Genomic DNA, 72,089 nt, shown 5'->3' with positions numbered 1-72,089 from the left:
TGGAAGAAACCAAACACAAAAGGCCACCTATTATATGATTCTATTAATATAAATGCCAGAGCAGACAAATCCACAGAGAAAAAAAAGTAGATTAGTGGTTGCCTACGGCTGATGCAGAAAGTGGGAAGGAGAAGAGATGACAGTCAGGAATAGAGAATGGCTGTTATGGGGTTTCATATGGGGTTTTGAAAATGTCCTAAAATTGGGGTGATGTTTGCACAATTCTGTGAATACACCAAAAAACTACTGAAATGTATACTTTAATGGTTGATTTTATGGGTGTGAAATATATCGCAATAAGTTGTTTAAAAAAAAAAAAAAAAAAAAAACCTAACACCTAATCCAGAACTTCCAAAATTTCAAGCAGTTACTACTTTCGTATTTGCCATTAACTACCACCCATACTATTATTCATATAACATTTTTCCCTAAATAAAACACTTTTACTTACAATTTATTTTTTAATATTTATTTTTGAGAGAGAGCATGCACAAGCAGAGAACGAGCAGAGAGAGAGGGAGAGAGAGAATCCCAAACAGAATCCTATGTGGGGCTCAATCTCAGAACCATAGGATCATGACCTGAGCTGAAATCAAAAGTTGGATGCTTAACAAACTGAGCCACCCAGGTGCCCCTTTTACTTACATTTTAAAAGAAAACCTAAAATGTTACCATAAACAAAAAAATCAGTTAATATAAAAAAATGGATTTGGCAAATATTTGGCAGTGCTCCTCAAATAAATTTGAGAAACTCTAGGCTACAGCAAAACAATGGGCAAGCAGAAAATGGAGCACAAAAAACAAACAAGTCAGTAAACAGGAAACGGACCCTGGGCCAGAGATTTCCAAACAAGTAGCTGCCAATGATAAACTGAAGTCTCACTTGTCCTAGCCTGCTCTACAGTCCCAGAAAGTCTGTGGAAACACCTGAGTCCTACAAATGGAAATGGGAAGATTGGCTCAAGGGCCAGGAAAGGCCTGTCTCTCTTCATCGGAGTTTAGGTATGCAGGTTGTGAAAGGGCAAGAAGCAAATGGCAGGCCCAAATGGTGAGAAGCCTGTTAGTAACTCTAAAAAATATAGACCCATCTAACAGAAACCAGGTGAGTACATCTATGAATTGTTCTCATGTTCGCCAATAAATTCTAGCAAAGCTAGGGTTTACAATCTCCGGTGTTCACAAAGTCTACCACTCATGTACTTGCATTTTCTGAAATTGAAGACAATCCAAGTATTTCCCTGAGTCAGGTAAACAATGCTGTCACAGGCATACTCAAAAACTACCAGTAATTGTTCACAGCTTTGCAAAGTGGAAAATTAAGTGTATTATGGCAAAATAAGTACTTTGAAGAATATAGACATTTTATTTATAATTCCAGTTGTTTAATGAAGTTTTCAATTCTGAGCACTTCCATATATACTAGCATGAATAAATCACACAGGATGAATTTATCTTCTCCCATGAACCTGGCATGCCTCTTTGAAAAAACCAAAACTACCTCTCTTTTGCAATACTATATTAAATAGGCCTAACACATACTGAAATCTTTACAAATGAAATACCTCTGAGATATGCTTCCAAACAATGAAAGGGGATTAGCTTTTATGAGACAAAATTGTCCATGCATACATAATTACTGAAATAGAAAATTAGTACATAGCAATTAATTCTACTATTCTAATTCACGTTTTCAAAACATATAATGAACTTACTATTGAAGAAATTATCATTAAAAAGTAGCCATTATTTTAGCAAAGCTCCATGAAATCTCTATGTCCAGAATAAAGTCTTTCTATAAATCATTTCCTTCTAATAATTTAAGGTGGCCTCACCAGTGAACTGCAGATCTTTTTGCTTTTCCCATAATATCTACTGCCAAAGCCAAACATGTGTGTGAAAAAGGTTACCATCCCAGCATAAAACTGGAAACAGATTTTTACTACTTATTTTGTTATTCAAGCCATTTGCAGTTCTCACTTCTACAATTTCAGAAACGTGAATTTCACAATGGATATCAAGTTGCACCATTAGAGAGAATTCTGTTTAACTTCCCACTTACCACCACCATCTAAGTGTTTAAAGAATGTTCACATGGGATTCCCAAATAACTTTTGTTTCTCCTTTAAAACTAGGTTGAGTTGTGGTTAGGTAGGAAGGTGAAAGAAAAGATAGAATATCAACCCCCTTCATCTTAACATTCCTGTAAAGTAGTTAAGTGAAGCTTTTAATAAAGTTAACATCAAATCAACCTTTCAGTGATTAAGTATCTATGAAGCCCTAAGGATATTTTTAAAATCTATGTTTAAAACACTATATCCTTTGAACCTTAGTAACCAAAATTATTTATAAATGCATTTGTATAGCAACATTGATTATGCGTCCATGCACAATCCACCAGGTGGACTAAGGTAAAGTGGTTAACTACAGAGAACAAAAAAATTGCAGCTCAAGGGAATGCGGAGAATGAAGAGGCAAGCATTTGTTGGGGGCTTACTATGGGCGAGGAGCAGTTCTTAATGCTGTACACATACCTCATTTACTTGCTATCAACAAATTTATGAGGTGAATCACATTATCTCTATTTTACAGATGAGGAAACCACGGCTCAGAAAAATTAAGTAATCTGCCAAAGGACAAGTAGTGAAGCTGGGATTCAAACTCAAATCAGTCTGCCTTCAAAGCCCTCATTCTCACACTTCCTCCCACAAAGAAACTTTCCAAATCATATTAAAAATTGACTCTCTGATTAATTAAAATATTAATTCCTTAGTGAATATTACTCAGATCACTTCCATATGTGGCATAAATCAATCTGCACCCAACACATTTTGAGGAAAAGTCATAGCTAGAAAAAAATACAAGGGCCAGGGCACCAAAATAAACCAGAGTGGGATAATGGTCAGATTACCAACCCAAGGTATAAAAGCATCATCCCAGATCAACCATTCACCAGCTGGTGACCCTGGGGCAAGTAATAACGTCTCTGAACCTTAGTTTCCCCATTCATAAAATGAACATAATGCCTAGCCCACCCTTCTACCTTGGATTATGAGAATGAAATAGCTAATGTTGGTGAAATCAATGTGTAAACCATACCAAACTATGGTACTTATATGGAATTGCTATCTATTCAGTAAGATGACTATAATGAACAGCCATTTTCATGGAAAATATCTCGGCACATATAGAAGGAGGGAACAGTCCACGAGCAACAGGAAACTGGTCTCAGGCAGGCATCCCCATCCCAGCGGGAGCCACTTGACAGCAGCAGGTGCTCAGAGAACCAGTTTTCTGACTGCTTTCGAAAAATCCCTTCACTCACTGGGGGGGGAAGGAGCACTAACACAGGCAGAAGGCTGGGTCCTAATACTCCCAGGTGTGAGGCACTGGTTCAAGTCTTCACCCCTCCAGGCCTCAGTTTACGAATTTGTAAGACAATTCCCGCCCTGCTTCCCAAGCAGAGCTAAGACCGGAATCATCAAGGGGTGGTAAACCCTGCGGAGAATGAAATGATGGCGATCACCTGTCAAATGAAGGGCTGGGTGGGAGTCTCCTATGGAAACCCCTTGCAGTTTGGACATTCCAGAAGCCTCAACACGCGCACCACCGCGTACTCAGTGAAGGGGTGAGGCAGTACCCATCCCCACCTTCACCCCCACCCCAGTTGAACCCGCAGCGCAGGCCGGGAGCCTGCCTACCCTCGCCCCCAAGGCCTTCTCAGAGGAACCCCGGGCCCTCCCGAGCAGCCGTGGCTCCCCTCCCCCAGCAGCGATCGCAGACCCTCTCCGCCCACACTGCCAGGTGAGGGGAGAGGGTGAAGGGGAGTACCCGCCGCCATTTTGTCCCTTGGACCCAGCAACGCATTCAGCCCGGCCAGGCCCCAGCCCCGGGCCTCCTGGGTCTGCGCTACGCGCGCCCCTCGCGGACACTCACCCCCGGCAGCCCTGCGCAGTTCGGGGCGGCTCCGAGCGTCCCGCCGGGAAAGGGGCGGGGCGGGGAGGGGAGGCTACGGGGGGCGGGGCAGCTGCCGGAGCACCACGTGACCCCCAGCCGGGGCCGTGCTGCTCCCCGCCCTAGTTGCGGCCTCCCGCGCGCAGGCGCAGCCAGGTTCGCGCCGACCGGCCGAGAAGGCGGGGAGACTTGGCGTGGGTTGGCTTTCGTTGTACCGGTGCGCTTGCTTCCGTGGAGCTCTTCCCTTCGTTAGGCTGCATTCTCACCGCGGCTTTTAGCTACAATCTTGGATTCAGTCCCTTCCCTCCGCCTGTCTTATCGTCACAGTCCCACAGATAACGACCTAGAGGTCTGCCTTACAAAAATCTATACTTGTGAAAACGCTTCGGAAAAGCACGCAGCACTACACCAAGCATTGCTTACCCTCCGCGGTAAACCTTTTTTCATCCCCTGCGTGCCAGCCTTGAAAGGCTCAAAGTACAAGGATCTACCAAATGTTTTCTCTACCTCAAAGACGAAATAAACACACCAATTAAATAATTTAACGATGTTTAAATCATAGTTCTGAATGAAATAGAAAAACTCCGCGCAGACCGTAATTATCAAGTGAATATTCCTCATCACTTTTCATCCACCTGGGAAGTTCAGACTCTACCTTTCCCTTTCCCTTGTTACCCACAATAAGCAGAACTCATGGAATCTAATGGAGTCTGCCTCACAAATAGACTATAAACGCTGTGAAGGCAGGAACCACATCAAATGGCTATGTTCTGGCTCCTTTCCCCTTTTGCCTTCTTAGAAAATTTCTTTTTATTTATTTAACAACTGTTTGTAGGGCATTTACCATATGACAAATGGTATTTTAGATGGTTGGAGTTAATAAATAAAAAAAACATTAAAAATGCCTGCCTTCTAGGGCACCTGGGTAGCTCAGTTCTTTAAGTATCTGACTCTTGGTTTTGGCTCAGGTCCTGATCTCATGGTTCTTGGGTTCAAGCCGTGCATTGGGCTCTGAGCTGACAGTGTGGAACCTGCTTGGAATTTTCTCTCTCCCTCTCTCTCTCTCTCTCTCTCTCTCTCTCAAAATAAATAAACATTTTTTTAAATGCTTGCCTTGGGGTGCCTGGGTGGCTCAGTTGGTTAAGCATCTAACTTCAGCTCAGGTCATGATCTCACACACAGCTCATGGGTTCCAGCCCAGCACCTCCAGCTCTGTGATGACAGCTCAGAGCCTGGAGCCTGCTTCCAATTCTATGTCTCTATCTTTCTCTGCCCTTCCCCGCCAACCCCCCCCCCCCCCCCCAGCTCATGCCCTCTCTCTCTTTCACAAAAATAAACATTTTTTAAAACAATGCTTTAAAAAATAAAAGTAAATAAAGATGCCTGCCTTCTTGGAGCCAGCTGGAGACAATAAATAGTGAACATATAAGTAAATTACATGATAATGTGATAAACACTACAGTAAACAAAGTGAGTAGGATAAGAAGGATGGAGTAGGGAACATACTGCAATTTCATAAAGTGTAGTCAGGGCTTTTATTCCTCTAATCAACTGTTCCTTTTCTCCTCTCTTAATTCCCATAAGGGTTTAAACAACCTCTCCCATCTTGAAATGTCCCACCCAACAAACCCCATTTCAACCTCCACTTTATTTTTCTTCTTTGCAGATCTGCCCTTCACAACTACATTTCTCCAGTGTAGGATGTCTCTACTTCATCAACTACAACTCATGTCTAATAACTAGTGTTATTGCACTCTGGTTTCTTCCCTACCGCCCTATGAAAACCATTCTTTCCAAAGTCACTAGGGCTCGACTGACTACAGATGCTTTGGATGTATTCATCATGACCTAACTTAATTTCTCTGCAAATTTTGACACTTCTTCCTTCTGAAAACACTTTTTCCTCACCTACCATTTTTACTCTCTTGATCTCACTTTTTCATCTCTAACCACCCTTTCTTCATCTCTTTTGAAGTCTCCTCTTATTTTGCTCATCTCTTAAATGTTGGTATCCCTCAGGGATAGGTGCAAGCCCTCTCTTTTCCCACTGGACACACTCTCTGGGTGATTGCTTCTTTTTACATAATTTCAGTTAGCATTTTTGTGCTCTAGATTTCCCAGTATATATCTCCAGGCCTGATTTCTGCTCCTGAGCTTCAGATCTACATGGTTAACTACCTGGTTAGTTCCACTTGAGCCTCTCAAAACCAACAAGATGAAAATAAAAACACTCATTATCTTTCTTATATACATGTAAAACAGCCTTATGGGATATAATTTACATACCACACAATTCACCCACTTAATGTATTCAGTGGTTTTAAAAACATTTACAGGATTGTGCAATCATCACTACAGTCAATTTTAGAAGATTTTCATCACTACAGAAAGAAACCTCATATTCATTAATAGTCACTTGCCCATTTTCCCTCAATTCCCTATTCATTTCATGTGAAGGGAATCATGCAATATGTGGTATTTTGTGACTGGCCTCTTTCATTCAGGATAATGTTTTCAAAACACAACCACACTATAACATGTATCAATACTTCAATCCTTTTTTGTGGCTGAATAATATTCCATTGTATGGATATACCACATTTTATTTATCCATTCATTAGTTGAAGGACATTTAGGTATCACTACTTTTTCACTATTATGAATAATATTGCTATGAACATTTGCGTACAAGTTTTGGGTGGACATATGTTTTCATTTCTCTTGGGTATAGACCTAGGAGTGGAATTGCTGGGTCATATGCTAATTCTATGTTCAACTTTCTTAAAAACTGCCAGACTATTTCCAAAACCAGCTGCACCATTTTACATTCCTACCTGCAGTTTACAAGGGTTCCAATTTCTCCACACTTTTTCCAACCGTTGTATCGTCTGTCTTTTGGATTGCAGCCATCCTAGTGGGTAAAGTGTGGTTGTGATTTATATTCTCCTAATGACTAATTATGTTCAACTGCTTTTCATGTGCTTATTGGCCATTTGTGTATGTCCCTGAAGAAATGTCTATTCAATCCTTTGGTCATTTTTTAATTGGATTACCACTCATTAACTTTAAAAAAAATTTTTTTTTAATGTTTACTTATTTTTTGAGAGCGGGAGAGACAGAGTGCAAGCTGGGGAGGGGCAGAGAGAGAGAGGGAGACACAGAATCCGAAGCAGGCTCCAGACTCTGAGCTGTCCACACAGACCCCAACACGGGACTCAAACTCACAAACTGTGAGATCATGACCCGAGCTGAACTCAGACACTCAACTGACTGAGCCACCCAGGCGCCCCACAACTCATTAAATTTTGCCACAAAATCTGTTCTGATTATTGTTCTGCCAAATATTCTGGTGCCCTTCCATGAAATGCCCCTTCCTCAGCCCCACCAATGGCAGACTTGACCAGGTGACTTGCTTTGACCAATAAAATGTGAGAAGAAGGATCAATTCCAAGCAGAAATTTTAAAAGCCAGCTTGTGGGTTCACCATGTCTCTTTTCTGTCTGCCACAAGATCGGTGATTTATTTCAGAGAAAAGTTGTTCCATCAACCTGGGTTCCAGAGTGAGGATGGCATGGAACAGAACCAGATTGTGTAACTGCATGATTCCCCAATGGATATGCAGCATTTGTTTTGGTAAGCCACTCAGATGCTTGGTACATTTGTTACTGCACCATAACCTAGCCTCTGCTAAAGTATCACTTGTCCCATGTGCTGTGTGGATCTACTATCTCTCCAGCCTCCTTAACATGGCCCACAAGGCTTGAATCAGGCCTGATAACTTCTTCAACCTCATTTCCAGGCCATTTCCTCAACCAGCCTATGTTCCAGACAAAATACAGTACACTGAAACCCTGAAATTCATTTCTTCCTCTCTCTTTGTTCAAGTTCTTCCTTATTACTGGAATGGTAATAGATAATTTTGCCTAAGAATTTTCTATGTGTAAGACTATAGAGAGAGAGAGAGTCTTATTTCATCTCAAAAAAAAAAAAAAAAACATGAGAATTAGGTAGTTTCTACTATTTTACAAATCAAGAAAGGCCCTAGATTTACTTTTCCTAGGGCAGACAGCTAGAAGGGGGTCGTGCTAGGATTTGAAACCAGGTCTCTTTGACTCCAAAGCTCCTCTTTGAAGCATTAGGCTATAATAATAGCTAAAGGGAGTTAGCTTTTCTTCAGTATTTACTGTAGGAGGCACCATGCTGAGGCACTTCGCATGGACTGTATTTAATCCACGTAAAGAAATTATATGAGGGGCACCTGGCTGGCTCAGTCGGAAGAGTGTGTGATTCTTGATCTCAGGGTTGTGGGTTCGAGCCCCACATTGGATGTGGAGATTACTTAAATAAATAAATAAATAAATAAATAAATAAATAAGAAATTATATGAAATGGAAGTATAGTATAGAATAGTGGTATCCCGTAGCAGTTAAGACTCTGATTTTGGGGTCAGATTATGTAATTGTGTGTTCTTGAGAAAATTATTAAACGTCTCTAAACTCCATTTTCCTCATCTGTAAAATGGAGCAATAAGATATACCTAAGTGGGTTTTGTATTAAATTAATCAATTTTTAGAAAGCAGTTAGAATAGTTTAGCATATAGAGATCAAAGTATAACAGTTCCCTCAGGTGTCATCTCCAGTGGCCAATGCACCTCTTCCACGGCAGTAGCTCCAACTGGAAATCTCTGGCCATGATTCTGGATTTTCCCTGACAGCCTTGACTTTGAGGTTCTGATACCAGCACCCCATTCCATTGTTCACCAAGGGATTAATTTTCTCACCTATTTGACTTGAATGCCGTTATCACCTCCTAGTAAGTGGAAAGTAGAATTCTAGTAATCCATGGCAGGCAATGGTAGTGTAATCACTTAAATTAATATCTGTGGTTGCTTGAAATAAAATGCCAGATGGAGGTAAGGGAATTGAAAATTCTGGAGCTGCTGTACTCTGCCATGAAAGTAATGATAATCACAAGGACTATAGAGTAAGTTGACAACTTCGCAAGCATTAGGAAGGTACTAAATGCTAAATTTAGTGCTTTAAACTCTCAGCTCATGGCTGAGAATCTCTTATTTCTTATGGCCTAAGGACAGACCATGGCTTAGGATCAGAACCAAATTTATTTGTGCAAGTTGCTAGGGTAAAATGAAATTGAACTCACAGGTTTTCTAAATCACTGTGTTAAAGATAGGACATAGATTGGAAAGAAGTGGGATTCTGAGACTTAGGATGGGGACATTTGAGGGGACCTCAGACTAGCCCCGTAAATATCCCTGAGATCCCTATTCTATCTTAGGAAACTGACATTCCCTTGTTTAATGATTCTGTATGCAGCAGTTGCCTGGCAAAGAGATGTCCATTCTCTCCAGATACTATCCACCACCCCTCATTACCTCCAAACCCACTTCTATAATCAAATCCAGGAACCCAGAACAGAATTGTAAGGTCTATTTCAGAAAACAAAACAAAACTTATACACTCAAAGAATTGCAATATCTTGTGCATTTACATTAGCAGTAACCTGGAAAACTATATGGAGTAGATTCTAAGGATGTTACATCAGAAAAGATAGAATATATTTGACAAGCCAGGCTAAATTTAAATACATATGTCCTTACCTAAGATCCCAATTTTGATATACTAAGTTGAGTATCTAATGGTGTACTTGGTTGGTTGACTTCAATGAAGCTGAGATGCCAGAAATTCACCTCACATAATATGGAGAAATGAATGTAAAACTTCCTATTCAAAAGGGCCAAGCCACAGAATATACGAAAGCATCAAGGTGATGGGAATGTTGGAGTGGATTTGTTATGTGTAACCTGCTCACCCTTTTCCTGACTATGTTGCATGAAAGGGACCAGAGGGCACTAAGGTACTGAGAAAACATTAGTGAGAGAAACATAGGCATCCTTGAAAGCTCTGAAATGACTATCCTTTCTAGAGCAAGGATGGGTTTTCTGATTTCAGTGGTAATGTTGGCAGAGTGGCAGAGGCCATGTGTCAATACTTAACCATCAGCGACAAGGGGGCACGATTACCATAATGGACAACAGGGGCAAAGTGGCAATTGGAATGTTTTGACCCTCAAGGATATGTGGGGGTACTTCCCTGATGACAAGGTCTTTAGGAATGAAATAGATGGGCAGCCTACTAAAGTATTACTTGATATATACAACTGGGAAAACTATAGGTCTAGCGTACAAAGACCTGACTTGAGTTGTTACAAAAGGAAGTCATAGCCTCTCATTTAGTTGCAGACCTAAGTTATGCCACATACCCAGGGCCCAGTGATTGAAGGAGAAACTAGGTCTTCTTGAGGAAAGACACTTCAACATTGTCATGACTACATACTATAAATATATCTCCAAGTCTTTCCCAAAAGAAGCTGTGACTATTAACAAGATGAGTGAGCACTGAAGAAAGGAACATAACTAGACTTTTGAAGGATTATTAGACGCTGCTCTGAATTCATGCACATCCTTGGGGACCTGCTATATTCTGCCATGTGTTAGTAATGATAATCACAAGGACTATAGAGTAAGGTAACAACTTCACAAGCATTAGGCAGCTTAGATTAAAGCTGAATAGATGGAGGGCTTTGGGTGATCAGATGATAAGCTAAATGTATATCCAAGTCCACCACACAGAGAGCTCAATGGCCTCTGTAGATACATTCTAAGGCAATTTCTAGGTCCTAAATGCATATTTGGGCTAGATGTTGGTAACTGGCAAATTCTCTGCACTGGCTCCCTGACCCATAATGAACGGGCTACCATGGTATGTATGACCAAGCAGAAGCCCCTGGAACTGCTCTTCCCTAACAAAATAGTAAGCCAAAGGTAATATCACATCCCTGTGGGAACTGCAGGAATTCGTGCCGCCATCAAAGATTTGATAGATGCAGGAGTGATGATTCTCAACACACTTCTGTTTAACTCCTATGTTTGACAGTGACAAAGCTAGATGGTGGCTTCACTTGCAGCTTCCGATCCATATATGGCACTTTTTCTGGAACAAGTCAACATAGTCCTGCCATCTAGTATGCTGCTATTATCTGACAAATCATTCTCCCCTCATATCAATTAGCAGCAAAGTTTCAGCTGTTGGCAATACACCTTTACAGTCTTACTTCAGGGCCATGTCAACTCTCAAACTTTTGTCACAGTCTAGCCCACAGGGATCTTGATCATCCCATAGAACATCACTCTGATCTACTACATTAATAACACCATGCTGATTGGCTTGGTGAACAGGAAGTAGCAAATATTCTTAGTAAGACACATGAATGCCAGAAATACAAAAACTCAGTGAAAGGATTGTTGGAATATCTCCCTATAGCAGTGGTTCTCAACCAGAAGCAATTTTGTCCCCAAGGGAACATTTAACAGGCAATATCTAGAGAGATTTTTGGTTGTTGCAACTGGGAGTAAGGGAGTTAGTGGCTACTGGCATCTAGTGTGTAGAAGCCAAAAATGCTGCTAAATATCCTGCAATGCACGGGACAGCTCCCTGCAACCAAGAATTACCAAGCCCAAATGTTAAGACTGAGGTTGAGAATCCCTGCCTTAAAGTGAAAGAGAAGTTTCTATACTTTGCACATCCTAACACTAAGAAAGAGGCACAATCTTGGTGAGCCTTTGAATTTTGGAGGCAACATATATACCACATTTGGGTATATTTCTTTGACCCATTTACTGAGAAACCTGTGTTCCCAGGAAATGAAAGTCTCTGCCACTCCAGCCTAATGATTCAGAAGATCCAAAGTGTCTGTGGCAAGTAAGGATACTGTTTGGACCCTCTGGCAAACCCCAATAAGATATCTGATGCACAGAATTTCAGGATTTTGAACACAATACCATGTTCTCCTCTGCTGAAAGGGCACTGGATTCTGGTAGCGACCATGTCTTGATGACATCAAGATCGATGTGATCTCAGCTGCCATTCTTTTTTTTAATGTTTATTTATTTATTTTGAGAGGGGTGAGGGGCAGAGAAAGAGAGGGAGAGAGAGAATCCCAAGCATGCTCCACACTGTCAGTGCAGAGCCTGACGCAGGGCTTGATCTCCCAAACTGTGAGATCATGACCTGAGCCAAAATCAAGAGTCAGATGCTTAACCACTTAACTGACTGAGCCACCCAGGCACCCCATGCCATTCTTGAACTGCCATAAGATTGGGCATACATAGCAATAAACCATCATCAATTGAAAATGGTATAGAAAAGATTACACTTGAGCAGACCAGGAGGTTGCATGGGCAGGTGGCTCACACCCCACTGAAGATTTCCCTATAACCAGTTGTCACAGAGGGAAAAAAAACCTGGGCCTAGTTTAAAAATGGGTTTGTACAATATGTTGGCATCAGGTGGAAGTGGACTGCTGGACTATCACCATTCCATTCAGGAATCACTCTGAAGGAAAATGGTGAAAGTCAACTCTCTCCCCAATAGGGAGAACTTTGGGCAGCACTTCTGGATGTCCATTTTGCCTGAAGAAAACATGGCCCAAAGTACAAACCTCTTCTGGCTCATGGGTAGTAATTAATTATTATGCCTGTTACTCAGAGACTTGGAAAGAATCATATTGGAATATTGATAACAAAGAAACCTATGGGAGAGGTATGTGGATAGATCTCTCAAAATTGGCCAGTAGGATGAGGATTTTTGCTTCTCATGTGAATGCTTATCAAAAGGCATTCACTGAAGAGAGGACTCTCAATATAACCACGTGAATGACCCACTCACTTCATGAACTATGGTCAGATCCTTTATTAAGCCACCTCAGCCTGGTTCAGTGGGCCTGTGTACTATAGCCATGGAAGCAGGGGTGAGAATCATCAGAGAGTAACTGACCTAGTAGATTGGTGGAATCGCCTAATGAAGTCATAATTACAGCACCCCCATAGGATAATAACACCCCTGTGAGACACAGTGCTGTCCTACAGAATGGAATACCGTATTTGCTTTGAGCTAGTGACCAACAGATGGTGCTGTTTCTCTTACAGCCAGAACACCTAGGTTCCGGAAACCTAATGACCCACTGACAAAGTCCACAACCTTAGACCCTTCTAGAGGTCTTAGTTCCTCTTTTAGTTTGGGTTCTTGTCCTAAGACAGGTCTTGGGTGCAAATTGTTTGTTTGGGCAATGATCCTAGTAAACACAAGTGAGGAAGAAAGGAAAGTGAGCCAGAGAAGGGAGAAAAACCAATAAACGTGTGACAATGAGTAGATGAGCACTGTAGGCAACTAAAGCTCAATCTCACCAAAAACCCTCTGAAAAACAGTATGAAATAAGCTTCAGAATTGTCCTTTTGGGGTACAAGAAACCAAGGAATATACCCAACAACTCCTACTCACAGGACATTAACTTTCTCACATTCCTGGGCTATAATTCCCTTTGGCAGAGTGCCAGAGAAAGCCCACCAGAAGAGACAAGAGAAGGGAGAAAGCTGTCATTGTTCAGGGAACTCTCCATTGCGGCTGCAGATGAACTCAGGTGGACTGATAGGACATGGAGAGAGGCATCCACCTCATCTGCTACAGTCCCAAGGGAGGTATGCTTTCATGAGAGTACACAATAATGAATGAGAAAAAGAAACTGCCACCTGACTATTTTGGGGCCTCATGCCACTGAACCAATAGCCAGAGGAGAGGTTACAATACTGGATGAAGCAGTAAGTCCAATTAGCAATGAAGACAAAGAGGACCCTATCTGGTACCCAGGGGGAATCAATGGGGTGCCTCTGTTTTTCCATCTCCAATTGAAAAGTTTAAAGGAAAATCCCCCAAAAAGGCAAAACCCAATAAAGGCAAGACCAGTAGGATTCAGATCCTTCAAGAATGAAGGTTTAGGTCACTACCCAGGTAAAAACAACAAACAGTCAAGCACTAACTAAGGACAACAGAAGCATGGAATGAATAGCGAAAGAAGGAAGTGATAAATATCAACTCTGCTCTTATGACCAGTTATAGAAATTACTAACAGCTATGCATATTTGTGTTATGTATATTTTAATATAATCATTTCTTTTTTTTCTCCTTCTTCCTACTAATTTACACAAAGAATGTCAATGGTATTAACTTTGCCAATAAGTTCAGATGTTACCAGACTATAAGAAACACAGTTTATTGGGAAAGACTGAATTTCCTACAGATGATGGACTTTAAGATGGCAATGATGACTTATCTCACCCAGGTTGAGGAGATGATGAGGGCATCTTCATTTGTGTGAAGCACAGCTGCATCCTGTTAGAAAGAAGCATGAAACTGTAATAAAGGAGGTAAATATTTTGAATAGCTAATGATGTGGACTGTGACACTTATTTGCCTTTTGCTCTTGGCCCGTTACCTGATCTTCCTCTGCTCTGCTCTCAGGGAACTACATTTCCTGGCATCCCTTGGCAAGTGGCTTCCAGGTAGATTTGGCCAGTGAGAGGCCCTGACAGAGTACTGAAAGGTGGAAGGAAGGGACAATCAGGGTATTATGCTCTCTCACTCTTTTCTCAGGCAACATGTCCATTAGTGGCTATATTTCCTCCATATCTCCAGCTCTCTCCAAACAATCTAGAAGGTGGTAAAAGCAAGTTCTCCCCTGGAGCTTCTGGAGCGAGTATGGCCCTCCCAACACCTTCATTTCAGCCCAGTCAAACTGAATTGAGACTTCTACCTCCAAAACTGTAAAAGAGTAAATATATGTTGTTTTAAGCCACTAAGGGTATCATAATTTATCACTGTAGCCATAGGAAATCAATAAAGGAACCAACATTTTCTTTGTGTACTTTTATATACCTGCATTCTATGTGTATTATCTAATTTAATCCTCACAACAACACTAGGAGATAGGTATTTTAAAGATAAACAAATCAAGATATAGGGAAACTAAGGAACTTGTTCTAGGTGTTATATTTAGTAAGAGGCAAATCCAGGGTCACCTGACTATAAAATCCTCGCTCTTTCCATAATGTCACCCAGATCTCCTCACCAATCTGGGCTTTGGTTTCTCCACTTTCCTTCTACTACATGACCCCAAAAGTCACAGGGTACCTGGAAAATGAATTAACCTGTTATTGCCACCTCCAGAGGGAGGAAAGTCCAAGTTAGTCATGTGACTGCCATTTTCTTGGGCAGAAAATTGCTCAGAGGATCAATGATTCTGGAGCAGTCAACCAAGGTGTACTTCATTCCATTCCCTCAGAATACTAAATTTAATCCTCTAAATTTAATCTCACAGAGAAGAGGTGCTACCACCTCCATCCATCCAAGAAGAGCAGCTTGGTATCAGAAAGGAGTGGAGGTTTGCACACTGGGCACACTGGTGTCTAACTTCGGCAACTTCATGAATGGGGATACCATTGTGGTGCATGCTGGGGATCAACTCCATCTCTGTGGGCTATCTTCCTTCATTGCAAAGCCTGGATAGCAGAAAACTACTTTTTTCAGAATCCTTTGCAACCAGGTTTCTGAATGTGAATTAGTTTCTGATAATGGGATAAACTCATGAAATATGACAAGTAGAAGTGAGATGAAGCTGAAAATCACCTTTTTACCCTTTATACTATCAAGAAAACTTGTGAAAATGTGAATTTTTTTCTGCAGCTGAATTCCCATAGCCATTTTCCAGCTTTCTGAGTGCCAAGAGGCAGTGAAGTCATCCATGGTGGTAGAGGCAACAGCTTCTTAATTACAGTTTCCAGACCCCTGGTCCAAAACTATATAGGTGTGTCTTGAATAATTCAAATGATGACCTCAGAATGTTGCTGATGGTCCAGTTCTGTATTTTTCTGGGAATAATTTCCAGTGGCCCAGCCTAGATCTTGCTCTCCTAGACCTTATATGCATCAGTTTCTTGTAATAAGTTTCTTCCTATAAAAAGTACATGGAATGGTTTCTAATTTCTGCATTGAACCATGAAAGATATACCTTTCAACTGAAAAAGTGAATATGACAAATTCAACTTAGAATATATTTAATTTGAGGGGGGCCTAGGTGGCTCAGTCGGTTCAGCCCAAGTCATGATCTTGTGGTTTGTAAGTTTGACACCACAGCTGTGCTGTCCGCACAGAGCCTCTTTCCAAACCACTGTTCCCCCTCTCTCTCTGCCCCTCCCCCACTTGCTCTCACTATCTCAAAAATAAACATTTAAAAATATATAAAATTTTAAAAAGAACATATTTAATTTGAGTTGCCACTAAAGTGTACAGATCCAATTGTTCAACAAATATTTATGAGCATATACCATATCTCAGAAACTGTGCTAGCCAGTGAAGAAAGACCAGTGAAAAAGAGATATAGCTACCCTTTTAAGTGGCTTAATTCAGGTTAGAGAGGCAGATACATAATCAGGAATAGTGTTATAAATACTCTGGTAGGTAGAGTACCCTCTATTATAAAGAGTACATAAGAGAGTCATCTAACCCAAAGTTGGGGCCCAGGAACATATCTGGGAGGAAGTGATAGCTCTCTGAGACTTTGAATTAATCAGAGTTCACAGAAGCTAACACTGACTCATTTAAGCAGAAAATAAATTTGTTTAACTGATACAGGAATTTGAATGTGGACTATACTTTAGATAGTAGTGTTATGTCAATGTTACATTTTCCGATTTAAACATTTTTTTTAATGTTTATTTATTTTTGAGACAGAGGGAGACAGAGCATGAATGGGGGAGGGTCAGAGAGAGAGGGAGACACAGAATCTGAAGCAGGCTCCAGGCTCTGAGCTGTCAGCACAGAGCCCGACACGGGGCTCGAACTCACGGACCGTGAGATCATGACCTGAGCCAAAGTTGGACGCTTAACCGACTGAGCCACCCAGGTGCCCCTACATTTTCTGATTTAGATAAATGTATGGTAGTTATGTAAAAGAATATTCATGTTTTTAGGAAATATACACTGAAGTATTTTGGGGTATGGAGCTATGTTTACAACTTACTCTCAGATGGATCAGAGAAAATATGTGCATGTGTGTATGTGTGTGTGTTGCAAAAATGGTTAAGGAACTCCCATATTCCTTTCATTTAAATTTACCAATTGTTTACACTTTGCTTCATTTCCTTTACCATTCTTCCCAGTGCTTGCTCTCTTCCACCCCCACCCCCCACTTTCTCCCTGTCCTAAGGGCATATGGCTCCTTAACTATTCTTACAATTTTGCTGACAAGTATGAAATTATACAAAAATCAAGTTTTGCAAACCAAAAAAAAACATGACATAGGAGCTGTTCCAAGAATTTCCCAGTGCTACCCAGCCAGAAACATACCCAAATTCACACCCCGAAACTTGTCATTGAAAGCACTACTTCTGCCCAAGGAACTTGATCCTTCTGTAATGCTGCTGAGAATTCCCCACAGTCCTCCTGTGGCTTACTCCTGATATAGAGTATTGGAAGATTGTGTCTGGTTAGTGGTGGGTCCTAGATCATGCACCCATACCCTTACTGTAAGGAAGGTAAGAAAATATTTGCCATTTTCAACTTCTAGAGTAAGAGGCAGATTTAAGGTGGGGAATTCTCCAATCATCGAAATCATCCAATCATCCAATCATCCATGCTAGATGGAAAAAAAGTGACAATATTCACTAGAGCTCACTTCTTTGCTGCCCCTGTCCAATATTAACATAACTCTTCTTCCTGTATTTAATCCTGCAGAAGAAAAAATTAAAATGTGCTCACTCCCTCCCTAAAAGAATGATAACCTCAAATCCCATTGGTAGCTGAATACAGTTTGACTCTCTGTATGGTATTCAGTCCTCATCTAGTCCCATCAAGATCCTCTCTCAGAATTCTGTAACCCATGAGTGAACTTGTAAAGCTAAGCACCACCAGCATGCCCTGGAAGAAAGGGATGGAAAAGAAAATAAAACTAGTTTAAAGTATATGCAGAGCAGAACATGTGAGAAAATTAGGCAGATTCTATAAGCTTTATTTCTGCAAATAGTCACAAGACTGGAATTGATATTTCTAACCTTTATCCTCCACCACTCATTTCATGTTCTCTTGCCCAGAGCAACAATTCCAGCTGGTCAGGCTTCATTACTTGTTTGAATGACCCAAACCTTCATTCCCAAGGGATCTGAGCCTTTGCTAGCCTTGCCCACTTAAGATTGTTGGAGTCTTCCATTTACTTTACCACTGGACATGGCAGTAATAAGGGTGACCCCAAGGAGATCTGTGAGTCCCAACTGTAGTCTGTTAAGCCCCTGCCACTTATCAGTGACACTATCTCTTCTTTTTTTTTATTTTTTTTAACGTTTATTTATTTTTGAGACAGAGAGAGAGAGAGACAGAGCATGAATGGGGGAGGGTCAGAGAGAGAGGGAGACACAGAATCTGAAACAGGCTCCAGGCTCTGAATTGTCAGCACAGAGCCCGACGCGGGGCTCGAACTCACGGACTGCGAGATCATGACCTGAGCCGAAGTCGGACACCCAACCGACTGAGCCACCCAGGCGCCCCAACACTATCTCTTCTTGATAGGGACGATCAATCACCCGAGTCAGTACCTTTTTTGAACTGTTTTTCTAGTGATAGAAAGAACTTCAAGCACCCAGGTGGCAGTCTTAATTTCCAATTCAGAGGACCTGAATTGGACCTGCCTCTGGCAGAAGCATTTCTCTCATGCATACCAAAACCTCTAAACTAGCCCATCAAGGATCATGGAAAGAAAACCAAAATTTTTTCTAATTTGCGTTATGTATGAAAGATACACTTCCAGGGTGCTTGGGTGGCTCAGTTGGTTGAACATCTGACTCTTGATTTCAGATTGGGTCATGATCTCGTGGTTGGTGCGATTGAGCCCCACTTGGGCTCTGCACTGAGTGGAGCTTGCTTGGGATTCTCTGTCTCCCTTTCTCTCTGCCCCTCCTGCTCAAGTGCATGCTCTCTCTCTTGCTCACTCTCTTTCTCTCTCTCAAAATAAATATATAAACTTAGGGGCACCTGGGTGGCTCAGCAGGTTAAGCGTCTGACTTCAGCTCAGGTCATGATCTCACGATTTGTGGGTTCGAGCCCCGCATCGGGCTCTGTAATGACAACCAGAGCCTGGAGCTTGCTTCAGGTTCTGTGTCTCCCTCTCTCTCTAGCCCTCCTCAACTTGTGCTCTCTCTCTTTCTCTCTCACTCTCACTCTCAAAAATAAATAAACATTAAAAAAATTTAATAAATAAATAAACTTTAAAAAAAAGGTATACTTCTCACTTCCATCTTGGAACCTATACTTTTACAATGGAAAAAGAAAATAAGACTATATCTTGACTGCTGACTTAGAGGACACCTTGAAAAGTAGCACCTTAACCTTGGAAAATCTTCTGGCCAGCATTATTTTAGTTTTCAATAGGCCATCTATAAGACCATTTGTTTCTGGGTGATGGAATAAATGATAAGACCAGCAAATCCCATAGATATCAGTTCATTGCCTTAACTCTTTCATCATAAAGTGTGTTTTCTTTGCCAGAAGCAATATTACATGGGATACCATGAAGGTGTATAAGATATTTAAGGGCTATGGATGATGGTATGGTCTAAGGCATGGTGGGCAGGGATATTGAATGGTACCATCAGACAGCAATCATCCAAAGACTACCATATATCCCACTTCAATTCTAAGCACCCTACTTCCTAATTGATGCTTTAATTTTCACATGAGAGAAAGGCTATGGATTCAATAAGTGCTTAAATTCAACAACTGAAATTTAAATCTGGTTTTCAGCCATCTACAGGTATAGAAAGCTGATGGTTTTCAGTCCATACCTCCAGTCATGGTCACTGCCCAACACAATTCATTGAAAGATCACATAGGCTGGTGTGTTGGTTATGTTTTTAGTTAATAGTAATTACTATAAAGATGATATTTGGTTAAAGCAAAAAGTGTACAAAACAAATGATGGATTTAGTACTAGGTATCAGAAAGCAAAATTTAAAAAAAAAACAGAAAAAGTAAATAATTGGAAATAATAATTTCTCAGTTGAATCCTTCTCCAACAGAGGGTTCAAAATACTATATTTAAGTTCCTGAATATAGATCATAACTATAGATCATCTGCATCAACTAGCTACCAATACAATGCTTCTGATGCTTGATGAGCCCTTTATTTTGTTTTCACCATGTGATCATCCAGCTTGTGTTTGAAAATCTAAGATGACAGGAAATTCAACCTAATCTGAGGCCACTCTAAAAGCTAAAAGTTCTCCCTATAAATGGATTTTCTTGTTACTGTAATTTATACCCTTGAAACTAATTTCACATCTTGAAGTTTTTCATATTTCATTGTTAATGAGGTTTCTACAAACGCACATAATCTTTCATATAGAAAGTGAGTTAAAATGCCTTAAAAGTATAAATATAGTTATGCATGCCAATATATACTGTGATTCAAGTTTAATGGTTTTTATAACAGTTGAAGTCCAGGTGTTGTTTCCTATAATAACTTAGGGTCATATGGTCTTCCCAGGTATTAAATATCAATTGGATAAATGACTACTTTCTTACATTGGAGAAAGAATTGGGTGCAGGTAGTTTATTTGGGAGAAATTTTAAGTAAGCTTCCTTGAAATAGGTATTTGTTTGCATGTAATTTATTGAGAATGCACTCAGAAGAGACAGAGAAGTGGGGGAGGAAAGCAGGATAGGCAAGGAACTATGGAATAATGGGATTCCAAGTGAAATCTAGTTTCAACCTCATCCTACAAGAAGCTGGGGAAGTATAAAGTGCACAAAGATCTTGTCTTGCTTTGAAACAAGGGAGTAGAATTTTTGTACCCTTGCCCCCAATCAATTATTTGTCACAGTTTATGAAATGGGAGGTTGGTCAAACTCCAGGAACCTCCAGCCCCAGAGGATTTAAATATACAAGGGAAATCCTCCAGAGAAAGTTGCAGGTATGGCGCATTACTTCAAGTACCTATGGCTGCTGGGTAGTGGATACTACCCAACCAAACTGGGAAAAGGGATCTCAGAAGATCTGGGCAGAGCATCAACGATATCTGCAAAGGCTACCTCTTGTACCGTTCAGATCCGAGTGCTTTACACATTGGGTTCACTCTACTCTGTCATGTCTTTCTCAAGGATTCTGGTGAATTACAATTTCTGGCAAAATAGAAGAAAGGAGTCTTTGTGAGATGAGCTACAGTCTCTCCTCTGTAGCGGGACCCAAGGCCATCGATGATATTCATCATCTTTCTCCTCTACCATCCAATCTAGATTCTCCTCATCCGCAGGTAGTACTTCTGCTGGTCTACATGGTTTGTTTCGTGAGGTGACCCAATCCTCATCTCTGGGGAGCCTGAGCTCCCGATTACCATGCCCTTATTAGGAATAGTTCCATTTATAGTTAAAATTGCCATGAGTACGAAGAGACTCTTTAGTGGATCACCCAAGTGCCAAACATTTCTGCCTATCCCCACTGTGCAGCAGCAGACCTGTCTCCTCATGATTTCCTTCACAAGGTTATAACTCCTTTCTACTGGCACAAAGAACCCAAAGTAGTAAGGAGGCAGTCATAGTATTAAGTTCAGTGGGATTCTTTGTTTCCTGGTATTGGTATCCTCTTTCCAGAAAGCAGGATATACAGAACCATAAGACCTAAAGTTATGGAGACAAAAAACCTAAATTCTTCAAATGGGTTTCTAAGAATGACAGTGAATGGAGCTGCTCCTACTTCCACTCTCTGGTTCCCGACCCATGTATTGTACTGACTGGGGAACCAGAACCACAGAATGATTGTTGGTTGAAGGAATAAAGAAAGATAGAGACCATCCTCACAAAATATCATCATAGCCAGATGTTCATTCTTTACCAAGGCACAATAGCATACGTAGAGATACTTTTCAAATGGTTAAAATAGAGTTTAACTCTATTTTCAAAGAAAATTCTCTGCTATAGACCTCATGGCTTTACTATAGAACCCAAGTGGTCTGTACTATGACTCTCCTACTGGGACTTGCTAGGGTAAATATGTAGGTAATAAATAAATGTTGATTTAAAAAAAATTATTTTTATTTTAGGAAGAGAGATCATGCATGCAAGTTGGGGAGAGGGTCAGAAGGAGAAAGAGAAAATTTGAAGCAGGCTCCATGCTCAGAGCAGAGCTTGATTGTGGGGCTCTATCCTACAACACTAGGATCATGACCTGAGCCGAAATCAAGAGTCCGATGCTCAACCAACTGAGCCACCCAGGCACCTCTGATTTGTGAAATAACAACAACAACAACAACAACAACAACAACAACAACAACATCTTGTAGAGTCTAACATGTAGAAAGAATTATACTACATAACAACAACAGCATTAAGGCATGTGGTGGGTAGTAAATGTTATTAAAGGATTCTAAGATCCCTGCACTATTCAGAGAGTGGTGAAAGTCCTATCTTATATTAGAGAAATTTTCAGAAATCAAAGATCAAGGTTATAATCTCTTTGATAACAAACACTAAAGGAACAGTAAATCAATGTGTAACTAGCACATGAATAAGAGAAAAAACAAAATAATGAAAAGAAAATGAATTTTAAAAAGGCAAGAAAAAGGAACATAGAACATATCAGACAGGTAGAAAAGAAATAGTAAGATGATGGATTTAAACCCAATCTCTCAGTCACTATATCAAAAATAAGTAAATTAGAAGGCAAAAATTTTGAAAACTAAATATAAATATTCAATCATTGCTGTTTCAAGAAATACACCTTAAATATAAAGATACAATGAGGCTAAAAGTAAATGTATAGAAAAATGTATACCTGCAAACAGTAATGAAAAGAACCCTGATGTAGTTATACTAACATCAGACAAGGTAGTCTTTATGACAAAAAGCTTTAAAACTAAAGATAACATTTCATAATGTCAAAATGTCAGTCTACCAGAAAGATAATAAAAATCATGTAGTTGTATGTCCTTTTTATTTATTTATTTATTTTGAGAGAAAGGGAGAGAGAGAGAGAGAGAGAGAGAGAAAATCCCAAGCAGGCTCTGCACTGTCAGCACAGAGCTGATGCAAGGCTTGAACCCACAAACCAAGAGATCATGACCTGAGACGAAATCAAGAATTGGATGCTTAACCAACTGAGCCACACAGACACCCCAGAACTGTAGGTCCTTACTAACATAGCTTCAAATATATATGACAAAAATTGACAAAACTTAAAAAAGTAGAGAAATAACCAGAGTAGGAGATTATGAAACCTATCTCTCAGTAACTGATAAAACAAGCAGGCAAAATACCAGTAGAGTCATAAAAGATCCATACTGTGCAATGAACGAACGTTACCTAATTGATACACATAGAAAATTGCAATCAACAACTTCAGAACACAGATTATTTTTGCCCCAAGGCACCAGGTGGGGGAACTCTTTAGAAGAAGACATGGGGAATAGGAGTCCAAGAACTGGCCTCTGTAACAGAATAAATAACAGATACAATCATGTCTGTCTTTTCCCCTTGTATTCCAACTCCACTCTCCTACTGAGTGCTGGGGAGAGAGGGCATGAGAGATACCTTTCACTTTGGGTATTATGAGTAAAATGTAAGGATAGAGACCAGGAGCCATATTTTGGAGGAGATTCAAAGGTATAGTTTGTTATACTCAATTCCAAAGCATATGTTCATAGAGGTGAGATGGATCTAGGCCAAGCAGCATTTGTGGTAGGAGGTGAAGACATGCAACAAGAAAGGGAGAAAATAAGGAAAAGCATATCAGGCAAAAGTTCATTACAGAGAACTGACACAAAGAAATTCCTGAGATGGAATGCAGATATTTGGTGAGGATTTTTACCTTGTCCCCAGACCTTGTAGGACATTCTAGGCTATGCTCCTCTGTTTCTTCAAGCTATTTCATTGATAGTAGTACCTTCCTTTGTATCTTAGTTTTGCATAAAGCATCTCTGCCTTCAAAAATATGTATAACACATACAGAAAAACTCTCGAAAGTTAAACACCAATGTTAATAGCAGTTATTTTTAAGAATGTGATTTGTGATCATTTTTTTTTTGCTTATTTGTATATACTGACTTTCCTAAAATAAACAAGCATGCATTATATATATCCTTTGTTTCTGCACTACATTGCAGTACAAGACTTTTTTTTTTAAACAGAAACCAACCTCAAAGGCCCACAGACCTGAGTTTGATCTTGAATCCAAAAAACTGAAGCCCAAATCATTCACAAGTCCCAGAACACCATCTTGTGATGGAGCTGCAATCATAGCAACTGTATTTTCTCTTTGTTGGTTGGATCTGAGAACATGTAGGGCTTGCATGCATGGTGTGACTATAAAGCAATCCTGAGTTTTCATCCTATAATCACCCAAAACTTATACATTCAGGAAGTACTGTCTTTCAGAGAAGCCACTCTGCTCATATCAGTTTTGGATTTCCTCTGACAAAATTGTCTTCAGAGCTGGTTTAGTAATGCCTAAAGAAAATGAATTCCATTATAATTCATTAAAACTCCTGTTTTAGTCCACAATCTTACTCTTCTGGTTCCTTGTCTCACTGCCTTCTTCAGCTAAGTTTCATCCCTTCCTTCTTTGTACTCATTGTTTTTACTGCCACTGTGTTTGACTAAGCCTTCAAGGACCTATTGTTGAGAACCTGAGGAATAGAGTGTGGGAAAGGGTTCTGAGGCTTAATAAAGACTGGGACTTGGGGAGGGGTACTGAGAGGGGGCTGGACAGTTTGAGTGTGGGGCCCAAAGGTACGGTGACATTATAATTTATCACCCCATTCTGGAACTTTTGAGAGTGAAAGGGGACATGATTAACAATTATGCCAGGTCAACCAAGATATGCATTTACCCTATGGATTTAGGGAACAAATCAGGGAAGGAATCTGACTAGTATCTGTCCACTTGGGCTGCCTTTAGAGCCAGAGATGGGTGTAACTGGCCTGGGGCCATAAATGTGAATTGCCGGATATAGAGGATGCCTTTTATTTGAGGACAGAGCTGTCATTACATTTGATCATTGGGACAAATTCATGTTTAATTTAAGGAACTTTCATTCAGCAAGAAACAATAACATTGAATTTTTTGGAATTATATAGATTATTAAGATTTTATGACTACTTACACACTTGGAAATGAAAATATTTTCTAAGTAGTATAACACTCCTACCCACCTTCATATTTTCTGTCACCTTCTAGGACTCTACTGTGACCCTGGAATTTTCACATCTCCTCTCCTCAAAAGACTAATAAAAGATTAACAACCGGCAAAATCCCTGTAATTGTGTGATCATTCAGTCTAAGTTGTTCCTTCATTCACTGCCCTATAGTCTGTTCTTTTGTCCTGTGTTTTCCAACTTTGGAAAAGCTACAAATTCATGGAATTTGTTGGCTTTTCCACTTAAGTTGTTTATTGTGCCAAAAATCATTCATTTCCATGGACCTTGGCTTATAACACAAATGCCCACACTATGTATGTTAAGAATTGCTTTGTTTTGTAAGCCACTGTCATCATAACACACATTTTACCCAACTCAAGAAGAAATCTATAAATGTCCCCTTCTAACTCTCCTATCTCCATACTTCTAAAAGAATGTCACTACAGCAGAATTCATTCATTCCACAAAAATTTATTGAGCTCCTCTTACTAGTAGGGACACTAGTGAAATACAGGCACAATCACACATTTCCTGACCTCAAGGCTCCCATGTTCTTGTAGGAGTGTCAACAAATAGTCACAGTAGATTGTGCTAAATGCTGTACCAAAGAACATATGTACAATGTTGGGACAATGAGGAAACAGAGAGACCTAAGAGATTAAAAATTTTAGTTGTCAGGGAGTTGGAAAAGGCCTCATTTAGGAAACACTTGTGTTGGGTCTGGAAGGCTGAGTAGGAATTCTCTAGGGAAAAAGAAAGGAAAGTAAAAAACTTAAGCTTCTTCTATGGATCAGATATATAGATTATTTAATATACTTATCACACAAAACTTATCAGTTTTATATTATTCCATTTTTCTACAGGGTCAAAAACAAGATTAAGCCATTTGTTCAAGGTTACATAGGGAGTAAGCTATGGAGACTGAAGATTCAAACTCTGTATGTGTGATTCCAAGATTGTCTGTGTTCTTTCCATGGCACCATACTGCTTTCCAGCAGGGCAGAAGGGCATATGATTAGTAATTTTTAATGCTATATGATGTCATCTTTATAGCCAAAACTTATCTATGATGAGAATAGCCAAAACTTATCTATGATGAGAGAGGTCAGAATAGTAACTACATTTAGCAGAGATGATATCTAGGGAGCAGGAAGGAGTTTTTTGGGGTGCCAGGCAGGTTTCAAAGGTGTATATATATCTAAAAGTTCATTGAGCTGTACACATAAGATTTGTGCACTGTACTATATATAAATTATACTTCGAATACAAATAAAAACAAATTTTCTACGTGCTATGACTTTTATAGGTCAAAAAAGTTGATCTCCAGATTCTCATAATGCCTTTTTTTTTTTTTTTTATGAACAGGCTGCTTATTTTAGATACTTATTTTTCCCTGAATAAAATGGATTAATTACAAATAACGACAACGCATCAATCTTGCCTCTCTTAAGCACAGGTCGTTACTGTAATCTGCCCCCTAACAATTCTGACTGCCAAGATCATAAAATTGTGCATTTAAGAGATGAAGAGTTGTTTAGAAACTTCTACAAGTGTTGCTACCATGGATCTTTTTGAGACTCTGATGAAAGCAAAACTATAGACCTCCTCCCCAGAAATGTACATATGCACACAATTTTGCATGAGATTTTGAGATTATCACACCATTTAGGAACCCTTAGCAGCCCTAAATTCTCAAATTAAGATCCTCAGAGCTAACCCAATCCTTTTGCAACAGAGGAAAAAAATAGGCACAAGGAGGAAAAGCAGCCTGCTTAGGGGCTGAGGGAAGACAGAACCCAAGTGTTCTGATGCTCAGACATTTGTCTGTTCACCACTGCCTCTTTAGATATCGTTAGATTCCCTTTGCCCCAAAACCCCCACCTGTAGAGCCCTTGAGACCGGAAGAACTTCTATAATACCTTTTATCCTAACCTTTGTAATTGGGATCACATCAGAAGCTAGTCAAAGTTTATCCTTGCACTTACTGGAGAACAATAGGTACAAAGCTGAGTTAGAGACATTTGTGTCTCTTTTTTTCACAGACTGCCTGAAAACCCAGAGCTGAAGTTAAAATTAAAATGGCTTGGTGATAAAAGTTTTTTCCTTCTTTTCTGTTTGTTTTAGAGAAATCAACTCTAGAGCCTACACTTAGACTCTGAAACTTAAAACTTTATTTTGCATTGCTCCTTATAACGCTGAAAAGATCCCATTTGAACTTAGTCTACTCTGTAAACCTTTCAATGGTCTCTGACTAAAAACAATAAAATTCCATCTTGACCCAGGAAATTTGTCTGATTTGTGCCCACTCAGTTTTTCAGTTTGGAACAGGATTCTTACTCCCAATCCAAATAGAAACTGTGGGAAGTGAAAGAGAACCCAGAAAGCCTTTTCTTCCGTGTGAAAAGGCCTGATCCTAAGTGGAGCAGTCAATGAAAGAAAAGGGCTCAAGCTGCAGCCTACAACTTTTTTTTGTGTTTAGTGTGGATGAGGTACAGAAATTACATAGACCTGTAGACACACATGGAATAGAAGCTACGAGTACATGCATTCTATTCATCAAGGTTTTCCTAGGTACTTTCTAAGCTATGCCACCTGTCCATTCATCTACTTTTTCACCCACATGGATGTAAGCTCACATTTATTGAACACTTTACCATATGCTGCAGCTACTGTTCTAAACGCATTATTTTATTTAATATAATCTTCACAACTCTTTAAGGTCAATTGACGTCCATTTTATAAGTAAGCAAACAAGTTTTCAAGGGCCAAGGAACTTTGCCATGGTCACAGAACCTGTAAGTCACGAAATTGAGCATCAGCTACAAATACCTGACTTCAGCAGCTGGGTTTGTTCTTCCTGCTCTGGTGAAATAAATAAGTAGACATACACTTGAAGACTGGGAAATGCATACTGTTGGTTGGTTCCTCAAGATAAACATTTTTCTAGGTACCATATTTTTTTGATCCAAATCTCCAGCTTTTCTCTAGGGCGGATGGACACATGGAGTGAGGAATTTCTGCCATTAACAAGACTGACGGGAAAAGACAGGGAGGGAGTAAGGTGGGGTCGTGCTTTCTGAGGGTTTCTTGGCGCAGACGAAGGCGCCCGCGGGGGTCTCCCCTCCCGGCAGCCACCGCTAGCGCTGTGGAGCTTTCGGACCGGCAGCAGACCGCCACATCGCCGCGGCCCTCCCCCAGCGCCGGACGGCCCAATCAGCGGCGCGGCCTGGCGCCCCGCCCCTCCGCCGGGGCCATTTAGGCCTTGGGCTGGCCAGCCCCAACACCGCAGTAGTCGCTCAGGCCTCAGCCGCCTACGGCCCGAGGAAAGACGGCCACCGCCCCCTCCGCGTCTCCTTCCTTCCTCCCCACATACGCCGCACCGCCGGTCCGCAGCAGCCCGCGAAGCGCCGCCGCGGGCCTGAGCCCCCGCCGGTCTCCTTCCTCGCCTCTCTGTGTCCGCGGCGGGTCGGCGCGATGCAGCTGGGCCCGAGGCCCGCGGCGCTGGGGCTGCTGTTGCTGTGTGCCGCGACAGCCGGCGCCGGGGACGCCGAGGAGCTGCACTACCCGCAGGGCGAGCACCGCAGCGAATACGACCGTGAGGCTCTGTTGGGCGGCCAGGTGAGGTGGCCAGGCCGGGGGCTGGGAGGGCCGGGCCTCGCACCGCGGCTGCGGCGGGCTTTGTCCCGGGACAAAGAGGGGCGGCCAGACGAGGCCTGGCCCGGGCTGCCTGACAATGGGGTCCGGGCGGGGCGCCTCTCACTCTCAGGGGGACCCCGAGGCCTCTGAGCCTGAGGAAATAGAGCGGCCCGGGAGCCGGGACCCTTTCACCCTTCCGACACGGGGCAGGATCACTGAAGGTGTGTAGGAGGTGGGGGCCTTGGAGAGCAAGTGTGGGTCGCCCCAAAACCCTGGACAGGAGAGGCTTCTGGTAGCCTTATTTTTTCCACCATTTTACCGCACTGATGGTAATGCTTTACCCCCCTGTGTATTGCTTACCCCCCCCAAAGGAAGAAGTCGATGAGTATGTTAAACTTACCCCTGAAGAGCAACACAAAAGACTGAAGTCAATCATAAAGAAAATTGACTTGGACTCAGATGGCTTCCTCACCGAAAGTAAGGACGTCCTACACAACTAACAATGTTAGGGAGAAATCCCTTTGTAGGAGATAGAAATATAAACATTTTATTAAGCAGGTCTATCTGTTGAGTGTAGATTGCTAGTGTTGCAACAAATGAGAGGTACTGTGACGGGGGTGGGGTGGGGGGAACATGTTGAGTAGGTTTTATCTGGAAATCTTTAGGCATGGGTTCCAAGTAAAAATCAGTGCTCTCCGGTAATATATAAACATCGTGGACGCTACACGGTATGTGTAAATCATACATTGAGCAAACACCCTGTTTCTCATATGACTTTTATCAATGTCAACAATATGACTTTTAGAGAAATATGTCAAAAACCTTATGGTGTTACATGCTGTATTGCTCTTTTGATATATGCTTCATTAGCAATTTAAGAATTTGCTTCTTTTTCATAAGTAGAAAAAGACCTGTTGCATGTAAATTATGTTTATTACAACTAACTACACCTGGTAGGGGCCTTAGAATCATCTTGTCCACCTCTCTTTGTAGAGCTGAAGAAACTGAAGTCCAGAGGGGTAAGTGCCTTTCTTAAACGAGTGGCCAGGATTAGAATCCAGATTTCTTGCTCTTAATTCAGTTTTTAATATCCTTCACTTAAAAAAAAATCTGAGGGGCACCTGGTTAAGCATCCAGTTTCGGCTTAGGTCATCATGTTATGGTTCATGGGTTCAAGCCCCACATTGGGCTCTGTGCTGACAGCTCAGAGCCTGGAGCCTGCTTTGGTTTCTGTGTCTTCTTCTCTCACTGTCCCACCCCCACTTACGCTCTGTTTCTCTCTTTCAAAGATAAATAAACATTAATTTTTTTTTTTTTTTTTTTTTTTTTTTTTTTTTATGAGGAGTACCTGGCTGGCTCAGTTGGTAGAGTTTACTTTAAAAAATTTGCTCTCAGGTAGGTTCTCCAGTCAGAAATGAAACACACAGATTATTAAAAGAATATTAAATTGCTGTGCAACTGTTTCTCTTCATTGCTTAATTCAAGTGGTAAACCCTCTCAACTTTCTAAGTCGATCATCCAAAAAAATTCAGGAGATATTTTGTTATAACTCTTTTTCATCCAAAAAAATTCAGGAGATATTTTGTTATAACTCTTTTTTTTTTTTTAAGCTTATTTATTTATTTAGAGAGAAAGAGAGCATGAGAGGGGAAGAGAGAGGGAGAGAGATAATCCCAAGCAGGCTCTGTGCTGTCAGTGCAGAGCCCTATGTGGACCTCAAACTCACAAACTGTGAGATCATCACCTGAGCAGAAACCAAAGGTTGAATGCTTAACCGACTGAGCCACCCAGGCATCCCATATTTTGCTATAACTCTTATTTAAATGCTTCTCATCGTCTGAAGTCAATCATAAAGAAAATTGCTGGACAGAGAAGTACAAAATAATTGGTAAATTTAAGATGTGTTGTCAGTAAAATTGGTGCCCTCAGAAATATTAAGGTTTTGGGTTCTCTACTTCAAATAAAAACAAAGCTTTGACTCTAGTTGTCCACTAAAAATAGGTCTATCTTTGGTTATACTAGCAAGCACACAGAAAAAATTGATTTGGAAGACTTTGTGGTACCTATTAGGGCCTAGATATGTTCAAATATTTAATAGTAAACTTTAAATTTAAAGTCAAAAGGAACTTAGTTCAAATCTTCATTTTACATATGAGAAAACAAAAACTTGGGTGAGTAAACTTACCCCTTATGGCAGAGCTCAAGTGTGAACCCATGTTTCTGGTCCCTTTTCCAATCTGTATTCTATTATGTCATGATGATCTCTTTAAATAAACCAGAAGAAACCCTCATTGTACTTGAAGGACCCTTCAGAGAAGTTTGCTAATTTGCACTGTAAGAGGTAGGACTGGACTCAGGTTCTTGAGAGCCCGAAATTCTGTGGAAGGATTTTGGGCTTTAGAAACAGACATAGGTTTGAATCTGGATTCTGCTTACTGGCTGTGAGTCCTCAATTCCAAATGGCAATTTCTTGAACTGTAAAATAAATTAGATTAGAAACGGAAATGGACAGTGATTAGAATTGCCTTGCTTTGAAGATTAGAGACAACATATGTAGAGGACCTGATATATAATAATTGTTCAATACATGGTTACCATGTACTGAATTATTCTGCCCTAATTTAGAGTTTCAGGAGAGACAAAGTGTCTTCACTTTTCTATCCACTTGACCTCCCCCAAACCAGTAGAGGAGTACCACTCTAAACCAAATGGTATATCACTTTTAAACCAAATGGTGTACTCCTGCTGTCCTGGCAAATATTCATGTTCTTCCCCCACCACCTTTTTTCTATAATGCAATAGAGTAAATATCTCTGAATAGATTTTTTTAAAGTTGATCTGAATGTGGACATTAGAGATTAGAAACTTTCTTCCATGTCTTCAGGTACCAAGATAAGACAGAGAGCTGTTGCAAGAGGGCTTAAATCCTAAATGCTACCCATAACTTTTGTTAAAATTTCACCCAGAAGTTTTATGACATGGTTGAAGGACATATACTGTAATAGTGTTTCTCAAACATCAGTCACTTGAATACATTTTCACAATTTAGACCATAGCTACTTGCCATCTGTTACTTCCTTAATATGGTTTTGATTCAACTCAACATGAAATTTATTTTAAAGGGAAACTTTATGTTACTTTCATAAATGAAAAATTTATTTCTAATGCATATTAAAATAAATAGGTAGTTACTAACATATTTGTACTTCCCAAGAGATCTGTGATAGTTAGCAAAGGTCATCTGCAATTTTGTGGATAATTTTTAAAAGTCAAATACTATTTTGGCTAATTGGTAATTCATTTAACAAATAACTTATTGAGCCAGGCACTTTCTAGGCATTTAGAGTACCTTAATGAACAAAACATACCCAAACTCTGTACTCAGAGTTTGCATTCTATTTGGATCACATAATATTATATTCTTAGATTCCAAACTGCTCTCACCACCTTCTACTCCTATTTCTATTGAATACAACTAGGCTAATTCTCTCTCAGTATTTGAAAATACTCAGGATTTTTTTCTTTTAGATAAAGTTTAGAAACGTTCACTTCTGTAAATACCAGAATTACCGTCAACATTCATTGTGTTCTGGGAAATTCTCACAGGTGAACTCAGTTCGTGGATTCAGATGTCTTTCAAACATTATGCTATGCAAGAAGCAAAACAACAGTTTGTTGAATATGACAAAAACGGTGACGGTAGCGTGTCATGGGATGAATACAACATTCAGATGTATGATCGTGTGATTGACTTTGATGAGAACACTGCTCTGGATGATGCAGAAGAGGAGTCTTTTCGGCAGGTGAGTATGCGTGCATGGGCTGTTCCTTTTGATCTATCAGTTCACTTTCCCTTCCTGCATGAATGAGCACAAGAGGTTCTGAGGTTATAGACTGGGATTGCCTTGTCCTCTGGGCAATCACCTGTTCCACTTCAGTGGTCATTTTGATGGCTTCCTTTCTCACCGGATTCAGGACTCTTATTCCGGACTACCTAAATTATCCTTGCATTTTTTTTTTCCCAGCTGCATCATTTGTCCTCATTGCTACAGTTGCTTTTTAGTGTATTTTGAATATGTACCTCAGTATTTTATTTTTTGTTATTATTGAACAGTTTTATATCATATTGACTAAGACTAGAGGCCCATTCCCATTTGTAAACAGATAGTTTTATATAAAATAACTATTTGAAAAAATTAATTGTAATAAAATACACTTAAAATTTACCATTTTTTAAAAATTTTTTAAATGTTTATTTTTATTTTTGAGAGAGCATGAGCAGGGGAGGGGCAGAGAGACGGGGACAGAGGATCTGAAGCAGGCTCTGCACTGACAGCAGAGAGCCTGATGCGGGACTTGAACTCATGAACCGTGAGATCATGACCTGAACTGAAGCCAGATGCTTAACTGACTGAGCCACCCAGCCACCCCCATTTTAACCATTTTTAAGTGTTCAGTTCAGTAGTGTTAAGTACATTCACATTGTTAATACAACCAATCTCCAGAACTCTTTTCACCTTGCAAAGCTGAAATTCTAAACCCATAAAACAACAACTCCCCATTCCTCCTCCCCTGGGTCCCTGGCAGTCACCATTGTATTTTCTGTCTTTGAATTTGATTATTCTAGGAACCTCATATAAGTGGAATCATACATATTTTTGTCTTTTTGTGAGTGGCTTACTTCACTTAACATCATGTCCTCATAATGTTGTAGTATGTGTAAGAATTTCCTTTTTAAGACTGAATGATACTCTATCGTATGTATGTACCACATGTATATCCATGGATATATTGTGTGTATATACCACACTTTGTTTATCCATGGACACTTGGGTTGCTTCAACTTTTCGGCTCTTGTGAATAATGTTGCTATGAGCATGGGTGTACAAATACCTCTTTGAGATCCTGCTTTTAATTCTTTGGGATATACACCCTGAAATGGAATTGCTGGATTGTGTAGTACTTATATTTTTAATTTTTTGAAGAACTGCCATATGGTCTTCCATAGAGGCTGTACCATTTAAAGTAACTCATTTTTGAAGATTCAGTGTCACTATAAGTTTTGTTGATTCTCATGGTTTAATTTGTCATAATTAAAATATGTCTTGTTCTAATGCTTTTTTTAAAAAAGTATTTTTTTTAATTTTAAGTTTATTTATTTTGAGAGAGACAGAGATAGCGTGAGCAGGGAGGAGCAGAGAGAGAGGGAGAGAGAGAGAATCCCAAGCAGGCTCCATGCTGCCAGCTTTAGAGCCCGACTCAGGGCTGGAACTCACAAACCGTAAGATCATGACATGAGCCAAAAGCAAGAATCGGTCACTTAACTGACTGAGCCACACAGGTTCTAATGCTTCTTAAACAGAGGTGAGGAAGACAATTTTTATTTAGGAGTTAATAAGAACTTTTAATTATTAATTTGTACGAACTTCTTAACACAAAGGAAAATAAGCTTAAGAAATTGCTATTTCAATATGAACTTTTATATTTCAAAGGTAACTCTAAAGACTTTTTTTGAATAGTTTTTTCTATGTGGAAAAAATAAACCCAGGGGCACCTGGGTGACTCAGTCAGTTAAGTGTCCAACTCTTCATCTCAGAGTCCTGAGTTCAAGTCCTGTGTTAGGGACCCAGCATGGAGCCTATTTAAAAAATAAATGAGGGGTGCCTGGGTGGCTCAGTCCGTTAAGCGTCTGACTTCAGCTCAGGTCATGATCTCACGGTCCGGTCCATGGGTTCAAGCCCCGCAACGGGCTCTGTGCTGACCGCTCAGAGCCTGGAGCCTGTTTCGGATTCTGTGTCTCCCTCTCTCTCTGACCCTCCCCCATTCATGCTCTGTCTCTCTCTGTCTCAAAAATAAATAAATGTTAAAAAAAAATTTTTTTTTTAAATAAATGAATAAACAAAGTAACTGATTCAATTAAACTAAACACCTTGTTGCAAATTATTACAACCCAAAATATTAGTCAAGGATACTTGTATAACATTTGAGCCTCTTCCATTCTTTAATATTCCATTATGGTGTCTACTTTTTAGGTTTTGTTGTGGCCATATTTATCATTATACATTCTATTTATTTCAGAATCATATTGGCCACTTGAGCTCTATAGGCCATCACTAACTCAAAGTGGATTGTTTTTTCTGCTAATGATTATGCTATGTGTATGCCACCAGTGTAGAGGTTAAGGGCTTCAGCCTTGGAGCCAGTCTGCCTGGCTTCACATCCAGCTGTACAGCTTAACAATTGTGCAGCTTTGGGTAAGCTATTAAACCTCCCTATGCCTCAGTTTCCTCATCTCAAAAAATGAGGATAATAATAGTATGGAGAGATAGCAATAAATAGTAGCAGTTGGGTAGGTCAACAGAATATAAACAGTAAACAAAAGAATAATATTTTAGGGGTGCCTGGGTGGCTCAGACGGTTAAGAATATTATTTTAATGTTTATTTTTAAGAGAGAGACAGAGTATGATTGGGGGAGGGGCAGGAGAGAGGGAGACACAGAATCTGGAGCAGGCTCCAGGCTCTGAGCTGTCAGCACAGAGCCTGATGTGGGGCTCGAACTCAGGAACCATGAGATCATGGCCTGAACTGAAGTTTGACACTTAACCGACTGAGCCACCCAGGTGCCCCACAAAAGAATATTATTGAAGAAAGCATGTGTGATTCACATAGGTTTATATTTAATACATAATTAGCTTTTAAAAATTATTGAAGAATTGGTTAACTATATCAGCTTTAGATTAGTTAAGATTCCTTTTCCCTTTTTTCCTCTTTATTTGGGTCTTCATCTTACAGTGGACTACAGAGAGTGGAAATTAGTCTTTTTACTACTTAATGCTAAAAAAGAAACAAACAATAATGAGATTTGGGATTTGCCTGTCTCCTAGATATCCTATAGGAATCAATTAATCTTAAAAGTATTGTTTGAGTTCTGAGACTTCTCTAAAACCAAACCATGGAATGATATAATGACTTAACTGCTAGGTAACAAGAGAGAAGTTAAATACAATATTTTAAAATCTTACCAGCATCAGACTATAATTGTGTCTTTTTTTTTCTTTTGGCACCCAAAAGATTTAATAACTATTCCATCAAAACATGAGAAATGTTTATATGTGGTTTCTTGAGTCTATATTCTTGGAACAGGGTGATTAGTAATAGATGATGGTGTTGAGAAAAAAATCTTCACTTTGAAGGGATACATGACTCATTAATATAATCTACTTAAGAACAGTTTTTCTTTTAAAAAATGTGTGGTTCTGATAATGGGTTCGCCACCAAGGTACTCAGTACATTTTGATTATAAGACTCTACTTTTTAAGAGTGAATTAGATCTTAATAGTGTAAAGGAATTGATGGATCCCTAAAATGAACACTTCTCAATGGAAGTCCTACTGGTTATTCTTTGACAACCCAGGAATATCTCTGCACCAGGTGTTATCTCATGTCTCTCTCTTCATGTCTCTATATGAAGTTCCATTGATAATACTTTATTAGAATTTGTTATATATAACCCCCTCAAAGTGGATATGGATTATAAAGATGAACTCAGAAACGTATGTATTATTCTTCAAAATAAAAATCAACAAGGATGAAGAATGAATCAGTCTTACTCAAAGTTACAGACTTAACATTATACCATAACTAATCATCAAAAGTAATTGCATATCTAAATAAAATAAAATTTTTCTATATGGAAGCCTATTAAACAAAAATCAATTTGATGCCTGAATTTTATCTTATTTTTAGTAACTTTCCATGTAGAGAATAGAGATAACCTGTAATAATGGCCCTCTAAGGCTGTAAAATGCTTGAAAAAGCATTTCTTTACGTTATGGTGAACAATAATAGTCAGCACTTTTAGGCAGGATAATTAAAGTTTGGGCATCTACCTGGCAAAAGTTCAATTGGTCTAACTTTTAAAGCCAGCTGCTGAATGTGCATGTACAAGCAATATTTATTTATGTAAGATAGAATCTGGCACGTGGCTGATCAGAATTTTTAAGACCTAGACTTTTGTTCTGGCATCACAGGTTATATATTTCCTCGTGTAAAATCATTAGTCTACCAAAAGATGGCAGTTTTGTTCTTCACAAGTTTCTGTGACAATATAAAAATAAATGATTATGGTCATTTCTACCTTTTTACTAACTGTATGTAGCACTTTCTACTCTCCACTAAAATACAGTGTTTTTACACAGAAGACTGTTGAGGTTTTATGAAGCTGACAGCCTTTTTTGTTGTAATCTTTTGCCACTTTGGAAAAACAATCTTCCTGTGTATTGGCTTCTTTAATTTGAGTTGCTCTTAAATTGTTTTCTTCAAATAACCATGAATAAAACTGTTTTTTAAAATCTCATTATTTCATTTGATTTTAAAAATCTGAGAAATATGAACAAGAAAACTACTTTCCTTAATTTTTTAAAAAACAATCTGAGCTTGTTGAAAGAGATCCTTTCTTTCCATAGGCAAATTTGGCCAAATTCAGCTCCCGCTGTTGAAACATGGACCTTTTTGCTCCAAACTGAAGGGTTCTTTCATAAGGAAATCTAAGCACTTGGTATTTTGAATAGTAGTTTATTCAAAAAGAACTTGATTGACTCAACAAAGTACCTCAAATTCTTGTCTACTTTTTCCCATGTTAAGCCCCTGAACAGCAAATGTAAATTATTTGGTCTAGTTATGTGAAATTAGGAAACATTAAGTTAAAAGCAGCTATTTGGAAACAAGGTTGTTGTTATTTTTTTTTTTTCTTTCTGTCATGATTTAGTAATAACTGGCTAGTGGGATCTGGATGGTTTAAAAGATGAACTCTTTGGGGGAAGAAGTGAGCCTCTCCACTGTAAATCAGTCATTTTAAAAGAACTAGTGTTTCAGTAAATGACTGCTACCTAACCTCTATTCTAGAAAACTGAAAAGAGCATTTATTTTCAACAATGAGATACATGTATTAAAAACTTCCAAAATATTTGAAATTGTGTTTTTTTTTTCATGCGCTGTTTAATACATACAGTTTACAGAAAGGAAAGTTTTTCCCATAAATTCTCAAAATAGAATTTATGCAAGATTAGCAATATAGCACTATTGGCTTCCAAGGTTTTTGATTACAGAATTCCTTTTGAGAAATGCATTAAAAACAGCCTTGTCTCTAATAGCTGCTTCTTGATTTACTACTTGTGCATACTTTACAAAAGGAAAAAAAGGAAGATGGTGTGAGAAAGTAAAAAAGTATGTTTACTTAACCTCAAAATAGGTCCGTTTCACCTTTTGATGTGTTTGTACCTGAGTAATTATTAGCACTCTAAAGGACCTACCAACAATAGACTTTCAAATATTAGATACATATACCAGAAGTATTCTCATAAGAGGACTATTTTTCTAAAATCTGTTAACATTTTTGAAAAGTCATTCCAAGGACCAGAAATTATTTGAAAATGATATATCAAGAATTAATACATAGTCTGAATTTATTGCTTTTGGGGCATTCGGAAAAGTTGAGATTGTTAAAGAAGATAATGTGTAGTACTGTAGAAGAACAGGGAGGATCAAAGTTCAGCATACCAGCTGTATTTCTGACATCTCTCTCAATCATTTAATTTCAGTTTTCTATCAATAATAGTAATACGTAACAGTTTTTAAATGCTAAGGTTTACTAATTGCTTGAGAGGGATTCTCATCCCAATTGCTTAATGGAGATTTTTATCCTGATTTTATAGCTGAGGAAACCAGAGAGGTTAAGCAGCGTGCTCTTACCACAGCTGGTAAGTGGCATTGCTGGCATTCAGATCTGAGTCTCTGACTCTAGAGTCTGTGTCTCAGTTGCTTCTCATAAATGTTTGTTAATTTGTCTAACCTACCTTCAAAAGGGCAATGTGAAGATAATGTACGAGAATGTACTTCAGATTTCACATAGTATGTATTTTTCAAAGTATGTGTAATGATGTTGTGTGGATGAGACCTTAAATAAATTCAATGTTTAATTTTCAAAGCTTCATTTAAAGGACAAGAAGCGATTTGAGAAAGCGAACCAAGATTCTGGTCCTGGTTTGAATCTTGAGGAATTTATTGCTTTTGAGCATCCTGAAGAAGTTGATTATATGACGGTAAGGAAGTTTTAAGAGAATTCTTGAGTAACCAAAACTTTAAAACCTGTTTTTTTCTAAGTTGTTAAAATGAATCGTCTAGCAATGGGAATTTTTAAGAGAACCCAAGATCCAAAGATCTCCCTACTTAAGATGAGAGGTGGGAAAGGATTTCTGCTGATCGGGGAGGAGTGCTGATTAGGAGGGAGAAGGCAAATCTCTGTCAAATGTGTGAGTGGCATGCTTCCCTTGGCTGTTTTCTCCCTTATAACCACATTACTTTCATTGCCTTCCTTGTCCTTTTGTAGCTTTCACACTTTTCTGTTTTCCAGTATCAGTAGCATCAGTACTTCTATTTAGTTTACGACATCACTTGTAAAAACTTCAGGTCTGGGAAAACATATCACCTTCGGATCCCTTTTCCTAGGGTGTTGGTGAGGGGTGTAGGTGTAGCCGCTGCTGAATAACATGTTTGCAGCGTGAGGAATGATCCCTCTCATCACTTTAGTACTTAAAAGAATTACCAGTTCTTCAGAATTTTTGTTGAACTCTAGAATTTAGCTCAACAAACATTGATTGAGTCCCTACTATGACGTGGCAAGCTTCTTGAGAACAGAAACTATTGTAAAGGCTAGTTAACTTTACTATTGTAAAGGCTAATATAACAAATAGCCTTATAAAAAAATAGACTAAACATTCAATATTGAGGTCTGTTGCCTAGCCTCAGCCTCCAGCTGTGTGGCTTGGTTCTCTGGATATTTCAGGGAGGGAAGATATTTCAAGGAGGGAACATAGCTTTATATTAAATGGGTCATGGCCAAAAGCTGCTGCCTTGAATAACAAGGCTGCAGTTAACCTTTTTCTCCATAGCCCAGCGGCAAGACACCACAATTGCGACCACATTTGCCACTGAGGCTTCTGATTTCTCACCTGGCACAAAACACACGACCTAGTTTTAGAACAATGCTGGGCACAGTTTGTTTAAGTGCCAAAATTAAGTTAAGACTAGCTAATTGAACCCTAGCATGGCAGGCAGTTATTGATTCTCTGGGGAATAAGGAACAATTGAATTGAAGACTGAGGAGGGGAATGACCAGTGAAAACAATGAAATAATTTGGGCATCATGTGCCACGGCCCCAGAGTACAATGTGGCAATGGAACGAAATAGGCATGAACAACATTTTGAAGAAAACACAGCAAGAATGTTGACTGACTAAATAAGTGTGGGAAGAGAAAGGAAAAGCTAGAGAGGACTGTGAGGTTTTGAGCTTGTATAAAAATGATCAAAACGGGGCGCCTGGGTGGCGCAGTCGGTTAAGCGTCCGACTTCAGCCAGGTCACGATCTCGCGGTCCGTGAGTTCGAGCCCCGCGTCAGGCTCTGGGCTGATGGCTCGGAGCCTGGAGCCTGTTTCCGATTCTGTGTCTCCCTCTCTCTCTGCCCCTCCCCCGTTCATGCTCTGTCTCTCTCTGTCCCAAAAATAAATAAAAAATGTTGAAAAAAAATTAAAAAAAAAAAAATGATCAAAACAGTAGTACCATTGACAGAATGGGTTGTGTCAGGACGGGACAGGATATGCCAAGTGGGAGTTGACTCCCACTTATGTGACTGTGGCACATAAGATATGTGACCAAAAAGTGGTGTCTCATTCAAAGCAGCTTCATTAATTCTTATTTACCTTAATTTGTTTTGGTGTATCCCTTTTTCCATTTAAAGATATATTTGATAAAGGAAAAGGCAGAGTACAAGATCAACTAGACGGTTTTACTTTGGATTAAAAGTTAGAATTTAAAGTACTTTCATTCATGTAGTTCCAAAATTTCCTTTTTTTTTTTTTTTTTTTTTTTTTTTTTTTTTTTTTTTTTTTTTTTTGAGGGAGAGAGAGAATCCCAAGCAGGTTTAGCCTCATCTCACAACCATGAGATGCCTGAGCTGAAATCAAGAGTCAGATGCTTAACCGACTGAGCCACCCAGGTGCCCCCCAAAATTTCTTTTAATCATGGCAACATTATTGAAATAAGTCTGTTGTCTCCCAAGAGGATTACTTAACTTGTATGGGATTACAGTGATTCTTAACTTGTATGGGATCACAGACTCCTTTAAAAATATGGAGCAACCTGTAGACTATCCCAGAAAAATCACATAGGCTCCTACACACAAAATATGGGATTATACTTTCAGGAGATTCTCAGATTCTCTAAAACTAATCTTTGGATATCCAGGTTAAGATCCCCTGATTTCTATATATAAAATCTGTAACATTTGATTTTTAGAAAACTAACAACTTGTATTTAAGTTATTTCATGCAGATGTAAAGGAAGCCTTTGGGTTTGGCTAGAATTAGAGACTTTTGAGAATATGTTTTTGTTACAGTTGTGATGCTAGAATCCAGGTGGAAAGGTGTTTGGGTGGCAGCAGGTCGTGAGGACAAAGTAATAAATGTAACCCATAAGAAGCTAGGCATCAAAGAATCCAGGATGGTAATTAAAGAGTATAGCAAAGTCCTGGGGACTTGAATGTGTTAAAGGCATAGAAGAAGAAGCTGATGAGAAGAGATTGGAGCCTTAGGAGAGGCCAGAGTTAAGAGTGAAAGAAAACACTCAGGAAATGGAAAAGTATGGGAAAAGTCTTCCTAGGAAGAGTGTTGAGGGATTCACCCTAGAGAAAAGGGAAAGACAGCAAATTCCTGAGATTGAAGAGAAGGATGAGAGGAATAGGCATAAAAATAGAGGTAATTAAAGGTGAGGATGCAATGCTGATAAACAGGCATACCTTGGGGCGCCTGGGTGGCTCAGTCAGATGCTTCTGACTTCAGCTCAGGTCATGATCTCACAGTTCATGAGTTCAAGCCCCACATCGGGCTCTGTGCTGTTAGTGTGGAGCCGGTTTAGATCCTCTGTCCCCTTCTCTCCCTTCCCCATTCATGCTCTATCTCTCAGAAGACCTGTACCTTGTTTGGAAAAATGGGAGAGTATTTGGATAGAATTGTAGTCAGGCTCAAAGTGGAATTTTCAAAAAACAGCTTTAGAGTATGTGTTAGGGAAACTGAAGCAGAGACAGACTTCCAAACTGCAGTGAGAGCCCACTGAAAGGAATAAAATTAATTTATAAGCGTTAGGTTTGTATTTGTATTTGTGTTTCTCTTTCTTTTAGACTTTATGATTGTGGAATAAAGGAGAAAGTGATGTGGGTCTGCTATACAGGGTGGAGATTGGCAAAGTAAGAAAAGGGTACAAGAAGATACAGGAAGGTAATAAGGGAAGGCCTGAAATAGCTGGCCATTAAACAGGTCACCTTGGGTCAAATGTAACTAGAAAGCGTGTAATCTTTGGGTTAGAGAGGATTGGTTGATAAGCCATGATAAGAATGAGGAGCAGATTTGGGGCAGTTTGGGGTGGATGGGGTAGATTTGGTGGAAGAGGAAGAAAGGAGGTGTAGGTTTATGGGGGACTGACACATTTCACTTAGATCTAGAGGCAGAACACTTCCACGCAAAGGGATCTAAAATGGGGGTTCTTTTGGGTTTGTTAATGGACTAGACGAAAAGTGGAGCTGAAGGAGACCTAGGTGATAAGAGGTGTCCTTCTGGAGAAGGAGGGGAATGTGCAGAAAATAGGATTGTGAGTTTAGTGTTCAGGTTGTTTAGGAGGGTGAAGTGGAGTTCTTCTCAATAGCAGAAGCTTAAAGACATTGAATTTAAAACTACTTAATATTTGTGGTTTTATTCCTGCTTCTAAATTCCAGTTTAGAAAGATTGTCTTGCAAGTATGGACAATTGAAATGATTATTCCTAAAGAACTTCTGTACTGGGATGGATCCAGATGGTGGTGGGAAAATTTTGTAATTAATTAATTGTTGTTGTTGTTGTTGTTGTTTATGAACATACAATAGGAATTTGTCATTCAAGAGGCTTTAGAAGAACATGACAAAAATGGTGATGGATTTGTTAGTTTGGAAGAATTTCTTGGTGACTACAGGCGGGATCCAAGTAAGTACCCTGGGATGTGTGGAAGGAGGAAGGAAAAATGGGAATTAAAGAAGAAAGGAATTGGGAGAGAGCCTTACTCTGTTTGAGGTCTGTTTGACAGAGGGAAATGGAACAAGAAGAATTGTGCCTGATTTCTGCTTGTTCTGCCGAGTAAATATAATATAAGCAAAACAGACTCATGGCTTATGTGAGAATGCTATCTCACTTTTAGTTCCACTTGTAGATTCAAAGAGTTTTCTTCCTTTCCAAACAAACGTAACATAATTATCAATTCAAATGGGCAAGGAGGTAGAGGTTGATATTTTTAAACAAAATCCTGTACCTTTGCATGTAGATCTTAAAAGAAAAAGAAACAAAATACTATAATTACTGGTATAGACCATGGATGGCGTCTTACTGAGTGTTTGAAATTTGAGGAGTCTGCATGTGCAGCTTTTTATTTTCACAGCGGTCTTTTTGGAATTGTTGCTTCAAAGCATCACTTAGTGTGAATTTCACTTTAAAATTACACATGTTACTTTATAAGCACACATGGCAAGCTTTATATAGCCGCATGATGTACATGTAATGTGTACATGGGTACATGTACCCCGCTCAAATGTGGGGAAACTAGATACCAGAACAATTAGCAGCAGTTAACAGACTTAACTTGTTGTGATAATATACATCATTTTAAAAACTCTGAGTGGTGGGGCACCTGGGTGGCTCACTCAGTTAAGTGTCCTACTTTGGCTCAGGTCATGATCTCACAGTTCATGAGTTCTCGTGAGTTCGAGCTCTATGTCAGGCTCTCTGCTGTCAGCAAAGAGCCCGCTTTTGATCCTCTATTCCTCTCCTTCTCTGTCCTTTTCCTGCTCATTCTCTCTCTCTATCTCTCTCTCTCAAAAAAAAAAAAAAACCTTTAATAAAAAATAAAAACTCTGGGTCATTTAGACTTACATGTCACTTTTGAAAATTATATAGTGTATACTTATTTTAGGACTTTTCAGATATGTAGATCTGTTTCATTGGGCTTCCTTGATGTAGTAAGCTTTAAATTCATTTCCTTTATTCTAGGGATGTACCAAACTTCTTATTGGATACAGGTTCTATTCTTGTGTATGCATATTGTGTTTTATTTTTTTAATTAAGCAGCAAATGAGGATCCAGAGTGGATACTGGTTGAGAAAGATAGATTCCTGAATGATTATGACAAAGATACCGATGGCAGGCTTGACCCCCAAGAGCTGTTGTCTTGGGTAGTACCCAATAATCAAGGAATTGCACAAGAAGAGGTGAGTGTTAAAAAGTGACTATATATTCTCCTCTTCCCCAGATTTGGTGCTATTAATAGAAAAGAAGTTCAAAGCCATAAGCTGAAGAAAGAAGTAATGGAATCATTGTTTCTTTAGGATCCATGCATTGCAATTTCTTGACTTAAATCTGTGAACTGTTTTAGATTGTCAAGGAAGTTAAGATTATATCATGTATTAATTTGATAGTACAGTGAATAGAACAATAAAAGTTTATACTTTACCTATAAGGGCCCAAAGTGGGTTATATTAATTTTGCTTAACTTTGAGGTATCCTGAATTGGATTTGAGTAGGGAGGAGGCAGAACCTAGCAGAAATTAAGAAAGGAGATAGTAAGAGAAGCGGTAGATAGCTTGGTTATAATGTGTAATATTTTGAGATACTGAGATAGTAATGAGTATTTGGCACACCTGAATGATTTTGACAAATCCAATCACATTGAAATGTGAACATCTTGCTGAAAACTTATACTTGACACCTTTTGGTTTTATTTTGTTTTGTTTTGTTTTAAAGGCTCTTCACCTAATTGATGAAATGGATTTGAATAGTGACAGAAAGCTCTCTGAAGCAGAGATTCTGGAGAACCAGGACTTGTTTCTTACCAGTGAAGCTACAGATTATGGCAGACAGCTTCATGATGAGTATTTCTATCACGATGAGCTTTAATCCCTGGGTAGATCTGAGTAGAGTACTGTCTCTTTTATAATTTGTTACCAGCTTTACTTTTGTGATAAAATATTGATGTTATATTTTACACTCAAGTCTTAACACAGTCAAAATGATCTTAAATGTAGATTGTAATTTTGGCCTTTTAGAAGAACAGAACGAAACCTGGTATTTATTTCAAAATATATTGAAGGAATAAAACAATATTGTGCCATATGACAACAAAGTCTTTCCTAAATATTCCATCTGTTTAGTACTGTATCGTGGGATATTTGAGTTCTATTTCCATACTTGAAAAAAATGCAGGATTTTAGAGATGCCTGAACAATATTATTTAAATAGTATGTGACTGAGCTATCAGTTTTTCTTTTGTTTTAAGTAGATTTAACTTTGGAACTGACAGAAAGGACATTGTTTTTAGATTTAGCATTTTGTTTTAAAACCTTTAAAGGAACCTTTAGAAGGACTTACACCTCACATTTTAATGTTGAGAAGTTCTGCTTAATTTTAAAATGGTTTCTATAAAGGGTTTTATTGTATGAAATAGAACTATATTTTTGCATATGTATAGATAGTAATTATATTTAATGTGTAACTATAGCGTTATGGTGTGTGGAATTTGACATTGTCCAGAACTCTTCATTTTTGACTGATTAAAAATGAAATGTCCTATCTTTTTATATGTTTGTTTGTTTTTCTTTGATCTCCCAGATATTTCACATAGGTTTTGTTATTATACATGATCTCACCTTATTCGTTCTTAGATTTTGGTAGTGAGTGTTCTCAAAACTTAAATTATTCTTGCTACATATTCTTATTTTTTTTTTCTTTTTTTGATAAAAGAATCAAGTTATAATTGAATGTACACTTGACCTACTTCGGTTGCTATTGTAACAAATGTAGTCTTGCTGTTTTGTGCTAGAAATAACCCTAAGAATTACACAGGTTGAAATCAGTAGTAGAGCTGGTTAGTTATCAGTGATATCGTTTACTGTCCATTCTATTGAAATTAAAATCATACTTGGTAAGTATTTGTCAGTTTCAACCTCATTCAGGGGATCCATTTATTCACCTTTGTGGGGGGGAAGAAAAGTGACAAGGTGAGGAATTTGCTTTCCTAGCTCTTACCTACAGATAGTCTTCCTTTTTTTTTTTTTTTTTTTTTTTTTTTTTTTTAATTACTTTGGGGCACTTAGGTGGCTCAGTTGGTGGAATGCCAGCGTCGGTTCAGGTCATGATGATCTTGCAGTTCGTGGGTTTGAGCCTCTCATCGGGCTCTGTGCCGACAGCTCAGAGCCTGGAGCCTGCTTTTGGATTCTGGGTCTCCCTCTCTCCGCCCCTCCCCCACTGTCTGTCTCTCTCAAAAATGAATAAACATTTAACAAAATTTTTTTTAATTACTTTTATTTGTGGGGGAAGAGGTCAGCTACATATTCTGTTAATCTTCTTCCAGACTAAAGTTGTGTCTTCTATGGCACACATAGCAGTCAGGGGGCTTAGCAAGTCCTCAATGAGTATTTGGGAAAGCCTGAAGCTCTTTTTGATAGAATTAACAGCATCTGACTACCTCTCTGTTGTCCCCATCTTTGCTGATGTGAAGTGTGAATGCAAATTGTAAACTCTTACACCATACTGATAGCTTGCTTACCCTGGTACCTAAAGTATAAGGTTTTCATTTTAACCTACAACACCTATCTGGTGATAGCAGTTTAAGATTTAAAGATACACCATTATCACTCACTTGTCACTTGTCAGCCTTACTGAAGTTGGGATATTAGAAATAACCAGTTTGATTAGCATGATACTATTTGTTTTTGTTATTAGGTTCTTCAAAATCTATATCAGAATTGTTAGATCATTAGATACGGATTTTATTTTTATCTTAATGAGTTAAAAATTAACATTCTAATTTTTTTTTTTTTACATTTAATTTTGAGAGAGAGAGAGAGACAGAGCGCAAGCAGGAGAGGGGCAGAGAGTAAAGGAGACACCGAATCTCAAGCAGACTCCAGGCTCAGAGCTCGACTCAAGGCTTAAACTCATAAACCGTGAGACCATGACCTGAGCCGAAGTCAGCTCAACTCACTGAACCGCCCCGGTGCCCCAAGAATTAACATTCTACATTCAGCCTTGATATCATCACATATAAGAATTTTGGTGATATTATTAGTGTTCAGTAATATCTGTTCTCCTTTATTCCTGGCAAGAGGAAAATTACACTTCCCAGCCTCCCTGTAGGCAGACAGTTACCTCTGACCAGTTAAAAGTGAGTGGAAATAGTGTGTGTCACTCTCAGACTGGGCCAGTGACCAACCCATTTCCTTTGCCATGGCATTGTAGAGAAGGCCTCAGGTGACATGGTGGGGCCACAAGATCAAAGAGGCCTTGATTTCTGAGTGACCACATGGAGGTCAGCTGGACCCTCAGTGGACTTTGCATGATCAAAAAATATAAACTTTTACTCTGTTAAGCTGCTGAGATTGTGTGTGTGGTTGTTAAGCCACTGAGATCTTGGGGGAGGGGGATATGTATGTTTAACCACAGCAGAGCCTAGCTTATCCTGAGTGAAAATTTAGTATTAAACAACTGGCTTTTACAGGCAAACGGAGAAAAAGAATCATCTGCTTGAGAAGAGCTTCTATATCTTCTAATATGTCAAACTAGAAAAATTATTACAAATTTATTAAAAATTAAAAAATTTAAAAATAAAGCTTTTGTTTTTATTTTGATGGAATTAGGAGAATTTGAATTTATCTTTGTAGCATGAGAGTAAAAATGGAATGTGACTTTTTGAATTATTGGCTGATTCTGGCAAAAGGACTTAATCACTTCCATTGTTTGACTGCAGGTACTACTTCAAAATGAAAAAGTTGACAGGATTTGTACAAATCAATTCTTAGGTGGTTCTGATTGGGCAATTTTACAGGACAGAAAATGGCTGTCTAGTTTGTGATATGAATTTAAAGGAAGCCAGGACACTCAGGGTAAAAGCCATGATGTCATGTTTGGCTTGTTCTTTCCATTGCGGTTTTTTACAGCAGCTTTATTTTTATTTTCCATTTGCAGCTTTATTTTTTACAGCACTTGCAGGTTCACAACAAAATTGAGCACAAGGTACAGTGATTTTTCCATATACTTTCGGCTCCCCATATACGACCAGCCTTCCTGCTCTCAAAATCCTACACTAGGGTGGAATATTTGTTACAATCAGTGACCATACAATGACACGATATTATTACTCAAAGACCAAAGATCATGGTTTATGTTAGCGTTCACGCTTGGTGTTGCACATTCTGTGGATTTGGACAAATATATAATGGCATGCATCCACCATTATAGTATCATATAGAGTTGTTTCACTGCCCTAAGAATCATCTGTGCTTCTCCATCCCTAACCCCTGGTAACTACTGAATTTAGTATCTCTAGTTTTGCCTTTTTTAAGAAGTCATATAGTTGGAATCATACAGTATGTGGTCTTTTCAGATTCCTTTACAGTTTTAAATGTAAGAATAAATTTGTGCTGTTCGTTCTCTAAGGTTTTTGTGTAACAATATTTCCTTTTCAGTGAGAAATTTCTACTTAAGCTATGAAATCTTTTTTTCACTTTGGAAAATGGTTTAGGAAAGCCAATTAGAGTGAAAATTTTGATAAAAGTATTAACAACTAATTTGCTTTATTTCAACATTGAGTTTTGTGGAATAAATATTTGGCTAGATTTCCTGGCTGCTATAAATTATTTTTATAACTGATATCAATGAGCATCTCCTACCTAAGGGCTTCCAGAGAAGCTACCAAATATATCTCAGTTTTATTTGGAAAAAAGGACTCAATCCAAACACAAAGAAAAACTAATACCTAAAGTTTGCCATATCTTCATTTCAAATTAACCAAAGTTAGTTCATGAGGTGTAGAAAGGAAATCATTTGAGTTTATAAAACTATTAAAAATGGTTAAAGAATCATTAGAATATTAGAATATCTTTAGAATAAGATAGCCTTTAATCTTGACTTTACATACCTTAAAAAATAAAGTCCTAACTAGTTCTCTGTTCTACAAAGATATTTTTCATCTCTTCTGAGACCAGGTTCCAATGAACAGAAGGCATCACTGTTTTGCTCTTTTGTACCATTAGCAGTGGTTAGTGACACAGGCAAAGAGGCTATCCCATTACAAGATACACTGAAAACATAAACATGGGTATTTTTGTGCCAGCTGCTGGACCGTCAGAAGTGATGCTGTGTTGTTCTGTCTATGACAATGACATTATGCAAGTGATTAATTTCCTAAGAATACTCTAATGAAAAACTTGATCACATTTAATTGTGGACTGCCTCCAGGGTGATAAGGAAAGGGGAGCTAGGCTCAGCTGAGACTGAACTGTGATGAAGCGATTTACACATTACCTGATGGTCACACAGCAAGTTAGTCTTCAGTCTGCTCCTTCAGCCCTTCCCCATTATATACTGCAACATCTCAGCTAAACCCTCTCACTCCCAAACAAGCTACCAAAGCAAAAACAATTCCTAATGCTTAACAGAGGGAAAGAAATGGGGATGGTTTGTATTAATGCCACTACCCTGCTAAATTTAAAGACATGATAAACATTTATAAAAGTTTATGTGTGGCAAGAAGAAAAAGTATAACAGTTTATCTAGAAATCAGTGTATTATCTTGCACTTAAAAAATGGAATGTAAGCTTCTTGAGGGCTTGCAGCTATATCTTCTTTACCATTGTGTGTCCAGGATGTGATTAGCACATAGTAGATATCTACTGAGTGAATGTACTAATGGTACAAGATGAGAGAGCTGACATAATATATGTTTGTTTCAATGGCTGTGGCTTTTTTTTTCTTTGTCTCTTTTTATGTCCCTTTTTCTTGCCTTATAGTCTCTATATATTCTTTATCTCTTTGGATATTTAAGTTTATTTATGTTAAAGTGTCTTTGAGATGATTTTGTGACTTCTAGTTATATTCCCATTTAGTAGTCCAATGACTCTGTTTCACTGTGGTTTGCAAATTATGGCTGAATTCATATTTAGTGAGAATTGTTTTCATGGGAATCTGGAACATCGTGGAAGTGTCCTTTGTTAAACCCTGTGGTTTTATCTGTTCTAGACAGGTTTCTTTGTTAAATTTCTTAGCCTGAAGTTTCCGTACTTCATAATAGAGTGAATTAGGACCTCCCCTGTATCTGCACAGGCGCAGTTTTGGATCCCAATTTCTCATCAGTGACCTTATATACCCATGACTGGCAGATACTGTAATTCTTTGTTCCTTTTAGACCAGTAAGTGGCATTTTTCTAGTCTCCATCTCAAAGAGATCTTCCTTCGTGGTCCTGGCTAGCTCTCCACATATACAAGCATCATTTCGTTCCCTCTCTTTGGCATTAGACCTCAGCGCCAGTGGTTAAGGCCCATATCCAGTGGCCATATCTGATTCCCCTGTGAGCCATTGTGCCCCTGCTGACTCCTTCTTTGTGTTTATTCCTTCTTTGTTTCTAGAACCTGGAGATGTTCTTACTCTTGTACTCTGATTTATATCAAACATTTTGTATTTTGTCCAGCATTTCTATTTATTTGGAGCAGGATTTCAGTCAGCCATGATTACTACAAGAATTCATGTTAATTTATATTGCAAGAGAGCTGGAGATGTTACGTAACCACAAAATAGGAGCATCTAATAGTGCAAAAATAAAGCAACGTATATAATGCAGTCTTACATGCTTTTCAAATAAAAATGCTATGTGCAGCTTGTCAGAAAAATCCCACTGCTATTTTGATCTCATTTGCATTTTCTTTCTGAGACTTAGCCATGAGGTCAGAGCAAACCAGAGACCTGTTGAGTCAACTAAATGACTAAACAAGAATTCTTAAAATTCCTCAAACGAAGAATAATGGGGATGCATGAAAGGGACACTGGAGTCAGCTTGTAGGGGCTCCCACTGGCCAAATATGGTACAATTTAAGCATCAAAATGAATCATGGTAATAGATTATAACATTTTGAATAAAATAAGAATCTATGAGTCCATGGTGATATAAAGTAATGAATGAAACAAGTGAGCAGAAGAGGGAACCTCCCTCCATATGGTAGAATGCCAACCAATAAACATAAAACAAATGATGGGGTTAGAAAATCATCAATGGATGCTAAAACTAGTGGGTGAAAGCTTGATGAAGAACACTATATTTACAGTTTCAAAGCATCTTACCACAAATGATTCTTTCATTGCAAAGAGAAAAACAGTAAATTTATAGCTGAGAAGCCTGGAGGACACCACCTTAACCAAGCGATAAAAATTAACATCACCAATACCGGGACAAACGAATATTATTTGTCTTATGATATAGTCATTGAGAAGGACACACCATCATTTCTGTGGCATTCCTGACAAAAATAGTCTGAATCACTGCAAGGAAACCTCGGACAGACACAAAGCAAGGGACATTCTACAAATACTTATGTTCTTCAAAAATGATAGGTGAAGAAAGATAAAAAGGGTCATGGAACTCTTCTAGTTTAAAGGAGATTGAAGTATGACAGCCAGATACAACACATGATCCTGTACTGGATCCTGAAGAAAGAAAATATAGGGATAAAGGACATTAGTGGAACAATACTGACATTTGGAAATGTACTGTAATTTGTTAATATTGTACCAATGATAAATCTCCCTATTTTTGACAATTGAACCATGGTTTTAATAAGAATGTCCTTGTTCTAAAAATACACACTGAAGTACTTGGAAGACAAAGGAGCATGATATCTGCAACTTACTTTCAAATCATTTAAAAAAATCTGTGTATGCATGGAGAGGGTGGGGAGGGAGGGGAAGAGAAAGAGAATAATGATGCAAATGAGGTAAAACATAAACAGTTGGTGAATCTGAGTCAAAGTCATATTCTTGAAACTTTTCTTAGGTGTGAAATTATATCAAAATGTAAGAATTACCCCTTAAAATACTTCCTAATGATAGGCTTGACCTTAGACCTTGGATCAAGGTTGATTCTGCAGATGGATATAACCAGGAGGTAAAGGCAGGAAACCAAGTGGGTCATTTCAGAATTTACTGGAAAACACCACTAAGTGTATGTTATCAGGTTGACTTTGAGAAGATCATTTTGGAAAAAAATGATCTGGAATAGGCATGTGTAGCTGAAGTGTAGAGCCACCAGAGTTGGTTCTAAGCCCCAGTCCCCATCCCATCCTCCTCTAGATACTCTATATCTGATGTCCTCTGATGTCCTCAACTCTTTCCTTCCCACTGACTTTCCTTATAAATTCCCAGGCTCATCAACATTACCCTCCCTTTTGACTTCTGTTCCTACCCTCTTGAGATCTTTTAAAGCAGAAGAATATTTTCTCTCTCATATATATTTGCATCATATTAAGGTTTTTTTTTAAGTTTATTTATTTACTTTTGAGAGAAAGAGAGAGCAGTGGAGGGGCAGAGAGAGAGGGAGAAGAGAATCCCAAGCAGGCTCTGCACCTTCGGCGCAAAGCCCAACACAGGGCTTGATACCAAGAACTGTGAGATCATGACCTGAGCCAAAACCAAGAGTCAGATGCTTAACTGACTGAGCCACCCAGGCTCAGTTTTTATTGGAACTGAGAAGATTGGCAAAAGAAAAAGGGGCCCTAAATACTTTGGTGTATGGTGACCTTATTCAAAATCCCATGAGAGAGGGGCGCCTTGGTGGCTCAGTCAGTCAAGCATCCAATTTCAGCTCAGGTCATGATCTCACAGTTTATGGGTTTGAGCCGGCTCAACCCATCTCTGTGCTCTGTCAGGCTCTGTGCTGACAGCTCAGAGCCTGGAGCCTGCTTCAAATTCTGTCTCCCTCTCTCTCTGCCCCTCCCCTGCTCATGCTCTCTCTCTCTCTCTCTCTCTCTCTCTCTCTCTCTCTCAAAAATAAATAAACATAAAAAAAAATCATGAGAGAATAGAGCTCACTAATGATACTGATGGGATAAAATCCCAGGCAAACAGGATCTCAGAGGAGGACACATCTAGTTTTGATGACTGAAGCCTTGAATCCTAGCCTACCAGAGAAGCTGGGTCCCTTTGCCTGCTTGCTCACCGGGCTGGCATCCCATGGAAATAGAATCCAAACAGAAGCTCAGGGGCCCTCACCAATGCAGCTCTTTCTGTAGTTCACTGTGGTCCTGGCCCCCAGGGTGGGAGCTGCCTCACTGGTTTTATCTTCATTTGGGGGCTGCAGTCTAGTTCAGAGTTTCTCCACCTTAGCACCATTGATGATTGGGGCTGAATAATTCCTTGCTGGGGGCCTGTCCTGTGTATGTTAGGATGTTTAGCAGTGTCCTTGGCCTCTATTGGTGAGATGCCAATAGCACCTCCCCACTCTATACTTGTGATAGATAATATCTCCAGGTGTTACCAAATGCCTCCCATGGGGTAAAATCACCCCATTTGGAACCACTGGTCTATGGTTCCGTGTATTGCTTTAAGAGCCTGGCTTTGAAAGCCTGTAATTTTGTTTTCTGTGTCTTCTCTGACAGGAAGCTGCATCACTGTGTCTGGGAAAGGCGCTAAGCTGGTGTGAGAAGGCAGACCTGGGTTTTGGCTGCTCAACAGCGTTACAATCCCAGCCACACTCTCTCCTTCCCTGGGTCCTGTTCCTCATCAGAGGGCTATGGAAAAGATCACACACAAACAGAGTGCTTGGGTGGCTCAGTCGCTTAAGTGTCTGACTTGATCTCAGCTCAGGTCATGATCTCGCAGTTTTGTGGTTTCAAGCCCCGCTTGGGATTCTGTCTCTCCCTTTCTCTCTGCCCCTCACCTGCTTGTGCTCTCTCTCTCTCTCCCTCTCAAAATAAATAAATAAACAAACCAAAGTGGATCTTTACATTTCTTTCCAGCTCTGACTGTCTTTTCCTGCTTTACCTAGCAGCCACTTGGATTGGAGTGTTTTAATAATTGATACAGTTATTGAAAAGAATTTTATATTTCCCATTTAATTAAGAAAAAGTTCATCAAATTGCTTTACGGTTATGAATTTATTGATTCTCCACTCCACCTCAATAAGTTTCCTTGTACCAACCTCCCAGGGGACAAACTAAAAGTAAGGCATGACATTGTTTTCATTCCTAAGTTACATAACCAATTTCAGTGTGGAATATGATTTAAACAGGCAGGAAGAAACACTGCTTTTTATGAGAGGAATTTAAAAGTGGAGATGATGGATTTAACACTTCAACTCTCACAGACAAAAAATGTCTGTAGGAATTTTAAAATGTAGGTGTTACTTTTTATATAGATATTATTTTTTAAATAATAATATATTAAAAATATAATGCTAATATTAAATTAACTTAAATGAACTATTTCCAGTTTGGAGTGTGTGATTGCAAACAAATCTGCTAATTCAAAGAGATTTCCTTCCTTCCTCCACAGCCCCCTCCTTTCTTCTTCTCTGATCATCATTGATTGCGTTCCCCATAATGAAGCACCCCACAGGACAGCAGCATTGCCTATAGGTTACAATGTGAATGGAGAACACTGGAGTTGTGCAAACAGGAGCCCTGCTGGGCACTGGGGATACAAAATCAGCTAGGACTGGTGCATTGCCCTTTAAAAGCCAACAGTGAAATCAGAGGAACCTGTAAAGAGGCAGAATAGAGCAGAAGGTAGACAGAAGGTGGGACAAGAGACAAAGCACTTGGGCTTCTAAGTGAGGCTCTGGGAAGCCTTGAGTCCTTAACTCCTCTCTTTCTCTCATTCCATTTCTAGTCTAGCCACCTCTTTTCACCCCTGCACTGCTCCTGCCAGACCCATCTCTTCTGATTAATGTAATCAACTCCTATTTCTTGCTTCCATTTTGACTCCCTTTCCCCCACCCTCCACCTTCTTCTCCATAATCTCTTCTCTAGAGGGCACCAGAATAGAAAGAAAGAATAGAATAGAATAGAATAGAATAGAATAGAACAGCTCCCCACCACTTCACACTTCGCTCAGTTTGAAAACCAAAGTCCTTATGATAGCTACAAGGTCCTATAGAATCTGACTTCCCACCCCTCCTCTTTTATCTCAGACCTCATCTGCTATTTTCCCTCATTTACTCTTCTCCCTCCACACCTTTCTAGTTCCTCAAACACACCAGGCACTTGGCATATTCCTGCCTCGGGACTTTTGCACTAGCCAGTTCCTTCTCCCAAGGATGCTCTTCCCCCATACAGCCATAGGGTAACTCCTTTCCTTCCATCAGGTCTTGGTAAAAGGTCCCCTGCTTAATTCAGCCACCCTGACTACCCTATTTAATACCGCAACCTGCCACTCACATACTGACTCCCCTTTCCCTAGGCCCTTCTCTTCATTTGATTCCTTACCACCTTCAAACACACTAAATAATTTACTTATAATGTCTGTTCTCTTTTTTTCATTTCTTGCCACAAGAATATAAGCTCCATGAAGGCAGAGTTCTTTGTTTTCTTCTCTCATATTTTGCAAGCACTGAGAACAATGCCTGGAACATAACAGGTGCACCAAAACCACTAGAAGAAAAGAAAAAGAAAGAAAGAGAAAGCAAGAAAAGAAAGGAAGGAGGAAAGAAAGAAAAAGAAAAAGAAGGAGGAAAGAAAGAAAGAAAGAGGGAGGAAAGAAGGAGGGAAGGAAGAGAGGACGGGAGGAAGGAAAAAAGGTAGGTTGAAGCCTCCTCTGGTCACCCACTATACTTTCATACCTCTACTATAGCACTTAATCTTTAGATCTTCTGTCTCTCCCCAAAACTGTGAAGCATCACCTTGGGCAAACTGCTTAGCATCTCTGAGTCTGTTTCATTACTGTTAACAGAGACTGAGGAGTTACTATATTTACCTAATAGGGTCATTGTGTGGATCAAATGAGTTCTTACCTGAAAGGACTAGCACAGTGCCTGGCCCATGGAAAGTCCTTAGTAAATGTTAGCTGTTGTTATTGTTATTAAAACTGTGGCCCAGGGCCAAAGGGCATAGTGGGTGCTGAGTGAATGAAAGAGCTCCTGGCTGCTTGACTCAAAAGTGATGGCTCTGAGGTAGGAGCTGGGAACTGGGAGCCTGGGCTAGGTGAAGCTGGAAAGGAATGTTGGTGGGGGGCTCTGTGGTGCCCCCCTGAGGAGGAATGTTTGGGAAGTGTATGGAGAAAGGATTATTAGCAAAATGGGAAGGGAAGGACAGTGGGGGTGGGGAGTTAGGAGGATGTTGACTCATCTAGAAAGGAATAATGAGCCCTTGGGTAAGACAACTGTCCTCACAACAGATGGTGGAGACATTTTGGAGAGAATCAACTCCTTCAAAGCAAGCTCAGGAAGGCAATCTGCTTTTTGTGTGCTCTATAGGGTAGCAAAAATAAGATTAACATGAGTTATATTGATTCTTACCTACCATTAATTTCTAAATAGACTTTACTTTTTATTAACAGACTCTTTGGTCTATTATTCAATAGAGAAGCAGACTGTTTTTCTCTGTGGGGAATGTTTAGACTAGGAAAAAAAAAAAAAGGAAATTCTTTCCCTGCTAGGTAATAAAAAGATGAAGCAAGCATGGCCAAAATACAATGTGAAGGAAAGCTCTGGAACCCGCTGTCGTAAAACAGTTCTCGTCAAACCTCAGTGGGTACTGTAGAAGTTCCTCTTGAAGGTTAAAACAGAAAATACACACATTCTGATTAAAGCTCATCTGAGTTCTGATAGCCACTGACAATGGTTTGAAAACTTTGGCATTTTAAGATCTCCATAAAGTGATTTTCTAAGCAACAAAAGGGCAATGCTTTGATAAGGCTGCAGGGTGAGATGAATCCCCACAGCCTGGAGTTAAGATGCCAGAGATGAAGGCTCCTTTTCCACACACACTGGCTACCAATTGACAGCTCCTGCCCCTGAAACTTAACTGCCTTTTCTCTTGGACCAGGAAGTTTCACAGTGTGTTGTCAGTCTTTGATGCTCAGGTGGTGTGAAAAATTTTAAAAACCAACACCCACCACCCCCACCACCACCACAAACTCTAACACCTCCTGGTCCTGGTGACAGCCCGTTCTCCTGCTTTGGTTTCCTGCTCAGCTTCCCTTCCTTACTAGCATCCTCTAGCATTGCAAAATCAGGCCACCGTTATTGTTAAAGTATTTCTCATCTCTCTCGGGAGCCACATCTCTTGGGAACCATATTTCCCAGAATTTTGAACCGTGCAGTGTTGAAGACACTGAGACATGTCTGCAGGGCCCTTTGACATGCATGGGAGTTTAAATGCTGGTTGAGAGCCATGACTTGTTCTGTTCTCTGGTGATTGCCACCTCCAAGACAAAATGGCTGTTTTCTTGCCAATTCTTTTTTAATGGCCAAAATTGGGTCCAGAGGAGCAGTTTCCTTTAGTCTCTGAGATAAAATGGTCAGCAAAGCAAGGCTTAAGTGCCAGGCGCAGTGCTTCCGGCCCAGTGAGACTCCTTTTGGGAGGAGGGATGCTGTGAGACTCCTTTTGGGAGGAGGGATGCTGAAGGCAGGCAGGAGAGGAACCACCTGGAGCGGGGGCATCAGAGAGCTCAGGTACCTGCAGGGTGTGCAAGTCCAGCCGCAAGCTTTCCTACTGGGCACTTAGAAACACTTCCATTCTCTGAAACTTTGCTTCCTTTGGGAATCTTTCTCTGGTCATTTCATCCAGTGGTTCTCAAAGTATAGTTCTGAGACCAGTAGCACACGCATCATCTGGGAACAAGTTATAAATGCATGTTGGCCCCACCACACACCCCCTGAATGAGAAACTTGGGGCTGGGTCCAGGAATCTGTTTTAACAAGCCTTCTGGGTAATTCTAGTGCAGGCGGTCAGGTGCAAAACTACCAATTTGAACCACTGTTTCTATTGGTGTGGATCATCAAACCGCTTTACTTCTAATTTAGAAAGTCTTTCCTTTGTAATTCTGCACACCTGAAGTTGCCTCCTTGTAAGGCTGCTGACAGCAACAACCTCCGTGACAGGAAGGGAAGAAGCACGGTGTTGGGAAACTCCTGGGGAGGCAATCTCAGACCTGCTGGTGCCTGCTTTCCATCTTCACACCTTTAAAAAGGGAGAGAACTCACAAGTAGGAGGAAAAAAAAAAAACCATTAAAGAGAAAAACAACTGCTGTTTTGAATCAGTAGCACAGCAAATTGAAGAGATAGCCATAAAACATTTTTACTTCTGACAAGAGAATCCCTTTAGGGCAGGTAATGGTCTGTTAAATATCAAAGGAGCAGACCAAGGACCTGAGGATATTAATAAGGAGAAGAGCCTTCAACTAACTGGCTGCAGCCCAGTCAAAGGGAAGAAGACCGGGAAAAGGACCAATGCAGAGAACCATGGAGGCTTTGGGGACTCCTTACGATCATTAGAGCTGCCCAATAATAGAAAGGCATCTTAGGGGCAATAAGGAGCCTCCTGGCTCATAGAGCATGTAAGTCTGGATGGCCACGTGACAAAGATGCCATAGTAAAGGGAATTCTTGTATCAGGCAAGAAGCTGCCGTAGGGCTAGGGTTTTGCAGACTTATTACTATTATTTTTTAATCAGAACTCCTTCAAGCTAGAAAGTACACCATGGTACCTAAATTTATAAAACAGTTTGAAGAGAGGCCTCTTTAGTGATCCCTGGGGCACTCTCTGATTCTGTGGTGCTTTGATAACTTTTCGAACCAGAACTTCTCTTTCCTCTCTAGGCTTCTCCTGAGCTCCCCAAGAGCTTCCTTCAACGTGGTATCACCAAGATGGTGATGTTTAAAGGGGGTGGGACAAATCCAAGAGTGTGTGCTCCTGCAGCCACATGGCTCACATGTCCTTCTCAGGGATGGCACGCAGTGAAGGCCTTCCAAGTTGAGGCTGAGGATCATAGTGGCAGGGAGAGAGCTGAGGCTGTGATTGGAGCTCACTCAAGTGGGACATGCCTGTCTTCAGCCAGCTTTAGTGCAGACATGACAAAGCAGGCAGATCCCAAAGCCTGGGCCAACAGGTAAGCGTGAACGGAATTGGTTCTGCCATGCTGTGGGAAACCCATCTTGAAGGCAGCCTAGAAGGCTGTCTGGGCCTGCCTTGGAAGGGGTCTCAGAGGTGAACAAGGGAGCCTTCTTCAACTCTGAAGGGGCCAAATGTGAGATGGCCCAAGGACCTGCTGTGGAGGGCTGACCTCCAGGGCCCTCCCTTCTCTGTCCAACATTTGCTGGCTCTGAGTCTGCCTTTTTCCAACAGAACCGAGTTCCTGTCATAAAATTCTTGGCCTACTTGAGTTTCTGGATTCTAACATCTTTCTTTTTTTCCACAGTGATGATAACTCAAGTCTCTCTTATAAATATCTAACAGGCAGAAAATGCTTTCCCTTCAGGAGGGCACACAAAGAATAACACCAAGGAGAGCTTAGTATGGTACAGCCGCTTCTCTGGTTGGCAAGAGGTATGGCTGTGACCTGGAGCTGATTATGTTTATTTAAATTTAAAAAAATTTTATTTTTAGAGAGAGGGAGTGTGGTAAGAGAGAGACAGAGAGAGACAGAGAGAGAGAAAGAGAGAGAGAATCCCAAGCTCAGCACAGAGCCTGATGCAGGACTCGATTCTACAAGCCTGGGATCATGACCTAAGCCAAATTCAAGAGTTGGATGCTCAACCCACTGAGCCACCCAAGCATCCCTGATTTTGCTTATTTAAAAGGAAAGGCAATTGTTTGGTCATTCAACAAACATTTGGTGAGCACATAGAGATGCTGGGCTTCTGCTGGGCATGGAAGATATTAAGTCAAACCTAATTCTGAAGGGGCCAGGAGGTGAGGTGGTAGATGTAAGAAAATCATGATCCATACATCCATGCATTGTCAGCAATTGGTTTACACAAGCTGCTACATGGTTAACCAGGTGAAGAAAAGAAGGACAAAAAGCCTTCAAAGCAGAAAGTAGAGCATGTGTAAGAAGCCCAGTGTCAGGGAAGAATGGACCATCCTCCTGGGTGGAGGGGGCATGAGAGGTGCTGGGGAGTGAGGGGCAGCATGTGACCTGGTGAGCTGAGCAGGGTAAGATCTGGTAGGGTGCTGTCTACTGAGCTAGGGAGTTTGGACTTTATCCCACAAGTGAGGAGGAGCCATTACTGGGTTTTAAGGAAGGGAGAGTTATGACCACCTCTGTACTCCTCTATGAGATGATATGATGTCTAAGATTTGTATCCAAATAAACTTGGGGCAAAATATAAAAAGCAATTAATTTCAGGACTATTTGTAATGGGAAACAGCCCACATGTCTATCAGCAGGCTGGTTGAATAAATTTTGGCATTCCCATGTGCAGAAGTACTAGGCAGCTGTAAAAAGGAATGAGGAATATCTCCACCTAAGACATACCATTGAGTAAAAAAGACATGTGTGTATAATATTTGTCTAAGAAAGGCAGGGATACAAACATATAAACATATAAACTTATCTGCTTATATTTAAAACAGACAAGCATTGGAGAGATAAACCAGTGAAAAATGGTTACTTATACGGAGAAGGAGGGTATAGACTGGAGGGGATGGGGGTAGAAGCTGAACTTATTTGGGGGTGCCTGAGTAGCTCAGTTGGTTAAGCGTCTGACTCTTGATTTTGGCTCAGGTCATGATCTCTTGGTTTGTGAGTTTGAGCCCCACATTAGGCTCCACACTGAGAGTGTGGAGCCTGCTTGGGATTCTCTCTCTCTCTCTCTCTCTCTCTCTCTCTCTCTCTGACCCTCCCTCACTCAGTATCTCTCTCTCTCTCTCTCTCTCTCTCTCTCTCAAGAATAAAAAAATAAACTTAAAAACAAAGAAGCTGAACTTATTTGAATGTACATTGTATATTAGCCTTGTATATTAACTTTGGGACCAAGTAAAGATTTCATTCAAGTAAAAAACAAAATCAAATAAAAAGGAATCCCTGGGGGGGTGCCTGCGTGGCTCAATCAGTTGAGCCACTGACTTGATTTTGGCTCAGGTCATGTTCTCATGGTTTGTGAGTTTGAGCCCTGTGTCGGGCTCTGGAATTCTCTCTCACCCTCTCTCTCTGCCTCTCCAAACAAACAAACAAACAAACATTTTTAAAAAAGGAATCCCTGAAAATAAAAAATGAAATGAAACAAATAAAGAGAAGTATGCTTGCTGTTGGTGGAATAAGCACACAGGGAAACTGTTCCAAACACAGTAATTTGACTATATATCTACAGAAAGAAATAAGCTAAGAACAAAGAGAATTGTAAACAAATGATCTTAAGCCATTTTCAGCAATCATTTGGCTGATGGGAGAATTGATATTGGTATTCAGAGACTGTCGTGTGTACATATGAGATGAAACAAATGAGAAACTATGTGAAATTCTAATTCTATAATTCTTGGTGTCTTTGAGAAATGAGATTTTTAGCATGGAAGAAAGGAGACTCAGGTGGAAGAAATAAGAGGTTATGCAAAAACACTGTACCCTTGAATTTGAATTGACAGTATCATTATGAATTTATGTGTTTTATCTTTAAAACTAACAAAAGACATATTTCCTTGTTCTGATCTCTGAAAGGATCTAGGACCAATAACCTATCCAGTAGCAGTGAGCACCCCCAGTGCCCAGATTGTGGTCTTGAAATCCCCCTTTCTGATAAAAGGATAGGCTCCATGAAAAAATGGTTGATTCCAGGTCTGGGACAGGAAATGGACAAGAGGAGCCTGGAACATCAATCAAACCAGATGACAAGGAAGTCCTCAAAGACTGCTAGGACAGGGTTAAAAGGATTTAGGAGTCAACTTGAAGAGGCTCCCTCTGGACAAAGAAGGACAATTTTAGCATCAATATAGGTAAAACTGCAATGGAGTGAAGCACATCAAGTTTAACTCCATGAGTTCATAATGAAATTAAAACAAATCTGATCGGTTGCCTTTGGAGCATGCTCATGAATAAATTCATTATTTTGAAATTTATAAAGACACGTAATTGAGCATTTATCTGTCTTTCCAATACAAACTGTACTACTGGGGAACCCAACAGTGATGAGGGGGAGTTTCTCTTTATAGAAGTAATTCCCTTTATAAATGAAGAGGGAATGATAGAATTGGAATATCACCATTTGGCAACCCCTAATTAATTAATGAATGGTGGCACTGATTAGTGGTATCTGCTATCACAAATAGAGACAACCAGGGTGCCTGGGTGGTCGGGTGGTTAAGTGTCTAACTCTTGATTTCGGCTCAGGTCATGATCTCATGGTTCTTGAGTTTGAGCTCCATGTCAGGCTCTGCACTGTTAGTGCAGAGCCTGCTTGAGAGTCTCTCTTTCTCTGCCCCTCCCCTGCTCGTGCTCTCTCTCTCTCTCTCTCTCAAAATAAAATAAATAAACTTTAAACAAAACAAAACAAATAGAGACAACCAGACATCACAAGCCTTCTAGGAAGTATTCTTGTCAAGATTTTCAGCCTAAATCTATATTCAAATGTCAATTTACAGGAATTATAAGGGACAAAAGAAAATATAAAAGGACACCATGGGCATGCAATTTGTAAAATCTCCATCATGGGATACTCGATAGGATAAATGATCTCATTTCTTAAATAACTTGCAAGAAAAAAAAAAGAGACAAGAGATATAAAACTGATATTTAAAAGAAATTTAAGAGACATATCACCAATCACAACTTATTTGTATCAAGATTCAAACAAACTAAAAAAACAAGACATTTGTGACATTTAAAAGACTCTTAGAGGGGTGCCTGGGTAGCTCAGTCAGTTAAGTGTCCAACTTCGGCTCAGGTCATGATCTCACAGTTCGTGGGTTCGAGCCCTGCATGGGCTCTGTGCTGACAGCTCGGAGTCTGGAGCCTGTTTCAGATTCTGTGTCTCCCTCTCCCTCTGCCCCTCCCCCACTCACACTCTGTCTCCCTCTGTCTCAAAAATAAATAAACATTAAAAAAATAATAAAAATAAATAAATAAAAGGCTATTAGAAATTTGGGGCACCTGGCTGCCTCAGTCAGTGGAGTATGCGACTGTTGATCTTGGGGTTGGGAGTATGAGCCCCACATTGGGTTAGAGATGACGTAAAAATAAAATATTTAAAAATTAATACAAAAAATTTAAAATGTGAACATGGCTGGATATTTGACATTAAAATTATTAATTGTTTTTTAAAATATTTTATTAATTTTTGAGAGAGAGAGAGAGACAGAGCAAGAGCAGGAGAGGGGTAGAGAGAGATGGAGACACAGAATACGAAGCAGGCTCCAGGCTCGGGGCTGTCAGCACAGAGCCCAACATGGGGCTCGAACCCACAAGCTGTGAGATCATGACCTGAGCTGAAGTCGGAGGCTTAACCAACTGAGCCACCCCAGCATCCCTATTGTTTATAGTTTTTAAGTGTGAGGTGGTTATGGGTTTTTCCCAAGAGGCCTTAACTTTGAGAAATATATACAAAAATATTTACATATGAAATGATATAATATCTGGGATTTGCTTCAAAATAATAGCAGAGGGGGAGGACGTGAATGGGGATAGAGATTAAATAAATTTGACTGTAAATTGATAATTGCTGCAAGTGGGTGTTGGGGACATGGGAGTTCATTTTTCTGTTCTACGTTCTATCTTACTTTTGGATATGTTTGAGATTTTCCACAATAAAATGTTTAAAAATATAAAAAAGCAATGAGAAGAAAAGAAAGATCCCTGTAGTGGCCGTGTGGAAGATGGGCTGGAAGGGGTATTTAGAGGCATTTTTTTCCTCTACTCTCTTCTCAAGTTCCTTTTGCATCTCCTTCCCTGCCTCATAGAACAAGAGAACAGATGTTTGTGTCTCAAACTCACAAGAGAATATAGGGTCAGGACTTTCCCCAAATTTGCAGGGCCCAAGCTAAGAGTATAAATGGAGGCAACGTGCCATGGGATGTCTAAATCATAAAAGTTATAAATCAGACTAACAATTACTAAGTAAAATTTGTTTTATCCTCTTACCTTGACAAATACACTTTCATACAGACCTGGAAAACCAGGTTCAAATTTCAAATACCTAGACTGTGCTGGAACATGGAATCTTGGAAAGGGATCCCTTTTTCTTCCTCCCCCCAGCTTTGTCCTACATTGCAAAGAACCTTGTGCACATGCATGTGGGTATCCCAGCTCACATGTCCAACCTCTGTCCACGCTGCCTACCAAAGCTGCCCCATCCTCTGGACCTATGGCTGCACATGCCAACAGTTTAGTTTACCCACAGGAGGACACAGGTATGAAGAAGAGGCCCTCACAAGGCTTGGAGGCAGTTTGGGAAGGCTATTCCAGAGTTTCAGGAATCTGAAATTTGTTCCAGGAAGGGGACACAGCTCTGCTTGGGTATGTCTCTTTGTTCCTATTGACTCCTCATGCTGTGGAGAGGAATGTGGTTGGGGGAGGTCCATGATGGGGGCCAGAGTCCTTGGGTCCCCAGAGTGATACCAGTGAATGGCTGGTGAGAGGATGGAAATTTTATCTCAGATGAAGCAAAACTGAAAGGCCCTTAGAATTTTCAAAATCCAAAATTAAATACATGCCTTTTGGAAAAAGGATAATTTTTTCATCTGCAACCCTATTCCCACAGCAAGATGACCAGCCACAGCAAAATCAAGGCATACAAATGGAAAGGGTGTCCTAGAAGCCATCTTAAATCAGAAGACTGATTTATCCTTTGAGGGTTTAAAATTTGACTATTTGGAGTAACATTATAAATAATATAGTTATTTTGGTTTGATTGGAGAGGAAAATAAATATCAGTTCAATTATACACATCGTATCTTCTAAAAAGTCACAGCACTTATTGAAATAAAATTCATATTGTGCCTCCAAGATGAAACTGGTATGCATTCCAAAACCAAACAGCAGGGGATAATGCCTCCAAGATTTATTGGTTTGGTTGACCAGGTGGCAATCTCTTGGCCTAACTTGAAAAATCTTTGCTTCTCAGTTGCTTAAAGTCCCACCATCAGTACTTTGTTAGCATCAGCAGCAATATACATCAGGCTCTTAGAGCAAATGCAACTTGTCCTAGGAAGGGAAACCTCTCAGACCTTCACACCTTAGTGAGAACAAGTTGACCAGCTTTTCTCACAGGAAGGGCAAGGGCAACAGAGTCTCAGGCACCCTGGCCCTTGAATGGAAGGGGTGAAGAATAAACAGAGGACTTCAGATGGGGTACAGACTTCCACCCAAGTTTGCCTTCTTCATAATTTTACTGAGGGCTCCTGTACCACAGGAGGCTGTGATGCAGAATGTATTACAGATATAAAACAGCAGGAATTTTTCAGAGTTCTATAAGCCAGGCAGCACACTGCGAATCTGAGACTTGTGTCTTCTTGGAATCCTGATTTTTTTTTTTAGGAACTGGATATTAAGGACCAAAGGCACAGGCTTCAGGTTGACCAGTGCTCTGCCAGCCCATTCCTGGCCTCACAGCCACAGCAGTCTGAACACTGCTCATAGCTAGAGCTTTGGGGGCAGTCAAGGGCTTCTAAGTTGGCCAGGAAGTTTTGGTTAAACTCAAATAGACCAGAAAGAGAATTCTGTGACCGCTGCCACATTTCTGGCCTCTAGGGGGCGCTTCTCTCTGTCTAACAGGTTATAGTGTGAAACTCCCTGAGCCTTGACCATCCTCCATACAAGCTTCTGGGAGTTTTTTTATAATGCTGGATCTCTGGGTAGGTGATAAGCCACAGGCCACTGTGCTTTTGTTTCAAACTCTTGGAAGAAGTTGGGCCCCAGAGCTGGAGTAGATGGACTTACTTTGGCCTGGAGACAGGAGCTTTGCAAGATGTTTTATATTTTTGCCCTTAGGTGTCAGAAGTAGGTTGAGTTACTCAGCCTTCTTGGCCCATTTATCACCCTCAGTGAGACTCCCTCCTTGATTTTGAATTAATGAATTCCCTTTTATTTCTTAGTTTCCTTCCTTCACCCTTCCCACTTATCCCACAGATAAGCATTCTGATGCGCTAGATGCCTTTTTATTTGCATGTATTCTTGCACATGATGTGTGTGAATATCTATTTTTTAACTTGGAAAATTATGTATTTTTCTTAAATGTAAGTGGAAAATTATAAGCATTACTACATTACCAGGACTTTATCCAAATATAGAATAAGCATGTTATTCCACACTTGTGGCTTAAAAATAATTTGGGGAGCAAAAATATATTGTGATTAACTCACATATGTACATTTCCACTTATGTATATTATTTCTGTCAATTGGTAAATTTTCAAATTTTATTGTTAAAATAATACTGACTTATTGAATAGTACTGAATAGTACTAAATTACCGTAATTACTGAAATAGCTTTCAACTGTTGTGTAAAATGTGAAAAATTTTTCACATGTGAAAAATGTGAAAGTTGCAAATTAAAACAAATTTTTTTTTAACACAAGGGAGATGTTATACAATCATGCTGGTCTATGAAGTTTGTGCTCAAATTTTGGGTGAAAATACATTTCCCTAGTATCCTAAGAATAAGCGAAGTCATGGAAATATTTTACACACTGATACAAGATAGTCATGTTCCTTTTATTAACACCAGAGGCAATAGCACAATAAAATAAGTATGCTAAAAATAAGTATGCACCTATGCCTGTATTATTAATGCATAGAAATGGAATCACATTATAAAATCTCAGTTGATTTCTTACTTAAAAATTTTTTTTTAACATTTATTTATCTTTGAGAGAGAGAAAGTGAGAACAAGCAGGGGAGGGGCAGAGAGAGAGGGAGACACAGAATCCAAAGCAGGTGCCAGGCTCTGTGCTGACAGCTCAGAGCCTAACATGGGCTCAAACTCACGAACCGTGAGATCATGAGCCGAACTGATGTCAGATGCTTAACTGACTGAGCCACCCAGGCACCTCTAATTTCCTGGTTTTTAAAAGAAGCACTTCAATTTTATGATGCATCCATGTTGCCTATAGTGCATCAGACATGGCCACGTTTTACTAATCCACTCCCCTGCCGATGGACTCTCAGCCTGCTCCCTCCCCCAACACGGACGGGCACAGGAACAGAACTTCTGGGTCATAGGACGAAGACAGAGGCTTTAGTCTGGAAACATGTTAGTGCAGCAAATGCCAAAACCCTTTCCCTGTGCCTGGAAGAGACATTCTGAAAGTCTGAACAGCCACAATGCCTCTCTGTAGAGAGGTAGTGCCAGGATTAACTCTTCGAACTATAAGATTTGGGGTATGTAAGTTGGAGTTGAGCAGCAGCCAGTCTTCCCTCCTCTGTAGTCATTCTGGGATCCAGTTGAGAGGCCCAACATCTCTGAAGAATTTGCTCGAATATTGCTTACAAGTCCTGAATACTGAGCATAGCTCAGGGTAGGGAAACAGCCACCTCTTGCCCCAAAGCTGAAGAGATTTGGGAGCAGGACAGGGCAGGCAGAAGACTTGAGCGGGTGCACTTGGGATCAGGTGGCGCCTATGCACGTGGCCAGGCAGGCCTGTGGGGAGCATCTTCATTTACTGTTGGCCTGAGCCACCTTAGGAAGTTCAAGGTTCTTGAACTAAATACAATTCAGAAATTTTTGACTCTGGCATGAAGTTCTTGAAGCCCAAAGATGGAACCTTAGAGGACCTCTTGCTGATTTCCATGGCCCCACCCCTCTGACCTTTAGAGGGCGCTGTTTCTCCAACATCTGAGGGTCTGAGCCATAACCAAGGGCAGGTACCAAGGGAGAGCTTGGTGGGGCCTCTGGGGATGGTAAAGACTACTCAGATAAAGCCTTGGGGAGAATCAAGGGAAATTGGCCCAGGCAGAATCCAAACCAAGGTAAGTCCTTTGGGGTATAGCTTGGTTCTCTTCCACTGTGCTCCAACAGAACCATCTTTCACCATTGTTTCAGGAGCTCCTCCTATTCGTCCAGACCCTTCCCAAAGTGACCAAGATAGGCTGAGCCCTCACCTCACCACTGGCTAGTGCTGCAGTTCCATTTCTTGCGTCCTCTCCTCCCTAGCAGGAGAGCAGTGACCTTCCCTGGTAGGCTCCCTGAATGCTTTATCTCAGGAAGACACAAGCAACAACAAGTATAATAGACACCACCACACAGTAAACAGTGGAGGAGAGATACTTTTCTTTGTCTTCTGGACCCTTATCTTATGGGCACGAATGCAGGTTAAGGACACCCACGCTGGGGCAAGGCCAGTGAGATTGGGGGTGGGCCTGTCAGAGTGGAGAGGTGAGTAGGAGGCCATGGGGTGTGAATGCCCTCTGCCACAGCCTAGGGTAGGGGTGGGTGGCATACCCTATTAAGTATGGCTGCTGTCTAGAGCAAGGGCAGTCACTGTAAGGGTAACATTTACTCATTGATTCCACAACTATTCTTTAAGCATCTCTTACATGTCAGGGCAGTGTGTTAAGTAAAATACATAGTTATAAATTGCAATAAGAACAATAAGAGAAACTGGGAGGGTGCTGAGATAGAGAATAATGGGGTGTGGGGGGAGAGCTACATCAAATATGGCCATCCAGAAAGGAGATGCTGTGTTTTTCTCCTATGGCTGAAGCAGTGAATTATGGGACATTTCACCTGGCCTAGCCTCCTGTTCCCTCCTCTTGTATAGCAAGTTCCCTCCCTTACTCTTGATCTGCATAGGCTCCTGGAGTGGACATGTAACACAGATCTGGCCAATCGGGAACCCTCATCCTACCCTGGCCACAGTGATTGGTTCAGAGATGGGTACATGACCCAAACATGGCAAAGGAGAGTTAGGCAGGGACTTTGGCTGGAGCATTGGACAAGAAGCGTATCCCTTTTTGAGGATGATAAACGAGGATGTCAGCCTTGAACAGCCAGGGGCAGCCACATGGGAAGAGGCTGAGTGAGAACAGAGCCCACTCCCAGGAAAGCAGAGTTGGGTAATGGAGAGGGAGAGAAAGAAAATGGAAATGGGGGAGAGAGGTGTAATGATCAAGCTCTAAGGCCATTTTTGATTCTCTGAATCTACAGAGGGGAAAGGAAGAGATACATCAGCATTCCCCAAAACTCTCTTTGGAATCATCCTCCTTCACCAGTCTCCTCTCTGCCCCAAACTCTACATAAAGCTGGAGGTGATGATGGGCAATAGTGCAGGACCTATATGGAGCCCCCTTTTGGCAGATCCTGTCAATGCGGGTAGTTTCCTAATGTCTTTTTTCCTCCTCACCTTTGGGCATCAGACCAAACTCTCAGATAACTGAAAGCCCCATTTAACATCCTGTTACATGAGTATTGTTGGCCGCTTTCTATAGATGATGCCCAGGGAAGTTAAGTAACTTGCCAAGAACTGGCAGCTAGTCAGGGGCAGAGTTGAATTCACACCCAGGTTTATCTTCACATCTCCCTCCCCTTGTCTACCACTGCAGCCTAGGATGGTGTGGTCCAACAGGCAGTGCTAACGAGGTGGGGGCAGGGGCACACATGGAGTCAGGTGGCTCCTAGCATCAGGGCCACAAGCAGCTTGGTCTGGCATCCGGGGCCCTAACTCCAGCTCTGTCAAGCTGAGGCAGGGCAGTCCCACATCCGGACAAAGTGGCATTTAAGGGGTCTGGAAGGTGCAGCTCAGGGTCTAGGGTTACCACTGTGGGCTGAGTGCCCACTGTGTGCCAGGCACCAAGCCAGGCACATCACTGTGTTACTGTGTTTCATCCAGGTAGGAAAAGGACTAGCAGCAGAGCTGATGAGACCTGCCGCTGGATGCCTTCTTACCCTCCTTATGTGAATCAGGCCTGACCCTTGGGATGGGGTGAGGCTGAGGTGGCCAGCAGGGTGCCCCAGCTTTTGGGAGCACTGTCAGAAGCCAAGCCCATGCACTCTTCACCCATGTCCATGCTTCCCTTTTCCTCTGTGCCAGCCTGGCCTGGCCCCGCCCCTTCATGCCTTTCTAGAACCCTCACCTGCCTCTCTGCCTGCAGCTTTACCCCTCACACCTATCTACCAGAGCTGCCGTTGTTTTCCTGATTATTCACTGTTTTGCTGCCAAACTACTGGTCTGAAAACATGTATTATAACTACGACCTTTATCTACAAAGGATCTTTGAAACTTCCTGGCCTGGCATTTAAAGTGGTTCAAGAATGTGGTCCTACTGAACTTTTTAGCTTTATTTCTCCTTCCTTTCAGATGTGTATCCTGTCCATGTGTCAGGCTGTGTGTGCTCATTCCTGCTGCCACACCTCAGGCTCCTTCTCCATCCTGCTCTCCTCTCCCCATCTAGTTAATAAAACAACTCGCTCAGGCAGCCTTTCATTCAGCAGGTATTTCAGGCACCTCACTGTGTGCTCTCTGCTCTGACACCTCATCCTTGTATTGTGATCTCAGTAACCCACCAACTAACCACCCATGTGAGACCTTATCCTTCCTCTCCTGCTCCATGCAACTGTAAACCTTCAGCAGCAGAGGCTGTGTATTGCCCATTTCACGGCCCCGCAGCATCCTGCCTGTGGCAGGGATTAATAAACAATAAATGTGTGTCACATAAATAGGACAAATGCAGGCTCTGATTGGAAAGCGCTAAACACTGGTTTGAGAGTCTAGAGCTTAATCCCAGCTTTGCCACTTACAAACTGTGTGGCTGTGGAGAGCTACTGTCTTTCCCTGGGCCTTTAGATCTCTAGCTGTAAAATGAAACTACCATCCTTGTCCTGGCCACTTTATTGGGTTAAGGTGGGTGGGAGATTCTGTGCAGGTGCAGGCTGTTATTATTGCAGGTTTCCCCTGCAATCAGGATGTGTGTTGGGGGTGGAGGGGGATGAGTGTTTCTTAGAGCTACTTGGCCATAAGAGCTGAGCTGAGCAAAGCTGGCCTAGGACCTTCCATGCCCCTCAGATGTCAGCCCAGGGAGAATAAGGCAGGGGGAAATGGCCAGCAACCTGCCACACAGGTGTCTATCTGAGGTGTGGATGAGATGCTCCTATGCTCCTGGGGTTTCTCCCAGTGTCTGGTAAGGGGCAGACCCAGACCCCAGACCGAAGCTGCCTGAAAGGGGTTGGTAGAGATACCTTCACTTGGATGGATTGCAGTCCTAAGTCCCCAAGGGACTTAGGTGGGGTTGGGGTTGAATCAGAGTATTTTATCATCACAGGCTATCTGTGATGGTGAGGAGGGAGAGCTGAGCCCTCTGAGTCAGCACCTCGCTGTCCAGAGGGGAAGCCCAGGGCTCATACAGGAGAAGGGACTTGCCCAAGGTCACTTTTACAGTCGTGGTTGAAAGGGCGGGCCTACGCCGGCCGACTCCATCTTGTTCTGTGTCCTTCACCTTGACCACACCTCCTCCCCTTGAGTAACCACCCCCTCACCTGCCTAACAGGACTCGGACCCTTCCCCAGGACCCTTCCCCAGCCAATCGGCTGAGGCCATAGCCATTACCTCACCAACTGCCCCTAGGCCCCAATAAAACCTTTGTCCTTTTGAAACTCGCTCTCTCTCCTCGGTATCTCACCGCTGCGTCGGTGCAGGTAGGGGATTGAGCTCGAGCTAGCTCGAATAAAGGCTCTTTTGCTTTTACATCGGACTCGGCTCCCTGGCGGTATTTGGGGATCACGAATTCTTGGCATAACAGTGGTGTGGGTTTTGCAGATAGAGAAATCTGAATCCCATCTCTGCCACTTACTAAGAGCTGGAGCAAGTTACAACCGAGTCTTAGTTTCTGTAAATGTTAACAGGGGCTTGCGATTCTAACATTTTAGAGCTGTGAGCACTCGAGGTAATGATGCATATATGGTGCCCGTTCTGGGCGGCAGCTTAGGCATCAGCTCCCTTCCCCTGGCCCAGGGTGATGGGGACACTCTCTCTTCCCTATCCTGGACTGCTTGATCCCAAGGAGGTGAGTGGCCTGGGACCTGGGCCAACATTCCCACCCCTTCTGTTCCTTCATTTGCTCTCTCGTTCCACAGTGTGGATGGAGCATCCACTCAGAAAGAGACTCTGTCCCGGCTGCCTCTCAATCAGACAGGACTGAAGGGGCACCGAGGTGGCTCAGTCAGTTAAGTGTCTGACTCTTGATTTCAGCTCAGGTCATGATCTCGCAGTTCGTGGGTTCAAGCCCTGCATTGGGCTCTGCACTGCCGGCTCAGAATTCTCTCTCTCCCTCCCTCTTTCTGCCTCTTTCTCTCAAAATAAATAAATATACTCAAACAAAATCAGACAGGACTAAGACCTAGTTGCCCCCCACCTGAGATGCCCACAGCCCTATAGGGAGAGAGGCAAAGCAGGGAAACACCATCAGAGTGGAAACTGCTGTTGGGGTTGTGCCCCACCAGGCGGGGTACACTGAGGAAGTGGAGCTGCTGAAGACTTGCACTTCCTTTTTTCTTATTTTAATTGCATAGCATGTTTTCATGGTCGAGACCGAGCGGTACACATAGTTCTAAGACCTGCTGTTTTTATTGGCATTATGTCATAAATATTTCCCCCATGTTATCATTA

General features: G+C 40.6%; 2 protein-coding genes across 5 annotated transcripts in view; one reads left to right on the top strand and one right to left on the bottom strand.

Moving 5' to 3' along the window:
• The window catches only part of SCAPER (S-phase cyclin A associated protein in the ER), a 522,663-nt gene extending 518,650 nt beyond the window's left edge, over window positions 1-4,013 (bottom strand). For all 3 annotated transcript variants that reach the window (XM_049611895.1, XM_049611896.1, XM_049611897.1), the window contains exon 1: window positions 3,934-4,013. The gene's annotated coding sequence lies outside the window, so the exon portion shown is untranslated. The remainder of the gene's footprint in view (window positions 1-3,933) is intronic.
• A 24,318-nt stretch (window positions 4,014-28,331) lies between these two features.
• On the top strand, window positions 28,332-45,381 carry RCN2 (reticulocalbin 2). 2 transcript variants are annotated; one of them, XM_049611912.1, is made up of 7 exons: window positions 28,332-28,654; window positions 29,044-29,149; window positions 32,279-32,475; window positions 38,660-38,773; window positions 42,644-42,740; window positions 43,875-44,014; window positions 44,547-45,381. In XM_049611912.1, exons 1-7 carry the CDS (start codon window positions 28,511-28,513, stop codon window positions 44,697-44,699), a joined length of 951 nt encoding a protein of 316 aa, XP_049467869.1. In that variant the 5' UTR covers window positions 28,332-28,510; the 3' UTR covers window positions 44,700-45,381. The 2 variants fall into 2 exon arrangements, with proteins under 2 accessions (XP_049467869.1, XP_049467868.1); XM_049611911.1 differs by having other exon boundaries at window positions 28,333-28,654; window positions 43,872-44,014.
• Window positions 45,382-72,089: the final 26,708 nt, after the last annotated feature.

This window comes from Panthera uncia (genome assembly GCF_023721935.1).
Source record: "Panthera uncia isolate 11264 chromosome B3 unlocalized genomic scaffold, Puncia_PCG_1.0 HiC_scaffold_1, whole genome shotgun sequence".
In the NCBI taxonomy this organism is placed as follows: Eukaryota; Metazoa; Chordata; class Mammalia; order Carnivora; family Felidae; genus Panthera; species Panthera uncia.
Note: the sequence above shows the minus strand (reverse complement) of the source record. Positions and strands in the feature narration are given on the sequence as shown.

What these genes read in the sequence shown, in the direction of transcription:
- RCN2 (XM_049611911.1), top strand. Translation starts at nt 28,511, where the DNA reads ATGCAGCTGGGCCCGAGGCCCGCGGCGCTGGGGCTGCTGTTGCTGTGT. An exon ending in AGGCTCTGTTGGGCGGCCAG is followed by an intron (nt 28,655 to 29,043) that starts GTGAGGTGGCCA and finishes CCCCCCCCAAAG; the next exon opens with GAAGAAGTCGATGAGTATGT. An exon ending in AAGAGGAGTCTTTTCGGCAG is followed by an intron (nt 32,476 to 38,659) that starts GTGAGTATGCGT and finishes TAATTTTCAAAG; the next exon opens with CTTCATTTAAAGGACAAGAA.